General features: G+C 36.5%; 2 protein-coding genes across 2 annotated transcripts; both read right to left on the bottom strand.

Annotated features, from left to right (window-relative positions):
* Positions 1-30753: 30753 nt before the first annotated feature.
* LOC110775562 (uncharacterized) lies at positions 30754-54830 on the bottom strand. Its single transcript, XM_021980173.2, has 3 exons — positions 53998-54830; positions 46608-46840; positions 30754-31227 (listed from the first exon to the last, which is right to left on the bottom strand). Exons 1-3 carry the CDS (start codon positions 54475-54477, stop codon positions 30981-30983), a joined length of 960 nt encoding a protein of 319 aa, XP_021835865.1. The 5' UTR covers positions 54478-54830; the 3' UTR covers positions 30754-30980.
* A 143-nt stretch (positions 54831-54973) lies between these two features.
* Positions 54974-60636, bottom strand: LOC110775561 (probable methyltransferase At1g29790). The gene is made up of 2 exons (XM_021980172.2): positions 59475-60636; positions 54974-55420 (listed from the first exon to the last, which is right to left on the bottom strand). The coding sequence occupies exon 1, from the start codon at positions 60634-60636 to the stop codon at positions 59518-59520; it is 1119 nt and encodes a 372-aa protein (XP_021835864.1). The 3' UTR covers positions 54974-55420; positions 59475-59517.
* Between the last annotated feature and the right edge of the window lie 11453 nt (positions 60637-72089).

Below are 72089 nucleotides of genomic sequence, written 5' to 3'. Positions count from 1 at the left end.
ACATACATCTGTATGGATTAAACCCAATAGTTCAGTCGCTCTTTCTCCAACTTTAGAGAAAGGTTGCTTTGTCATTTTGCCAAGTAAACATGATTCTCACTTACCATAATCCTCTAAGTCAAATGGTTCTAGAATTCCTTCTTTTTGAAGTCTTTCCATGCGTTTCAAGTTAATATGGCCTAATCGATAAATGCCACAGATAGGTGAGATCTGAATCATCCTTTTTGGCCTTTTTGGTATTCATGTTATAAACTTGTTTGTCGTGATCTAATAAATAAAGTCCATTGACTAATCTAGCAGATCCATAAAACATCTCTTCAAAATAAAACGAACAACTATTGTCTTTTATTAAAAAGGAAAATCCCTTAGCATCTAAGCAAGAAACAGAAATGATGTTTTTGGTAAGACTTGGAACATGGAAACACTCTTCCAGTTCCAAAACTAGCCCAGAGGGCAACGACAAATAATAAGTTCCTACAACTAATGCAGCAATCCGTGCTCCATTTCCCACTCGTAGGTCGACTTCACCCTTGCTTAACTTTCTACTTCTTCGTAGTCCCTGTGGATTGGAACATAAGTGTGAGCCACAACCTATATCTAATACCCAAGAAGTTGAATTAGCAAGTATACAGTCTATAATGAAAATACCTAAAGATGGAACGACTGTTCCGTTCTTCTGATCTTCCTTTAGCTTCAAGCAATCTCTCTTCCAATGCCCCTTCTTCTTGCAGTAGAAGCATTCGGATTCAGAAGTGGGTTGACTGACCTTCCTCTTTTCAAACTTGGCGCCAGTTTGCTTAGTTGGGCTGGCCTTGTTGCCACCTTTCTTAGCATTCCTCTTCTTTCTAGATTTCTTGAACTTGCCCCCACGCACCATAAGCACATATTGCTTATCACTTTTGAGCGTCTTTTCAGCGGTCTTCAGCATACCGTGAAGCTCAGTGAGCGTTTTGTCCAGACTATTCATACTGTAGTTCAGCTTGAACTGATCATACCCGTTATGAAAAGAATGGAGGATGGTGTCTACAGCCATTTCCTGAGAGAACTGCTGATCCAGCCGACTCATATTCTCAATGAGGCCAATCATTTTGAGAACATGTGGACTTACGGGCTTGCCTTTCTTAAGCTTGGTCTCAAGAATTTGCCTATGAGTCTCGAATCTTTCGACCCGAGCCAGATCTTGGAACATGTTCTTTAACTCACTGATGATCGTGAAAGCATCTGAGTTGATGAACGTTTTCTGCAGATCTGCACTCATGGTTGCAAGCATTAGACATTTCACATCCTTGTTGGCATCAATCCAACGATTGAGGGTTGCCTGAGTGACCCCTTCGCCTTCGGCTTCGGGCATCGCCTCTTCCAGGACATACTCCTTTTCTTCCTGCATAAGAACTATTTGCAAGTTCCTTTGCTAATCAAGGAAGTTTTTCCGCTCAATTTCTCCTTTTCGAGAATTGATCGAATGTTGAATGAATTGTTGTTTGCCATAGTTAAAACTACAATTGAAAAGAATAAACAAATAAATAACCATTCACAGTTTCTCTTAATAAAACTTAAATTCTAGCATACATGCATAATTCAATGTTCATTAAGCATTTTATTCAAGTTATGTCTTCCGGCAGGTGTGAATAAAATGATTCCAAGATCCTAAAACCCATTGAAGAATTAAGCACATTATGTATTTAAACTCAATTCTAAAATCTTTTAGGTAAGCAAAAGCCTTTTGCTAATAGTCTAGAAACTACTCTTGGTTGATAGATACGTCTAAGAACTTATTAGGTAAACCTATCGATTTTGCCACGACATAAAAGGACTCCTTACTTATATCGTTGAGTTTCACCAAAACTAACATGTACTCAAAATTATTTGTGTACCTTACCCCTTTAGGACCAATAAGTAACACCTCGCTGAGCGAAAACTATTACTAGATTGATGTAAAGGATATCCAAGTAAGTGTTTATTTTGGCATGGCACCTTTTAACTCAATTTTTAAGTTTGGAACTTAAGGCTCTTACTATGTTGGTTAGATTTTAAGTGAACTAAAATCCTTAATCATGCAACATAATCAAGCCTCGATCTCATGCATAATTAAGACATATTTAAAGCAATAAATAACTTAAAGCATGCATAAGATAAATGTGATCTAGTATGGCCCGACTTCATCTTGAAGCTTCAACTTCAAAGTCCGTCTCGAAAATGGTAACTTCGTCTTGAATTTCACCGTGGGAGGCGCCATTTTCTTCAAATAGGATAAGCTATAATTAAACTAATTAAAACTATTTGATGGTACGCAGACCATATTTGAATTGAAAAACAATTTTGGTACTTTAGACCAATTACATTCAAATTAATGGTACGCAGACCATATTTTCTATCCTATTTGGGCCATACTAGTCACTTCATAACCTGCAAAATAGTACATATACAATATATACCATTCACCCATTCATTATCATGAATGGCCCACATAGCTGGTTAGTAAAACACGTTATGCATCACATAAATATTTGCAGCAATTAATTAAGGGCACCAACAATCTACCAATTATTCAGTCCTTATTAATTCCAATTCTAATCAAGTTGTTTAACCTTAAAGGATTTGTAGACCTAATCAAGAGTTTATGACTAAAAATTCTCCCACTTAAACCAATAAATTCATATGCTTTACTAATTTTAAACATAAAAATGTATTTCTAGTCTAACCGGAAACATACAAATTTAATTAAAATTTAAAGCTCATATAAATTTATAATCGAATCCATTAATTTAATTTATTTCAGTTGAATTAAACGAATTTAAATTAATTCAATATTTTATTTTAGTAAAATAATTAGTATAAATAAAATTTATAATAATTATAATATTCAAAATTAAAATCCAAGAAAACAATTTAAATTACGAATTTTAAAATTAATTAAAATCGTTTCCGAACTGAAAATTAAAAATTCAATTCAAAGCGCATCAATCGGGTCAAGACGAGGCCATGGGCTTGCACCCATGCCCCGTCGTGTCCACGAGGCAGCATCGCCCCTCACGAGTGATCGCACAGCAAGGCACGAGCAGCTGCCACGCGCAAACGCAGCAAGCCGAGCCACGCTTGCGCGCAGCATCGCTCGCTGCTTCGTAGCGTAGTAGTTGCTTGGCGAGGCTGGGCGAGGCAGCGCTTGTGCTGCGAGGCACCCCTCGCTGCCCGCGCGCGCACGCCTGCCATGCTCTCTCGCCTTGCTTCTTCTCCCATCTTCCCATGCATCATCGCAGCACTCGACGCAAGGCAAGGCTGCTGCCTTGTGCTCGCGTGCTACTCGCCTTGCTCGTTGCATTCGTACCGCATGGGCGACGAGCTCCCTTGCTCGTCGTCGCATGCCCGCACTATACAACACCTCTTAAGGGTAACACGTAGCGTCCATTGCTTTGTGCGTGCAAGTTTTATGAGCGAATTTCATAAAATTTAAAACTTTTATTTCCAAAATTAATGACAAATTAATAAATCATATTAATTTCATAATTTTAGGGCGAAAAATCGAAAATTTATTAATTAATTAATTTCCGATTAACATGGATTCAAATCTAGGTCATAAAAATTTGAAATTTAACATAAATTAACAACTTTGATGGTGGTTTTTAATCATTGGTACCTAATTAAATTATTAATTAATTATGAAAATCAAATTAATTCTAAATTATTCGAATTTCAACAAATTAATCATAATTACAAATTAGGTTGTATAATTAACAAGGCTAGGCATTCAAACATGTTAAACATATACTGTAGGTCAATAAAAAATTCAAGATTTATCAACAAGAATCGCAAATATTTAATTTAACATCTTAAATTTACGAACTTTTGCGTTCGAAAAACTAAAACCTCCGAAAAGTCATAGTTAGGCTTCGAATTTGGGAATTCAGGGTTCGAATCATTTTAAAATGTCTTTTACATGCGGAATTGACACAAACATCACTCGATTTGGATGAGTAACGAAGAAACTGCCGAAAAACTGCGTACATATAATTAAATAAACGCAATTTACAATTAATTAACAATTATGAAAATTAATCACCCCTTTTAATTCCTTGCAATTTGTAAAATTTAACCATGTTCATGCAATTTAGATTATGAAAATAATAAGAGGCTCTGATACCACTGTTAGGTTGTGATTCATATGACAAAACATAAATCATGCGGAAAAACCATAAAGCCAGGAAAGCATATTATTTACACATAATCATTTAGCATAGTTTAGATGCATACACTTTGTTGCGTGCCCTCCCTAGCTGCGCCCGAACCGAACAAGAACAAGTCTTTAGGACTCCAAGTGTCGTCCCTCCGTAGATAGTCCACAGCACGTCCGGATCCGCCTTAAGCTTGACCAACTAGAATCGCCCTTAAGATTGCTTAGGAATTTCGGCTATTAGGTGCAAGTGTATGGCTGATTTTTCTTCAAAAGCTTACCTTTAGAATACTTCATGTTGTATCTATAAATTATGACCCTAGGCACCTATTTATAGAGGTATGGAAAAGGAACTGGAATCCTACTAGGATACGAATTAATTAAACTAGAATCCTAGTAGAACTCTTATTTAATTAATTTATCCTTTTTGGATTAGGAATTTAATCATATATCGAATCCTGATAGCTTTAGGATTCGTATATGAACACAAACACACACACGCACGCACAGCAGCCCAAGAGGGGCGCCATGCGCGCGCGCAGCCCGCGAGCACTCGCAGCCCATTGCCACGAGGCCCACACGCTGCCGCAGCATTGGCGCGCGTTGGGCCTGCCTTCAGTGGGCCTGGTCGCAGCCTTGGCTGGTGCGTTGAGGCGCGCTGGCTTGCTGGGCGATGGCCCGGCTTCGTGTTGGGCCTTCGTCTGGTAGCCTCGTCCGATGCTAATTCGTACAATACGCTTCCGATTAATTTCCCGATTCCGGAATTGATTTCCGATACGAACAATATTTAATATTTCCGATTCCGGAATTAATTTCCGTTTCGAACAAATATTTAATATTTCCGTTTCCGGAATTATTTTCCGATTCCGATAATATTTCCGATTCAGACAATATTTGGTATCTCGAATTGAATCAGCCCAACTCTCGATTCCGGCAATATTTCCATTTCCATTAATATTTTCCGATACGTACCATGTTTCCGTTTCCGACAACATCTACGACTTGGATAATATTTATATTTCCGATACGATCCATATTTCCGTTTCCGGTAATATCATCGTTTCCGGAGTATTCATTTCTTGCTTGTGACGATCTCAGCTCCCACTGAATCCAAGATCCGTCGATTCCGAATATCCATAGATGGAGTATTTAATGCCATTAAATACTTGATCCGTTTACGTACTATTTGTGTGACCCTACGGGTTCAGTCAAGAGTAAGCTGTGGATTAATATCATTAATTCCACTTGAACTGAAGCGGCCTCTAGCTAGGCATTCAGCTCACTTGATCTCACTGAATTATTAACTTGTTAATTAATACTGAACCGCATTTATTAGACTTAATATTATATGCATACTTAGACCAAGGGCATTATTTCCTTCAACACCCATCCCAAAGATTAAAAATCTTTTTCAAGTACTTAATAGCCAAATCATTCGAACTAGCATTATCGAAGGTTACGGTCAAAACCCTATTCAAACCCCATTCCAACAAACATTTTTCAACAGATTTACCTATAAGCTCACCAGAATGACCAGCAACAGCGCAAAAATTAATGATTCTTTGATGAAATTTCCAATCATCATCATTGAAGTGGAAAGTCAGACACATATAAGACAAATTTTGAGGGGAAGTCAATGTATTTGTTGTAAGACAAACCCTAAAAGATAAATTCTTGAAATAATTCTTTAACTTCTTCTTTTGTTCAATAAAAAGCCCATAACAATCTCTTGTAATTGTAGAACGTGAAGGAGGAATAAAATCAGGAATTGAAATTTTATAAAACATGCGTAACCCCTCACATTCCACAAAAGCAAATGGAAAGTCATCGACAATTATCATCCTAGCAAGTGCTTGCATAATCTCCTCCTGATTAAATCTCCATAATTTAGGAATACTTACAGTTTCAAGAGTTCCATCAATATTAACTACTGTCTAAGACTCAAAATCTAAGATTCTTTTTATTTTTGTCTAAGTTAAATGGAGCTTTCTTACACCTATCAGTGTGGCGTGACATGGCATTAGTTCCATTTCTAGCTGAACAAGTAATTTTGCTACCACAATAAATATATTTAGCATGATCTACATCAGTAGCAATCACATCAAAATGATCCCAAGCATCAGAAGTTTTTTTCCTTTTACCTCTCTGTTCACAGCCAGTGATTTCTTTTCTCCTCTTCTCTTTTTCTGTTGTGCATGGATGCTCCTCCAATATTTCAGGTTCATCAGAATCTTCCTCAACATGTGTGCTACTATTAGAATCCACCTCCAAGTGGTTAGAACCATCAACACCAATGTTGTTGACGGCTGCCATTTTCTGTAAAAAGTAAATCAAAGTTATCAAAATAATTAATCCAAGCAAAGGGAGAAAAGTTTCCATTTCTACAGTCAATCAAATCCAGAACTCTCTACTCTTTTTCACATTATATTTATATGAGTCAAACGGTAAACACAAGAAGATAGTAACATAAGAAAATTGTGAAAATTAGATAGAGTAGAAAGATAAAAAGCTATATTACAAAAACTTGACTCCTTAGTTCTCACAAAGCCAACCAAGATTCAATTACATCATCAAGCAGTAGAGTATGCATCTCTTTGATTTCAAAAGTGACATCTTTCTCTCCTGTTTGGCTTCTTATAATTTGAATAAGCTCATATGTTACTAATTGATATAAAACATATAGTATGTAGTATACGGATTATATAATGAAGATGTATCTTCCCATTATTATACGTTATTCCTATTTAATACTAATATGATTGTACAAAATCTCAAAGCACCAGACTCATTATGAAATAATGCAGTTGTTTATACCCCAAACCGGTAAACCCAAGTCAAATATCATAAATTTGCACACATTAGCACAAAATAATTCGCATAAATTCGCATAAATCAAATATCATAATTATCGGAAATATCATAAAAACAATTCGCATAAATTCGCATTAAAAATTAAAATCCTAATTAGCTAATATCAAAATAATACCTTCAAGTAAAGTGAAGGAAGATCTTGCGGTGGTGATGTGAAACCGCTGAACCGAAGGCGGTGGAGTGAATAAAAATCTCGCAGAAGCACTGAAACTGAGCGAGAACAAAGGAAACTCTCGAAACCGGCGGTGGTGATGTGGTGTGGCTGGGCGGCAGTGAGCGAGAGAGAGGAAAGGCCGTGAGCGACGGACCGTGAGAGAAGAGAGTTTGTGTGGGAGTCGAGATCAGTTTGTGACTTTGTGTACGTGGGCGGAGCGCGGAGGAGAGTGAATGAAACATTGAAACCCTAATTACGACTTTTGGGATGTAATTCTGTAAATGCGAAATTTTTATTTTTTATTTATTTTTTTTGTTTAACGGGTATTCGAGTACCCGTTTAGGCAAATGAGCGGCCCATGCCCCGACCCGGTACCCGGTATTTTTACCGGGTCGGGTACCCGACCCATTTATTTATTTAAAAACAGCAAATTACCCGCTTATTTGTACCGGGTCAGCGGGTCGGGTAATGCGGGTCGGGTATTTTTGAACACCCCTAAGTGTAGCATATAATCAAGCAATAGTTTTATTTAATTGAAAGTCTTTAGCGGCTAGTGTTAGGTATAATTTAGCTCTTTTTTTTAACTTCAAACTAAATTAAATTTTTTTTTAATAAATTACTTTTCGATTTTTTCGGCTAACCATTTTATAAAAAATTGTAACTGTCCCGTTTAACCGCATTTACCGGTTCAATTATCGTAACCGTTTGTGTTTTTTTCGGTTCGAGGTACGCCCGTTTAGTCCATTTTTTTTGGTTTTCGGTACGATACGCGGCTACGGTTTTTATGAACACCCCTAATAACTCGTATAGTGACTTATCAACATCTTTGGACGGAGCACGATTCATTTTAAGTGCTGCTGTTTGCAACGCATGTCCCCAAAATTGTCAAGGAAGTTCGGCTTGACCAATCATTGATCTGACCATATCAAGTAAGGTCTTGTTTCTCCGCTACGACACCGCATTCCATTGAGGTGTCCCTGGAGCTGTCAATTAAGATGGTCATCAAACTCAGAGATAAGATATTCATCACCTCGATATGATATTAGGCTTTAATATTTTACCCAAGTTGATTCTCGCCTTCATTTTGAATTCAAACGGATTCACGCTTGTGTTTTATTAGGTATATATAGCCATATCTACTGAAATTCGTCCATAAACGTTATGAAGTAATTGAAATCCCCTCTAGCTTTTGAACTCATAAGTCCACATACGTCCGTATGTATTAGCCCTAGTAGGTTGCTTGATCTTTCTCCCAACTTTGAGAGAGGTTGCATTGTTATTCTCCCAAGAAAAAATGATTCACATTGATCAATCTCTCCAAGTCGAATGATTCCAGAAGTCCCTTCCTTTGAAGTCGTTCTATGTGCTTTATGTTTGTATGGCCTAATTAACAATGTCATAGATATGTGAGATCCGAAATCATTAATTTTAGCCTTTTGGTATTTATGTTAAAGATTTTTTTTGTTCGTATCAAGCACATATAGACCATTCTCTTGTTGTGCGAAACCATAAAATATGCCATTCAAGGAAAAAAAACAACCATTGTCTTTAAACTGAAAACTAAAACCTTTATAATCCAAACTTGAAACTAAATGATGTGTCTGGTGATACAAGGAACGTACTAACAGTTTTCTATTCCAAAAAAAAACCACTAGGAAAAGATACAAAATAAGATCCTACGGCTAATGCAGAAATCCGTGCTTCATTTCCCATGCGTAGATCCATCTCGCCTTTATCAAGCCTTCTACGTCTCCTTAGTCCCTGTGAATTGAACATAGGTATGAGCCACAACCATTATCCAATTTCCAAGAAATAGAATTAGCAAGATTATAATGTATAACATACATACCTGAAGTAGAAGCAACATTTCTTCCTTTCTCGTTGGGCAATCTCTCTTGTAATGACCAATTTCATCACAATAGAAGCATTGCACCTTAGAAGGAGAAGTATTCCTCATCATCTTCCTTTGGGAAGGCGCCATTTCACCTCCTGGAGTTGATGAAGATGCAACCTTGCTCTTCTTCCCCTCTTTCACTTTCTTGAAGTTCTTGCACTTCACATTCAATGGTTCTTGCTTAAGCTTTTCAAGGAAGAGTTCGTACTTTCTGAGCATTTCCAGCAGCTCACTGGATGTGTTTTCTTTCTGATTAAAGTAAAAGTGCATCTTGAATCTCTCATAGTCCTTATGCAGAGAATTTAGCATCAAAGCTAAATTTATTGGCTTCCTTACAAAACAACCAAGTGCCTCAACGTGATTAAATAGTCCAACTACACTACTACAAAAAAGGGCAAAGAGACCCTTCCAAAATGGCTTAAGAGATCTCCTTTCAAGGGGTCTCTATCTCACAGGTCTCTTTGATAAAGAGACCCCCTCATCGAGAGGGGGTCTGTTTGTTAAAATCTAGAGACCCCCCACGTAAGAAAGAGGGTCTCTTATGTAAAAGCTGGTGAAAATAATTTAGAAGGGAAAGAGACCTCTTATTAGAGATGGGAGATCTGTTTTTTAAATTGTTCAGACCCCATAAGTAGGATAGGAGGTCTCTTTGAATATTTTTATTTTTGTTTATTAAAGCGGTTAAGACCTCATATATAGATAGGGGGTCTCTTTGTTATTTTTTTTTTTTTTTTTTTACAAACTAAGACCTAATATCTTAGATATGGGGTCTCTTTGAATTTTTTATTATTATAACTAGAGAGCCTTTATTACACCTGACGGGTCACTTTGCAACCCCCTTTTTTTTTTTTAAATAGAAAAACGATAATAGTTAATTACCACAGCAATTGATTACACCTCTAAAACCAGCATGCACCGATTAATATATACAATACACCTGCGTTTACACCTCTGTAAGTACCGGCCAGCCGGCATCAAACGCACAAAACCACACCTGCTATAATAAATAATTTGTAATAATTCGAGAACAACTCCATAATCCATATATTACCAAAAAAAATATTTCCAACAAGTAATGCTCAAAACGCAAGCTTTACATAAACTGTGATTTGCATAAGCGTCAAACTTTACATCGCAATTTCCAAAAACGTAAAACAAAAATCAATTCCCAAATATAATCATTCACCTCAATTTACCAACAATTAGAACCGAAACTCATGGAGTAATTTCCATACCATCAACTTTGTTTTCTTGATCCGCTTTTTGCTTGAGCAAATATTCGACCCACATGTCTCTAACCTCATCCACATTTTCCGATGAATAAGTTTCTTCAGAAAACTGTAATAAGTAGCATAATTATGAATTAGTAGTTAAACAAAGCAAAACAAAAACAAAAACAAATCATACTAATTATTCCATTAAGCACTTAACCAAAAACAAAATAATCAAACTACAATCAATCACACCAGGAAAAGCAACTCAAATGCAATGGCATTACCCATGTAAGACATTAATTCAATGACATTCCATTGCGTATGTTAATCCAATATGATATGTTAGCCTATAGTAACAACAGAAAAATAGTGATAAACATTTGATGGCATCTGCATAACTCAACTGCGCACACTCAATCGATCACCTTTATTTTGCTTATCTGCTCAGAGAAAACAAATCATAACCAGCCCCTTTAGCTAGACTGCACTCTTCGTACTCCATATAGCTTAGTATTCCTACGAGCCCCTTTAGCCCCTTTAGCTAGACTGCACTCTTCGTTCTTCTAGTCATGGCTAGGATAGAGTAGCATATTGGAATTTCAGGTTATATGCAGCACACCAAAGGAAGCCACCACTGCTGTATACGTATGCAAGAAGGAGAAGGCAACCAACAACAGCAGGGGGCAGCACACCACAAGTTAGTGGGTAGCTACATCAAGTCCAAGAATATTTTGGCAGAGTGTGACAGTAATCTGCCAGCCTGTAGGAAGCAATTAAAGAGTGTACTGTGAGAATTGTAAATAAAAGAGGGAAGGGTGTGTAGTAGTAATTTATGTTTGAAGTCTAGAGTGAAATACTTGGGAGAGAGAGAGCACTCTCGAATTGTTCTCATTTGTATTGCTGTTCAAGCTCCAAGCTTTATTTATCCAAAAAAACCAACCTCTCTCTATTTGTGTCTGTTTATATAATTTCTGGGTTAGCTGTGTGTTGGTTGCTGATTTCAGGTGTGCTGCATTATACTGGGTTAAGCTTTGGATAACTAGAGCTAGGGTGGAAGCTTTAACCAAGATATTTCAGATGGTTATACTGGGTTAAGTTTTCCAGTTTTATATGTCTTTAACTATTGAGTTTAATTTTGTGGTTAATTAAATTAGGTTGGTGATTGCAATTAGGATGCTGATTTTGTAATTTGTACTACGGAGTAGTAAAAATCAAGATGGCAGAAGGTGACTTGAAAACGGAGGAGTGTTGTTTAGAGAACATACAATCAGCTGCTGCTTCGAGTTCATCAGTTACTGAGTATTAAGGCACCAAGAAAACTCAAAAAAAAACAGCAGGAGATAATACAAAACCAACACTCGAGAACACATCATTTAGCAATTACCACCAGGAGTAGTGACTTAGTATTTAGAACCCATGGACACCACAATATATCATCAACAATACGCCTAAACCCAACAATGCAACGAAGCAAACAGGGATATTACAGAAAAAATCTGACAGTTTGTTACCAGTACATCCAACAACACCAACCAACTGAAATTCGGCAAGAGAGTAATCTGGGAATAAAAGCAAGAAATGCATACAATTTGCTAGTATTGATAAATGATACCTGTTCAGGAATCCATAATTCTCTTTTTTCTAAAATCTCGATCATATAGCGGCAGACATAGTATCCAGAGTCGTTGATATTTTGAGGTTGACGAGGACACTACAACATGAGTAATTAAAGAAATACAACATCAGTTAAGTCAATCAAAGACGCGTTTTACTTCAACCAGGCACTTATTCAGAGACTGCTCACTACAACATGAGTACAAATGAAATACCTGTGGTTGCTTCCACCCAATTTTTGGATTCTTTTTTATTTTCTTAAGATCTGTTCGATAGATTTTGCTAAATTTTTTAATTGCCCTGCATAAATTTTGACAATGTTAGATAATAAATAAAGTAAATTTGTCAAAAAAAACCTTACTTTTTAATCTTACTATCACAAAAAAAAAAAAAATGATATGAGGAAGGTACATAGACAGACACGGAAGGTATGGGGTTATGTCAGACGCTAAGGAAAATGAAAATACTTAGGTTCTATACATACTCATTGATGACCGTTTTAGTGAACTCGGGGATCTCCTTCCCTGCTCCGGCCGGATCCAACCAATAAACTACTGCTTTCCAAGGGCTAATGGCTGCTAACATCCAGTTGCGACTACACACAAATAATAAGACAAAATAATAACATATCGATAAAATTCAACAACTTCAACTATCTTCAAGATCCAAAGAAAAGAAAATTAGAAAACACACAGTGCACCTACTTCTCATTATAAGGTGCAAAGAATAGTTGATTACGATTCTTTCCCTCATTGCACCCGAATACACGAACTAAATATTCAGATCTATCTTCCTCTTCCACTGTTGGATTGAGCCAGGATAGAACATTACTATCACAAAATCCATACATACCGGAAACTCCTTCGTCTTGACATCGTTCTTTCAAGTGTCTTACCACATCAAAAATCGAACATAAAACAAGTTAATCAACAAAGAAATTCTAAACAAAAGTAGAAACTTAAAAAAGAAAATGCACTTACTTCATGAAAATATTCAAGTGGGCTGCTCCAATCTCTTTTTGGAAACACCAATCAAGCATGTCTTCATAGTCTAGTGAAACATCTACAGCATGTTCATTAAGAAATACACTTTTTGGGATACTCAAGTAGACGGATTCACCCTTTTTTCTCATTCCCATAGCTTGATCTTTCAAAATTTGCAACCATCTAGTAGATACCTTTTCAAGATCATCGGCAGTGATAATATACTTATGAGTAGTTGATGCTTGGGATGATGCCGATCGTGGCGATGGAATGGTCACCTCTCTTTCTGGTTGCACATTGGCCTTTTTCATATGAACAAAATATATCAAATGAATAAATGAGATATGCCCATATAGATAGCCACAAAAGACAATAGTCATACATCAGTAATTATAAGGTTAGTAAAAGTTAATACCTTTTTTGGAAGAATCAAGTGAGCTGGCCAAACAGTAAAACTCTTCACAGCTTGACAGACAAATTCTAATTCATCGTTTGCACATGGCAAGCGAGCAGTCGGCACAATACTTTCTGTGATAGTGACTCGATGATGACCAGGGGAAGCTATTTGTCCATGATTATTGATCACTTCTGTTGTCTTTTGTATGAAGACCTGCCCATTAGCAACAATTACAAGCCCTTTGTCTTCACCCACAATAGCCAGACAGCAATCACTCCAACCCTCGGGAAAAGTATGTTCGCTTGTGATATCCAAATGACTATTCTGATGCGCATGGCTTGTTGTACGCCCAGGTTGACTAGTAGGCTGATTATCAGGTTCATTAATATGGTGTGTCTGAACAATGTACGGCTCGGGCTCGGGCTCGGGCTCGGGCTCAACCTGTACTCTTTGGAGATGAACCTGTTGCACGTGTTGACTTGTTGTTTGTTTAGCTTGTTGAGATTGAGCCTCTGAAGAAAGGTGGGTGAACCCTTGTCCTCCAACACCTCCAGTTAACAGTTGTGTCAATGAACAATTGAGTAATTCCTGATCATCTAAGTTATTTAATTGGGCAGCACTTAACATATTTCCACCAAGAACACCAACGGACCCATTGCCATCAAGACCACCAGACCCATTGCAACGAACACCAACAGAAACAGCTTGATCAGACCCATTGCAACGAACACCAACAGAAACAGCTTGATCAGACCCATTGCTACCTAAACTAATCTGACCCTGCCCACCATTATCATAACCTTGACTTCCCTGCCCACCAAAACCACCAAAACCACCAAACTGCCCACCAAAACCATGACCAAACTGCCCACCAAAACCATGACCAAACTGCCCACCAAAACTACCAAATGGAAACGACTTCAGTTGCTCCGGGGTTAAGAATGACATCATGAAAGACATAAATAAATTTTGATTATTTTTCATAGTCCCCATCTCTGATCTCATTCTGTTCATTTCAGCGTGCAATTGGCTGGGTGCAGTTGGTTTGTTAAACCCAAAGTACTCTTTGTTTGTGATGCCTGATCCAACGGCCCTCACTGAACCACCATGTTCAGGCTTATTCAATGCTCTTGCTAATATATCATCTCGACCATTAGCAACGATTTCACCTCTTTGAACTTGAGCTTCCAATGTCATCTGCAATTTGAGAATTGAACGAGTTTTATGAGGCATTCCAGGAATTATTCGAAAAATAAGCAGGTTTTGGAAGTCTTAAGTTAGATATCTTACTATTGTGTCATAAATTTCCTTATCGATTGGATTATCGAAAGTTACAACTCCATCTTTTTCATGGGAATGAGCTTTAATCCAAGTGAGATGTCGAGGCACGTGCGACACATGGACTCCCTGCTTTTCAAGATCTTTTTCCTAACATTGTAGAAAATTAATTTAGATTTTTGTTGTTAGTATCTGGTGAGAAAGTTGAACACCCCAAAATATATTCTTAGTAATATATACCATATAAAATAAACTTACTATCTGTTCTTCAAAATGTTGATAGCCAAGTCGACCTCCTCGATACTTTGAGGTCTTCTTCTTTGCCTTCTCACGATTCATTTCACTCAAAGCCTACAAATTTAATCAACAATTAAAGTTATTACATATGCATAAATGCAATATATTATTACCTTAACATTTTTTAAAAGATATCGATTGGATTATCATTTTTTTGCAGAAAATACTATAGAAGTTTCATTATCCTTAATATGGTTGTGGTCTTTAGTTATGGTCATTATCCTTAATACTATAGAAGTTTCATTATCCTTAATATGTTACTGGATCAAAAAAGGATCAACCAGACGCTTCCAAGGATCAAAAAAGGATCATAGTCAAAAAGTTTTTAGTTGTAGTTGCAAGCTTATTGTGGCTGACTGTTAAGGCAAGTGTTTGCACTCAGAATTCGAAGCTTATTGTGGCTGACTGTTAAGGGAAGTATTTTATATTGGGAATTTGAAAATTTTCTCGATATGTTTATTTTGTGACAGAGGTTATGAACTCGTATATTTCCTGCCTGAAAAAGAATCTAATGTTTTTCCGAACATCTTTTCGTCAAAAATTAAAATCAACACAATCCAAGGCCTACATAACTAGAAAAATAAGATGGTTGGAATATCTGAAAGCACTAAATGATGATAGTATTATGTTCAAGTGAAGACCCACTGGGGATAATCAGCAGCTAGCACTACGTAGTGAAGGTTTTATGAGAGAGCACCTTAACAGTTTCTGAAAACTGGAAAATTTATTCCAAACATCATGTTCTATAGAATGAAAGACAATATGGTTAGAAAGTGATGAAACAATATTACCTTGAACTCCTCAGAAGTGCAGTAGTCCACGAACTTATCCCAATCAGGTTTAAGTATCCAAGAATATTTCCATGGTGGTTGTTGTCTTATCGTTCCATCTTCTAAATACATCCATTGAAGTCTTAATCTAGTCTTAAAAGCTTTCCATCGCTTTGCAGCTTTTGAAAGTACCCAACCTTTGCGATTCTCAATGACAAAAAAACCCCTCTGCATTGATACAAAAGCAAATTAGCTTTAGACTGTTTTTACTACATTGGTAACATCACAATAGCAAATTAGCAGTCATGGATTATCCCAGTACCAGAAGCTTCAGTACAGATTGGAGGAGGACTACAGCTTCACTACCTACTTCACAGATCAAACACAAACTACAGAATATTTTAAGTTTATTAATCAAGCATGCACTCGTTATATCCGGTTTTCACCTGATATGTTCAGTACAAAAGACACAAGCAACTCAGTTCGGTGCAAAGACTATATCAACCAAATAAACGGATTCAATATAAGCTTATACAGCTTAAGAATTAGTGAAATAATAGTCTAATAGAGCAGCAGTAACAGCAAATAAACATCAAACAACACACAAAGATACGAACCAATACACAAGCATTTCAAGCTACTCAGAGTCTTGATTCTCTCTGGGACCAGAATTAGAGCTCTTCCGGAACAAGTAGGGGAACTGATGTTTCTGACATACCTAGGATTAAGGGCCACAAATGTAAAATCAATTCCAGAAACCATCAGAAACCTGCAAAAGTGATCTGGAGACTGTGTTGAAATGGCTAAACCTAGAGCCTAAACAACTTGTTTGTGGTTTGGTGCATAGGCCAAGTGAAAGAATCGCACATGGATGCGACACAAGGCATCTCAGCAACTATAAGATGACTGAGACAAGTCACTGGAGTTCCAAAACTACTCCAGGGATTAAAAAACAGACCGAAACAAGCAATTCATTATGAAACTAGGAATTCTGGTGACAAGAACTGTATTAAAATCAACACATTGCATATTAGAAGATCACATATGTTTCATAAGATTCGATTAAAACTAATAACATCATACCCTAATGATCTCTGGACAACTTAACTAAAAACAATAATATCGTACCAAATAAAACTTCAATCATGCTGCAAAACTAATTCAGAAATGTATATACTACTGGTTTGTGGTTTAGTGCGTATGCCAAGTGAGTACAAAGACCGATTCATGCTGCAAGGTTCAGAATTTATAGCTCATACAGAAGGCAAGTCACTGGAGTTTCCCTGGTGAAGTGTGTAACAAAGATGAGTATGTTTGCTTACCGTGATAGAATTGTACAATTCATCTAGGAGTCCTTTTGGAACTTCAGACCACTCCTTATAGGTGATGTTAACTCTTTCACGCACAACAACACCAATGTAGGTAGAAAAATGAGATCGGTGAACTCCAATAGGAAGTCTTTTTACTGGATGCCATTCCAAACGGAGTTTGCTGCCAGCCATTATTGCTTTTCCCACCAGATTAAGTACAGTACGACCCCTCTCATCCTCACGCCTCGTTTTCTCAGAATTTTCAGGATCCAATGAGGCATCATCATTGGATGGACATACTTGCTTTTTCTTTCTGGCCATCAACCTACAAAAAAATCCATAAATTAAACTCAGTTGGTTAATTTAAAAGGAAAAACGGAAACTTAAAGGGAAAAACAGAAACTTAAAGGGAAAAACAGAAAGAAAAAAAAACAAACAAAAAATATATTGTATATGCATTATATTTACATGTTTACTAGAACGCTTCCGCTTGACTCCCTTTTTTTTCGTTTGTCCTTCAACCCATGTACCCTCATTATGGTCATCTCTCACATACACCGAGGAATCATCAACATTATCATCATCCTGAACTTGTACCTTTCTTGTCAAAGAACTAGCCTCCAACATAGTATCATCAAAATAGTCATCAGTGGCATCGATGCCAAGTCGAGACCTTGGTGTTATAACTGCTGACCTTCTCTTATCAGAGGGGTCAGTCATATAAAAAATTTGTTTAGCTTGATTAGCTAGTATAAAAGGATCCTCCATGTGACCGGTCTTTTTAAGATTAACCAATATTTGCCCTAAGTTAGTTTCTTCAACTCCTTTACTGTCAACCCATTGGCATTTGAAAACAGGAATAAAGAACCTAGAGTAATGCAACTCGCAAATCTCCTCAATGACTCCATAGTATCGCATAGTAGCACACACCGGATTATTATCTTTCGCACTAGCAAAATGAATAGCTTCAGCTTCCAAAGTAACCCCACTGTTTTGCATAGTACTAATTTCATCTTGGAACCTCGTGTAAAAAGTGCAACCATTAATAACATATCCAGAATAATAAGTTGCACTGAAGCTGGGTCCATATGCTAAACTCTTAAGTCGATCAGAAATTATTGTTGAAGGGTCTTCAAGTTCCCTGGTTACTTCATCTTGGAACCAAGAAATGAATGACTTGCTGTGTTTTTCGGCTAATGCTTTTTGGTTCGCCCGTGGATTATACTTCTTCAAGTATCTCATGTGTCTTTCAACATATGGTGCAACTTCATCCTCATTATGCAGAATATATGAATGTGCCTTGTGCCAGTTTTCATAAGACATATCAAGCTGTTTACGACCTAGGGTCCCCTGACCATCCAATCTTCCACTATGCCGAGATACTGGGAGTCCTATCTTCATTGCATTTACCACAAATTCACTAGCATACGCGAGTACTTCTTCATAAAAAAGTCGTTCTGCAATACAACCTTCAGGTCGATAAGCATTTGTGACATATCCCTGGTATGTTCTCATTTGCCTTTCAAAAGCCCATTGAGCTCTCAAATATACCGGACCACAAAACCTTATCTCTCTTACTAAGTGAACTGTCAAATGAACCATGATATCGAAAAACGATGGAGGAAAGTACATCTCTAATTGGCATAGAATTATAATAATTTCATCCTCCAAAGCTTTCAAATCTTTAGGATCAATAACTTTACTATAAATCGCATTAAAAAATAAACACAGTCTGATAATGGCATGTCGAACATTTTTAGGCAGAATTGAACGAATAGCCACATGTAATAATTGTTGCATTAAGACATGACAATCATGAGACTTAAGGCCCACAAGCTTCAAGGTTTCCATGTTTACAAGGTTGCGAATGTTAGAAGAATACCCCTGTGGCACTTTAACTCCCGCCAAGCTCTCACATAACTCGATTTTCTCTTTCCTGGACAGTGTATAGGCAGCAGGAGGCAAGTATTTCCGACCCCTCTCCTTCTCAACAACATGGAGTTCCTCTCTGATCCCCAAGTTCTTTAAGTCAGCTCTAGCTTTTGGTCCATCTTTAGTCTTCCCAGGGATGTTCAATAATGTACCAATTATACTATCACACACATTCTTCTCAATATGCATCACATCAAGCGAGTGCCTCACAAAAAGATATCTCCAATATGGCAAGCTCCACAATTTTGAACACTTCTTAAACCCCTGCTTAGGAAGAAATTTTCGATGTTTCTTCCCAAATATGATCTGGATATCTTTTATCTTTTCAAACACCTCTAAACCGGACATGATCTTAGGACGCCCTCTAAATTCTTGTTCCCCATTGAAGGCCTTTTTCATGTTTCGATAGTGATGATCACATGGCAGAAATACACGATTTTTATCAAACACATGTTTTCCTGATCCGTACAACCATTGTCCCTTGAATTGCTCCATGCATATGGGGCATGCTGCTTCCCCGTAAACTGTATAACCAGAAAGATTACCATATGCTGGAAAATCTTGAATTGTGCAGAACAACATTGCTTTCAAGTTGAATTTCTCATTTCGATGTGCATCGAACACTTCTACACCTGTTTCCCAGAGCATCTTCAAATCATCGATTAGAGGAGCCAAATACACGTCGATATCATTACCAGGCTGCCTTGGACCAGAAATCAACAATGATAACATCATATACCTTCTTTTCATGCAAAGTGTGGGAGATAAGTTGTAGGTAATCAAAACAACAGGCCAAGTACTGTAAGTGCTACTCAAGGAGCCAAATGGATTGAACCCATCAGTAGACAAAGCAAGGCGTAGATTACGCTTTTCTTTGGCAAACTCGGGGAATTTCCCATCAATAAACTTCCATTGTGGGGAGTCAGCTGGGTGTTTAAGCATTCCATCATCTTCTAGACCATCAAAATGCCATGTCAACTTCTCGGCATCTCCAGCATTAGAAAATAGCCTTTTAAACTTGGGTATTAATGGAAAATACCACAATACCTTTGCCGGGACCCGTCCTTCCTCTTTCTTGTACCTCGAGGCATTACAAACTGAGCAACAATGTAACGACTCATTCTCATTTCTATACAACATGCAATCGTTAGGGCAAGCATGAATTTTCTCATAAGGTAAACCCATAACGCTTAAGGACTTTTTTGCCTCATATGTACGACATGGAAGGACGTTATCATCCGGAAGCATATCTTTGAACACGTCCAATATCATATCAAAGCTTACATCAGTCAACCCATTACCAGCTTTCACGTTATACAACCTAATTAATGCAGACAACTTCGTATACTTAGTGCAACCTTTATACAAAGGTTTTTCAGAGTCATTTAGCAAACTCTCAAATTTGGAAGGATCTTCATCAAAATTTTCCTCGACCAAATGGAGCATTTCCTCTAACCTATCTCCCTCACTACGACCTTCACAAACATTAGTCGCAGAGTTACCGACAGAAGCTTTATCCTGGCATTCGCCGTGCCAAACCCAACATGTATATGTTTTATCAAATCCCCATCTATCTAAATGATTCAGTATCTCCTCGGGTCTCTTATGCATGAAATTATGGCACATGAAACAAGGACAAGGTAGCTTGGAGCGGCCTCCGCCATTCTTAACTGCAAACTTAATGAATTCCCTTACACCTGCCTGATATTCTGGGTCACCCGGATTTTTCATTGATATCCAACTCCGGTCCATTTCTATTTACTACACACCAACAAATGGAATTGAAAACATATTGCATAAAATATTCATAAATGTTGACTAGCTCAAAAAAACACACTTATTGTACCGTACTAGGTGAACAGAAAATTCAAAAAGTAATTTGGCACATAAAACAATTTGTGAAACTACAAAAGGTATTAAATATATAATCTAGAAACTCACACATAAGAAAGTGATATTAAATTAGAATGGAAGAGGAGAATGACAGTCGGGAGATTATGCTCACCTAGTAGAAGAATTCACGCCTTGATAGGATAAATGGATGATTTGATTCTTGAAACTAGCAATACCAGCAAACTAAAAGGGGACCTGAAAACAAAAACAAACAAAATCGATTAATTAATAAATATTATTGCTGCAAACAAGTTCAACAAAAAAATGTCAGATTATACAAATAAAATTAACATAAACAAATACATAATCCAAAAAAACAAAAGAGACGTAACTTCATCGTGAACAAGACTGTTTCACAAATTGAACAAAAAATTTATAAATATTTTAGCTTTAAGAACTACAAATACATGCAACCAAAATTTTCGATGAGATCCCAATCGAAACTAGGTCCCTTCTGCGAGCACGCATGGAAGAAACATGGGCTGCAATATCTGGCAGTGATGTACAAAACACGCTGCAATACAGCACTAGACCAGCTAGGCGGGAGGTTTACATCTGTTGGCTCGCTCCACCACTAAATTGGATTACTTTGAATACAGATGGGGCTGCCAAAGGAACCCCGGGGGAAGCTGGTGACAGTAGGGGTGTATTCATCAGGGGATTTGCAGCCAACCTGGGAGTGTGCAATGCATACAAGGCTGAATTGTTGGCGGCAGAATTGGGACTAGAGATGGCAGTTAACTGGGGCATTCAAAAGCTAATTCTACAGATGGACAATCAGGCCTGTTTTGAAGGTATGAAGAATACAATACACAGTAACACAAAAACCCATTCTGAGAATTTGGTGATGACCAGATTTGGTGTTCCAGTTTCTCATCACAATCTGAAGTTCATTCTCCCAAGACTCAGGCCTTCTGCGTATACCCAACCATCTCAACAGAAAAAGCCACACACTGCTAGAAAATTCACACTTCAAAAACATGTGACTAATGGTCTCGTTCTCCTTCTGACACAAGGCACATAATTGGTCACAATGAATACCAATTTTTAGGAGATTATCACAAGTGACCAATCTTCCCAGAATAGTCAACCAAACAATGAAATTTTTTGCAAAGAACAAAATTGGAAAAATTGCCACTCAAGAAAACCATTTTCCCAGTAGAAAAACTCAAAAAAAAACAAACTTATGTTTCTCTTCGCATTTACCCAGAAATTTTATCGAAACTTATGGCCACCAAAGTCCCCAAATTTTGGGAGAATTCAACATGATTAAGGATAAACTTATGGCCACCAAAATCTCACAGCAGAGGCTCAAAATCCATTAAACATCAATACTAGCTTAATTAAAATTGAAAATTTCAGAAAAAAAACTTACTTTCTAGCAGATATTACAAATTAACTCGAAAAAACCCACAAGAAATTCAGAAATTCGAAACAAAAATTAAAGAAAAGAAAGAGTCGTGATGAGAATAAATACCTGTTTGTAGTTCGCTAGTCGTGACCTCGCCGTTGGTAGAGAACGCTGGTGGTTAGGTCGCCGTTGATGGTGAACGCTGGTGGTGAGGTCGCCGTTGATGGTGAACGCTGGTGGTGAGGTCGCCGTTGATGGTGAACGTCAATGGAACAGAACCCTAACCTTTAACGAGGAAGAAGAAAGAAGCAGAGTGAATGGTATGTTACGTGGGGGAGCGCGGGATAAAACAGGAAATTGGAGACCTGTTATTTTAAACAACGGATCTCTTGCATGAATTAATTATTTTTTCAGAAAATGTGGCGGGCCATGACACATGTGAGAGACCCGGTTAGTTAAACAAAGGTCTTTTTTTCTCTTATTTTATTTTGTACGGGAAATAAAGTGGGCTTTTTTAACAACCTAGAGACCCGTTAATTTAAATATTGGATCTCTTTTTTTTTCCCTCCAAATTTAAAGTGGGTCATTTAATACATAAGAGATCTGTTATCTCTAATAAGAGATCTTTTTCATTAAAGAGACCCATTATGTCGATCAAAGGGTCTTTTCTTAGAGATCTCTTTGGCCATTTTTGTAGTAGTGCTATTTTTTTCATATGAGACTGAATTGGTGTATTCTTTTGCATCCTATCTTGGATGATGCATCTCTATGCCTCGTGAATCTCAACATTGAGACACAAGTCTTGTGAAGTAATGAGTTTTAAACCACTCATTGAATTAGCCAATTCATCAACCCCATAGCCAATTGCTTGACCATTAGGTTGATAATTCACTTGACACCTATCCCTGAGATTCCTTAGGAGTACATAAGGTTCGTAAACATGAAACCTGTCTCTCCAATATGCAGGAATTGAGCCAAGGATAAGATTCGTCGTAAGAAACTTGTGAATAGCCCAACTTCTGTGCCTTTCAGGAATAATATCCTTTGAGTAATAGCTAGGAAAAGGATACATGATGACATAGTGCATGTCATTAGCCTTTCAAAACTTGACAGGATTCCTTTCCCTTTCAAGAAACTTAGTCAAGTTACGTTCAACTTGACACCAAGAATTTCTGATCCTTTAATTGTTATTTCAGATACTCTACAAATGTAAGGATAATGCAATAAGTAACCATTTATAATAATTTAATAACTTGAAAGAAAAGCAATCATGCAATCATTAAAGCTATTATACATTTCATTCATGCAAACAAAAACGGTCCATAAATGAATGAAACGACTCCAAGACCCTAAAAGTCTCTAAGTCTTAAACATGCTTTGGCTTGTCTTAATCCTTTTAAGAGTTTAGGTAAGCAAAAACTAATTTCTAGTAATTCCAAACTAGTCTTGGTTAACAAGTTAATGCCATGACTTATTCCTTTGCCACAACATGTACCAATAGCTTTTGAGTTTCAACCACAATAAACTTGTTCCGTTGGGATACCTTACTATCTAGGAATACTAATATAGCATCTCTCTTTGGCGGAAACCTACTACCTTAAGTTCGAATATTTCTGTAAGTGCTTGATTTGGAAGGAATTTTAAGCTCAATATTATTTTGACCTTGTTGTTTTTATGTTGGTTTGATTTTTTAGTGAACTAAATCCTTAATCAAAACATAAAACAACATACTCATGTATAATATACATACACCAATACATAAAAGCATAAGTAACTTAGTGAACTAGTATGGCCCCTTGACTTGGTCTTGAAGCATCCAATCTTCAAACTCCATCTTGTTATAATTAGCTTGGCACCGTCTTGAAATCCACTAAAAATGCTAACTTAGAACTTTAAATTCTACCTAGAAGTACTTGAATTAAATAATCTAGTTATTACAACAATACTTCATGGTACACATACCATATTTAAAAACTACATTCAAAGGTAAAACAGTTCGCATACCGTATTTAAGTATCCTAGTTAGGCCGTACTAGTCACCTGTAAACCTGCAAAACATAATAATATAATATGCATCCACTCATTCTTACTCTAAGATTAATGGTCCAAGTAAGCTTACACATAATATACACGAATAATTAAAATCATGTTCATGTGCACGAGCTCTAAAAGATTAATCAATTCCAAATTATTAATCCTTAATTATATTCTAATCAAATATTTATTTAATTAAATATTATCTTCCTACGAAAAATTAATTAAAATAATTAATTTCAAGCATTTCATTAGTAAAGGCTCCCACTTAAACCAATATCGTTTGAACTTTTAATTTCAAATATTAAACTCACGGCACAACCCAAGTAAAATAAATTAGAATAATAATAAAGTCCAATGTTAGCCCATACATGCAGCAATAAGCCCAAAGCCCAAAAATTAGGCCTTGAATTAAAACGAAGCGAAAGTGCACAAAACGATGCAACGTGGGCCTGGGCTTGCGCCCAGCCCAACGATTCGCGGTGCAGCAGCCAACCGCACAAGTCCCATGGCCGCAAGGCCATTGCTCGTGCAGCAGTGGCATAGGCGCGTTGCCGCCCATGGGCGAGCTTATGCTCGTTGCTTGCTCCCAGGGCATGCTGGCTCGCCAGTTCCCTCGTTGGGCTTGTCGCGTCGCTGTATAGCAGGAGAAAGCCTCGCGCTTGCCTGCAGCCCTTGCCCCTTCGTCTTGCCACACATGCACACATAGCAAGGCACAAGGCATGTCGCATGCACTGCACATCGCTCGGACAGCAGCGATGCAATTTTGTTTGCGGAAGGATTATTTGCACGATTTTAAATTTCAACAAATACAATCGTTATTATTACGAAAAATAAATAAAGTGGCCGGGGTGATTTATTATAATTTCATACAATCCAATAATTCACGAAATAATAAATCAAGCTAATTTTAATTCAAATTTAATGAACGAATCCAATCAACATTAATTCGAATGACTTAGATAAACCAATCCGACAATTTAAACTATTCCAAACAATTAAATTTCTGATTTTTATCAAATTTGGTTTAGGTGAAAGATTAAAAATAATGAATCAAATACAAAATTTAAATCCTTATAAATAAGCCATTTAATCTTGAAATCACATTCCCCTGCTCGCCTAAGAAAAATTTCAGATCTATCCAATTAATCCAATCAAATTTCGATCATAAAAATCATTAATTTTGGCTTTCTGGAATTAGAGTTTATAATTATAATAAATCAACAAAATTAATTTTAAAACAAAATATTAATCATAAAGAACCAGTAGGACAATCCACAATTATTTATTTATTGATTCGCAATCATAATTAATTTTTAAAGCCTTTTTTATTCACGATTTAATTTAATTCGAAACGAAAAACCCTCCAAAAGTCGGACTTAGAGGCATAATTTCGAAATTATGGGGGGTGAGATCATTAAGCCTTGCATAGAATGCCAATTCCACCAAAAAAACACAAAAAAATTCGAAATCCGACACTTTTCGAAAACATCAAATTTTCACTGATTTATCCAATAATCCAAATATTTCAAAAAAATGACTGAAAATTTCGAGCATATAAATCATGAATAATACGTTAAAAAAAGTACTTTAAAACATGTAGCTCGTTATACCACTGTTGCAATTTAATGCTAATCTAATTTACAAAGCGGAAAAACAATCCCAGATCTAGAATCTCATGCAAAAGTATTAGTTAAATATATACATACAATTGATGCGTGTACTCCCACTTTCCTCACAAACACGAACGAGAACTCAAATTGTAGTTCCTCTACAAACGTCCACCGAGAATTTCAGATCTGCCTTGATTCCGTTAGCTTGGAACTTCCACAAGGTATTTTGTCTTTTGAGAAAATCTCACTCTTGGAGGCACACAAAGAATTAGGGTTCTTGTGTCTCTAGGTTACGGTTGGTGTGTAGTGTATGGAAAACTAACTTAGGTTTAATGAATAAACCTATTGGGAATGATATAGGCTAACCTACCAAATGCATAGAGCATTGGCTGGCCAACAATGCACAGCCCACAAGCGTACATGTGAGCTCGGCCTTGGGCCGCGCCATGCAGCGTTGTGGTTGTTGTTGTTGCTTGCCTTGTCGCACAACCCGCGTGCGCATAGAAGGCAAGGCCATGGGCCTGCACGCTCCCATGTGGTCGTGTTGCTACGCTGCTACTATGTTGTTGTGCCCATGGGCTCGTGGGCTAGCAACTTGCTCGTTTCCTTTTCGTCTTGCATCTAATGTCTTACGGCTATCAATTATTGTATAGTACATGAAGATCCAATTTCGTACGATAAGATTATTTTTTTGGCCCGGCCTACGAATATACATAATACAATATACGATTACAATCCAACGTCTTACCGTATTTTTACGTTTTCCGAACTAAATTCCCCAATAGCCGTTAAATCAATTTTCGATTAATTTAATCCGACGATATTTTTTATGTCATTGGTGTGAGCTTGTAGGTTTCAGTCAAGAGTAAGAAGTGAGCCTAATAAGGTTTAGAACTCATTGATCGGATACATTGCTCCAGCTAGTTCTGCCGTTCACTTGATCTTACAGAATTAATTATTCTGTAATTAATCTGAACCTTGGTATTAGACTAATGCACCTTGGGTTAAGGAAACATTTCCTTCGTTGAGACCCATGGTCGTTGGCTCTTGGGCATGCGCTGAAGCAACCACGAGGCGCAACAACAGCACTGGGCGGCAAGACCTTGTACCTGCTGGCCCATGCGGCTAGCTTGTTGTTGTGGGTTGCGCACATGTGGAAAGTCAAGGCCTTGTGCCTTGGTCGATTCCCACATTACTTGTGAAAAGGTTTATTAACCAAAAATTAATTGGTGTTTTTCCACACTTGCAACCCTAATTGTGTTTTGCATCCGGTGAGAGAACAACCAAAGATATAAAATTCCTCCATAGCCAAAATACCTTCAAAATTTTCTTAGCTAAAGGAATCAAGGCAGATTCGAACGTGCCTACACTTGGAATTCTCGTTCGTGTCCGTGAGTCTAGTGGGAGTACACGCATTGAATGTATGTTACATTTAAGTTATACTTTTGCATTAGGTTCTTGATTAAGGATTGATTTCTCCTATTTTTTAATTAGATTAGCATAAATTCCAACACCCAACATAATCTTCAAATTGTGTCGCAATGTGAAATCTACTTTATTTATCGCTTTTATCACCTTTTTATAAATTTATTCATATAATTAATCTGTATTATCACTCCTAATAAGATAATACTGAAGAATCTGGTTTATTTTATTAAGTTCCTTAAAACAACTTAAATCACCCCGTTTTACTTATTGTCAGTTTAATTATATGTGCATTAAAATCCATCCAGATTAGTAAGTTAGAATAGCGCATGTCCCTAAATTGATTTCTGGCACACAGTTTCAGGTTAGTAAAGACCTCCGACGGCTAATACTGGGCACACCCCGTATTGGTAACTTTACCCCCGTACCCAAGCTATACTCTACGAATGTATGTTGGGCGGTTTTCATTCGAGATCACAAGGAAATAATTTGCTATTGTGATCAAATATTCGAGCTTAGATAGACCCAGTGTCTACCATACTCTTATGTCACAAAAAGCGGGTTTTTTAGTTTTCCTCGACAAGGCTAAAACCATCTGGCGGGTCCATAACTAGTTAAGGGAGGATAAGCTTCTTCATTTAATCGAAACGCCACAACATATAGAGGGAATAGTGAAGTATAGTATGCATTCCATTCTTACAAAATAAAGGTTGTGCATCTGAAAACACATTACTTTTTGACCCCTTCACAATATGTTTGTTCTCTGACTTGTTCTATTTTGCAGCGCTATACTAAATTATGTGTATAAATCTTCTAACCTCTCTCATTAATAATATTTAATTAATATGCTATAAATTCCCTTGTTTTGTAGGATGTACAATTAATTAATTTAATTGTCATATTAATCGTGTTTGCACCATTGTTTATGTGATTTCACCCTTTAATTGCTAAAAAAAACCTAGTACATTCATTCACGACCAATAAGATAATTCTTTTAATTGGTTTCTAAGGCTTTTGGTGAATTATAAATTAAGTGATCATCATTAATTAGCTTACATGACTAAATGAACCAACCTAGCTAGTACTTTAGTAATTTAGTATTCTAATTAATGTTTGTAAACTTATTTGTTGCATTACAAAACTATTGTGTGAATCGGAGTAGAGATCGAAAGTGGGTGGTCAATAAAATATTGACCCATAACCTTGTCCTTACACCCACCTTTGGTTCTTGACCATATTTGAGTCAAGTTCTCTTGTAAATGGATAGGAACCTTTAGGTGGATATGTCCTTAAACGATTTATCCCTAAACGTCCCATTCGAATTCCATATAAAGGTTTATGGATCTCCCATAAAAATCCATTGGCAACTCTCTAGTTTTCCCCTTTCGTTCACCCATTTTTCAAACAAGTTAAATCCTACATTCCCTTAGGCAAATTCGTCCCATAAAAAGACGTCCTATGAGAAATAGGTCTTGTGAGGTAGGGTCGCGTAAAATAACCCCTACAACTTAGCTCATAGTTAGCCCAATTCTTAGTCGCTTATATATGTGTATGTATGTTTTTTAATCATTTCAATTCTTGTAGGAAACCTATGGAAAGAATGTTGTTGAATGCCATGATAAAGGCATTGATAAAGATCCAAATAAAATCTATTTTGAGACAGTAGGTGGGAGAAAGAAGGGAAAGGTTCCTGGTTTGGGGAGTGGATCAAATCTGTATTATGCACCACCTAGAAGGCTTAGTAATTCTTCAAGCTCATACACACCATCTATTTATTCTCAACTTTCAACACGACTGTAAGAAACTCAACAACAGTTGTCTCAAAAAAAGCCAAGAGTTGGATATGACAAAAGCTGAGAAGCTAAAAACTATTGAAGATGAAAAACTTTTCAGGAAAAGGGCGAGAGAAGAGGAGAGACTTGAGCGGAAAAGGGAGAAAGAAGAAGAAAGACTTGAGAGGCAAAGGGAGAGAGGAGAAAATGAAAGAAGGAATACGCAGTTGGTTGCCGAGATGAAACAAGCAATGGAGTCCTACAAGAGGATGTTCAGTCAGTGTAGTGGTTTTCCTTTCTCGCAGTCTCATGACCCTCAAAAACCCCCTGGCGAAGGGGCAGGGACACCTTGTGCTACCGAGTTTATATATTTTCAAACATCAAACTATGAATTTATGTATTAATTCGTAGTACTAGTTTATTTTTGAATTTAGTTGTATGTATATAAACATGTTAAATTATTATTACTTTTTACAGGTTAAATTATTATTACTTGTATGTGTGTGAACAGGTTTAAGTATTATGGTAATTAGATGCTGCATATTTTTAGAATATTTAATGCAGAAATAATTACCGACCAAGTGTGAGTTTGTCGACGGCTTCTCATTTTTCGAATTAATACGGATGTTATGCTAGTAGGAAAGGTAGTCGGTAAAATACCGACTGCAAATGTAGTCAGTATTTTACCGACCACCAAATTTGTCGGTAAATTACCGACTACACAAGCAGTCGGAATTTTACCTACCACCTTATAGTCGGTAATTTAGTTAGTAAATTTTACCTACTGTTTTCCAGTCGGAATATACTCAATTACCGACCAGGGTAATTAGGATTAACCTTTACCAACCATTTTCGGTCAGAAAAGAGTTTTCCGACTATTTTTAGCCTTTTACCCACTAAAAATGGCGGTCGAAAAACCCCGTATTCTTGAGTGTTAGCATTACCATTGCGTAGTTCTTCCCCACGTATTCAATAACTCATGTTTCAAGCGCCAATGTACCTTTCCAGGCATTCAACCATGGAGGTAACGCACTCATGAGTTAATGTTTGTCCAATTTTTCTTACATATCAATGAATAATATTTTATCTTCCCTTTATCTTAATCTTACACATTTCATTTTCCATTTATTTATACTAATTTGGTTCAAATTTGTAGTTTCCTAAGAAATTACTCGTTATCAAATACGGATTCAATTCCACCTTAAAACCATATGGCTATAAGGGGAGTAGCCCCTTGGCCTTAATTATTAAGTGATTACCTCTCTCATCTTTTATTAACGTGGGATAACCACATGTTTTGTTTGGGAATGTTATAGAGTGTGTTTCTCGATACTCCCTTCATACGTGCCATTTTAAATTTGGCACAAAGTATTAACAATTCAAGTCGTGGGCCTGTATCTGATACCATGTTAAACTTGGAGAAGATTAGGAGAAAACGACTCAACCTTTCGTATATTATTATTGACGTATATATGATACAAGGTTCCAAAATCCTACATAAACTTCTAAAACATAAAACTATTAACAATAGGAAACTTGATATCACACTACGAATTCTATATACACTATAATTCCTAATACCGGCGAGGCTTTCAATCACAAGAGGTCAACCGTCAGTAAAAACAGTCGTCTGGACACGTATGTAAAGAGTAAAGAGTACACGTCCATAAAAACTACCTTTTTATGCATAAATGTATGTAAAGAGTACACGTGTCCCATAATTTTGTTCAACGAGAAAGAAAGGTCTTTATGTTTTTTATGCTTGTTGTAATAGTTGTAAAAATCATTGTAACATATGGAGTATCACATAACGAAACATCGATCTCTCACAGATCTTACTCTTAGGTTTAGTTCGTTAATTACATAAAGTAAGTAAATGAGTTTCAATTTGGGTAAAAACATTAACACGAATACATATCACATAACAAACCGTCTCTCGCAAGTTTACGATGAATTATTTACTGTTTTGGCGGCCATCTGCGACTGCGCTCTAGAAAACCTTTATTGTCCTTAGAATTTTTGAATAAATTCATAGATCAGGTTAACAATCACGTCAGGTTTTTCTTGTTGTATGAAATGACCTACTCCTTCAAGTATAACAACATCCTCTAAAAGTGGCACATCCTTTTTCATCCCCCCTTTGTTAACGTATTCCTTTACTCCAGGAATATTGTAACTAAGATCTAAGTCTCCTACAACAAATTTCACTGGCAATAGTACCCGTGCTCTTGTCCATGGCGCCGTGAGTTCCCAATTTCTGCAACAAGAATGAAATATCTTATAACAGGTATGACAAAGATAAACAACAGGTTTTTTCTACATTGTTCCTCTGTCTTATAAGGTTTTTTCTACATTGTTCCTCTGTGTTATAAGGTTTTAACTACAAAAAAAAAATAGTACCTTATTTATTAATTCGATAATGGGGGGAGTTAAAAAGTTAACCCCTAGCACCATTAGGAGGACTCGGAAATTCATCATCATGACAATTCAATTCACTCTTATCGTGTCACTTTAAATGAAAATGAAGATGAATATTCCCTCCGTTTTTACGTTTTCATTTTTGGATATCTCAAAATGTTCTTTACATTTACTTTTATATTATAACATAATGCTTTAGTATTCTATCAAAATTTGTGTCAAATGATTATTTTAACCAATTAAATTTATTGGGTCATTTAATCTCTCACACTTTTCTATTGGGACATTAAATTTTTCTCATTTTTCTAATATCAGAATTTTGATAAGAGTGAAAACATTATAAATAAACGTAATTTTTCTTGTTTAGAGGAATCTCAATGCACATTTATCAGTCGTTAATAAACGTGTAAAATGTCAAAACGTAAAGAACAAAAAGAAACGGGGGGAGTAGTATACAACTAATGAAATTACAAAACGCCGAGTTCACACCATGATTATATATGGTGCATAAATTAATTGTACTTAAGGGATATAACGTTTAACTTAAAAAATTATGGGTTAATATAGAAAACCAAATAATACAGGGGAACAATTTTTAAATAAAACCCATAAACAAATGGAAATTTTATTTTTTATAATCCAATCTATGTCCAGTTGTCCACCCTAAAACCAATCCCATTTTTTAATAATTCAAAAATAATCTAATCTTTGGAGGGTGTCTTCCCAAAAAAAGAAAAATTCACCTACAACCTCAATAGTAGGTCAAAATATTTTCTTAAAGATTAAACATGCAACATGTCGCTCTTTAATTGGTCAAAAAAATATATATTTATTTTAGTTAATTTGGAAAAGCCTCCCCGCTCCCTCTTTCTCTCCTTCCTCCGTCCACCATCCTTATCTCTCTCCTAACACCTCCACCATTGTCTGCCTTTTATCTCCGCCCCTTCACGGGTGATTGTGGTGGCGACAAGTGCATCGTTTTAAATGTGGTAAAATGGGGTGACGTGGCTTGCTGAGAATGTTATGAAGGAAATATGTCCTTACTCTAAATTTGTATTTAATGCATTTCCCGCGAATTCTAATAAATGCGGTTCAGAAAATTAATTATTCAGTGAGATTAAGTGATCTGAATGCGTAGCTAGAGGTCGCTTCAGTTCAAGTGTAATTAATATTATTATTAAGGTCACACAAGTACCTAGTACGTAAATGAATCAATTATTTGGGTGAATATAATATTCAGTAAATACTCTAATAATGGATATTCAGAAATAATGGATGTTGGTTTCAGTGGGAGCTAAACAAACCATCAAAAAACAAAAGTGGTAATATAGTCTCAAACAAACATATTGTCGGAAACGGAAATATGGTTCGTATCGGAAATATTATCAGCAATATAAGTATCACCGGAAATGAAGATATTGCCGGAAATGAAAATATAAATATTACCAGAATCAAAGATATTACCGGAAACGGAAATATGGTTCGAATTGGAAAATATTATTGGAAATAGAAATGTTGCCTGAAACGGAAATATTGACGAAATCTGAAATATTGTCGGAATCGGAAATATTTTCGGAAACGGAATTTTTTTTTGAATCGGAAAACGAATCGGAAACGCGAAGCTCGGTCCATAAGCCGGAAGCACATGCCAAACCGCCGCGTGCAACACGGCCATGCACTGCCAATGGAGAGCGTGCGCAAGAGATAGCGCATGGGCCAGCGCATGTCGGGCCATTGCCCAAGAGGTATCGCGCAAGCGTCAGCGCCCATGGGCCAACGCTAGTGCATGAGGCCAACGCCAGCATGCTAGGGCAACAAGGCACAAAGCTGGTTGGTCGTTTCCCACCTACGATTTTAGTGAGTTTCCCTAAAACTTCCTAATCCAAAACTAGGGTTTTGGCATCCTAGGATTTTTCCTATTTCCTATATATATGTGTCCTATGTACATAGAATCACATGTGAGTTTTCATACATTGCGTGACATCTAAAAGTGAGTTCCTGAAACCATAAAACCTTGTATTGAGATTCTAGTTAGTCGAATTTAAGGTGGATCCGAACGTGTAGTGCACTATCTACGGATGGACGTCATTTGGAGTCTTAAACTTGTCCTTATTCTGTTTGGGAACAGCTAGGGAAGGCACGCATCATTAATTGTATATATACTCAATTATGCTAATTGATTTTGTGAATTAACTTATTTGGAAATTATGGTTTTTCGCATGTCGATTGGATTGTTTATAACCTAACATGTTAGTAAAGGGAAAATACCGATCAAGGGTGCGAAGATAGAGAGGAGTAGTGGGGAAAGCAAAGGTTGTTGGTGAGTGGTTGAGTTGATGTTGTGTTGGTTGAAGTTAACCACCAGAACCATAACCATTATTCTTCCTCTCTTTATTCCTTCTCTCATTAGACTTCATCAAAAAATTAGGGGTAGAAAAATTCAAAAGAGGGTAACAAATCTACTAGTAGCAGAAAATCAAAATAGCCAAATTCCAATATGGGCAATTAAGGATGAAAAGAACTCAATTTTCACACTAGCAACGGAGATATTAAAACCCAAATATAGATTAAAATATTGCCAGACCAAATAATTACCAACCTCAAAAACAAATTAGCCACAACACCAAACTAAACATGACTACTTCAACACAGCCTCAAAAATTAAATTAACAGGGCGTTTGATTGGTGATGTTGTCGTTATTGGATTGATGATGATGATAATGTGGAGCAAGATAGTGCACAATTTCTACAAAGACTAGGAGATGCTATAGTCGTGGGAAGAAACTAGAAAAAATTAGCATGGCAGAGGGGAGGAGAGATAATGGCAGCCAAGGGAAAAGGAGGGGAAAAAAGAGTGATAGTTTTTTAAAATTAAAATTGAAAGAAATTCGTCCAAAGGTAAGTATTATTAGAATACATTTTTCTTATTTTTCCTCCTAATTTTTTTCTGTTTAATAATTCCCTTAATTTTTTTTCTTATTCTCTATTAGTCCATCAATAATTTTTTCTTGTACTTTTTTCTGTCTTTTTAAGAAGGTGAGGGGATAACCTTGTTAACCGGTAACCTGTCATTTTGGTGCAATAAAAATAAGCAGATGAGTATAAATATTGGATTATTAGATAATGATTGATAGTTTTGATTATATATATTTGTTGATCGTAATACAATATTCATCAAGTCTTTCCAATATATTTTACATGGTATCAAGAGCAGGATACACATAAACCGACTTTTTTAATGGCTGAAGAGGAGGCAACCCCACCTCCTCCGCCTAAGAGGATCGAACCAGATTCTCCTTTTTATTTGGGTAGTCAAGATTGTCGGGTGATTTTATCACCCCTGCTCGCTTACGTAATAATAATTACGATGAATGGGCTAGTGATGTTCAAACATCATTAGAAGCACGACGTAAATTTCAATTCTTGGATGGCACCATCACAATTCATATTCCACCATACACACAATCAGATTGGACTACGATCAATTCCATGCTTGTCTCTTGGATTACCAACACTATTGATCCTAAAGTAATAGCTCAATTAACAAAATATAGAGAGCCTAAACGCTTATGGGATCATCTTAAACATCGTTTTTCTATTGTTAATGGTCTTATAATTCAACAACTTAAATCATCTATTGCTCGTTGTGAACAAACAAAATCTATGTCGGTCTCAATATTATGGAAAACTTAATGCATTATGGGAAGACTTAAGTAATCTTGAACCTATTATTTCCCGTACGTGTTGTTATAATTGTTCTGCTGCAGAAAAACATGTTCAAAGACGTGTAACGGCTAAACTTCATGAATTTTTTATGGGTCTTTATACCTCATATTGTGCTCATCAACGTACTAATATTTTGTCTCAAGATCCACTTCCTTCCCTGGATCGGGCTTGTCAGTTGGTAACACAAGATGAACATACGGGTCAGGCAAGCCATGCTGGACGACAACCCAACTGAGGTCGTTGGCTTTACCATTCGCACTCCTGCCAATACGGAGAAAGTATTAGGCCATGAGACCTCCTCTTTTTGGGCCTTAGTCCCGTGTACCCATTGCAAAAGACATGGTCATTCTTTTGATTCCCGCTACGAACTTGTGGGCTACCTAGTGAAGGAAATATGTCCTTCAACCAAGGTGCATTTAGTCTAATGCCAAGGTTCAGATTAATTGCGAACAATTAATTCAGTGAGATCAAGTGATCGGAACAGCTAGCTGGAGCACTGCTTCCGATCAGTGAGTTCTAATGAATATTAAGCTCACAACTTACTCTTGACTGAACCTACAAGGTCACACCAATGGCACGTAATAGATCACCGGATTAAATGAATCGGAAATTCATTTAATAGCTTTTCGGGAATTAGTTTTGGAAAACGTATTATACGATACGACCTTGCATAGGAATCGTATATCGTATCGCGAATATTCGTAAGCTGGGCGAAACGAATAAGCCGTATCGTACGACGGTGAGTCGTCATATACGAAACGATAAATAATATCCGGAACGATATTAGTCGCGAATACGAAGAGCTACCCACGAGCCGAATGCACGAAGCATTCGAGGCCCATGGGCGCATGGTGCGCAGCAACATAGCACAGCAGCGCTGGCCCAAAGCCAAGCGGTGGCGTGTGCGCGCGGGCCAAAGGCGACAACGCAGCAGCAGCTGGCTGCGTGCTTGCTTATCGATTGGCGTGTGGGCTTGCTGGCCGGTCATGGCCTTTTGGCTTGGCCGGTTAGATAGGTTATTCTAATAACCTACACTCCTAAGTTTTCTATACTACAATCTAATCACTACTCTAACCCTAGACACTCAGAGAACCCTAATTCTCTCTGTGCCTCCAAACTGAGTTCTTCCCAAAAAGCAAACACTCTTGATTAATTGTCTAAGCTACAGTTATCAAGACGGATCTGATCGTGTCGGTGAACCAAGTAGAGGAACGACAAGTGGAGTTCTAAGTTCGTGTTCGTTGACAGATTACTAGGGAAATACGCTTCGAATGTAAGTATGCTTAATCTGTGCTTTATACATGTTTCCTGGCTTTGGGGATTGTTTCGCACATGTTATTATGTTTAACTGTATTCCCCTACAGTGGTATCATGAGCCTTATGTATTCAAAGCATATTTTAGCAAGTTTTATTTGTTTTTGCTGTTGTCGAAATTTTTGGAATTTTTGTTGAATTTTCGGATTTATTATGGATTATTGGATGAATTGCGTAATAAGGCCTGATTTCAAAAAAAATCGGTTTTTTCGACTTTTTAAACCCTAATCCGATTAAAAACGATTTTCTAAGATCAACTCAAGAGAACGGAAATGCAAAAACAGGCCTCGGAGTGTCGTTTTTTGGGCGTTTTTGTTAATTTTTTAATAAAAATTAAAAGTGTTGGAAAGTAATTCAATTAAAAGGTCGACCTAAAAAACTTGGAATTTCTTGAAACTTTGACACGATGTTGCTGGGTATATTCTTGATCTATGGTAAAAATTTCAGATTTTTAAAATAAGTATAAACCCTAATTTTGCTTTCCCCAAATTCGTAAAATTTAGATCCTTAATTGATTTTTTAAAATAATTTAGATCTAATAATTCGGTTAATTGGGAAAGGGAATATAATTTCATGGGTCAGTGGCTAATTTTAAAAATTATTGGATTAAAATTTTGAATGGTTTCGTTAATTTTAATCGCACTTAAACCTAATTATTAAAATCTGAAATTTAAATGTTTGAAGAACGATTTAAAGTTTTGGATTTTATTATTTAAAAGTTCAAATTTTGGTTGATTCGTTCGTTCTTAAAATTTGAATAATGTTAGCCGTGATTTAATATTTTACGAAATTGGATTGTCGTTATTTTATTAAATCGTAAAAATTGTTGTTTTTCGAATATAAAAATCGTAACTTTTTATGAAAAATAACATTAATGCAAAGTTCGTGAAATTAATTTTTTTAATAATTAAGTTGGTCTGTAGTACGAACCAAAGGCACGAACACAAGGGTAGGTGGACGTGTGGCTCGACGAGTCACGCGGGCTGCCATGCGTGTGCCGAGCCGCAGCGACGCGGGCAGCAGCAAGCGAGCTGCGTGCCGCGCGCGCGCTGGGCGAGGAAAGGGCGAGCAAGGCAGGCGCCTTGGCTTGCGAATGCTGCGAGCGAAGCAAGGCACGAAGTCCTGCGAGGCGCAGCGCAACGACGAGCACAACGAAGCGCGCAAGGCAGCACAGGGCTGTGGGGACGCGCGCGCCAGGCTGCGGGGTGTGCGAGCTTGCTCGTGTGCCTCGTAGGCCACACAAGCGCGGAAATGGGCTGGGTGCAAGCCTAGCCCAACCATGCACTTGGACATTTTATTTCGTTGGGCTTGACATGTTTGCATTAATTTGGGCTAACGGGATATTTAATTTAATATTTTATTTACTTGGACCGGGCCGCGAGTTTGAATTTAATATTTAATAATTAATTATCTGGAATAATTATTGGTTTGAGTGGGAGCCACTAAATGAAATTAAAATGAAATAATTATTTTAATTATTTTCGTAGGTCGCATTATTTTAATTAAATTCAATTTTAATTAGAATAAAGTCTAAGGATTAATAATTTCGAAATTGATTAATCTTTTAGGACGCGTTTATGTGAACGTGAATTTTAATTAATTCATGTAAATACTTGCATAATTATATGGGCCATTCGTTTTAGCATACGAATGGGTGAATGCATAGAATGTATATTTTATGTAATGCAGGTACTCCAAGTGACTTGTATGGCCATTTAGGATAGTTAAATACGGTCTGCGAACTGTTCTATCTTTGAATGTAAAGTTTTAAATATGGTCTGCGTACCATGGAAATTTTGATGTAATTTTATTATTTTCAAGTATTTCTAAGTTTAGAACTTTAAGTTAGCAATTGAACGAAGATTCAAGACGATGCCAAGCTAACAAGATGGTGATGAAGATTGGATGCTTCAAGACAAGATGTTTTAGGCCATACTAGTTCACCATTTATTTATGCATTTTGATATATATTATGCTTGAATGTATGTATGTATATTTTGCATGAATAGGTTGTTTCCTATGACTCGATTAGATTAAGTTCACTAAATAATCGAACCAACATAGAAACAACTAGGTCCAAAGTAATATTGAGTTCAAAAGTTGCCTTCCAAATCAAGCACTTACAAAAATCTAGTGATCTAAGATAGTAGATTTCCGCCAAAGCGAGGTGCTATTTTAGTAGACTTAGGTGGTAAGGCGTCCCACAGGAGCACGTTGATTGTGGTTTCAACTCAAACAACAATGGCATTATGTTGTGGCAATGAGATAAATTATGGTATTAATTTATTAACCAAGAGTAATTTGGAGATTACTAGAAATAGGTTTTGCTTACCTAGAATCTTAAATACTTAAGACATGCCAAAGCTGCTTAAGGATTTAGGACTTTTAGGGTCTTGGAATCGTTTCATTCATTTTTGGACCATGTTTTGCTTTTGCATGAATGAAATTTTCAATAGATTTGATGATTGTGTGAATGCTTTTATTTCAAGTTATTAAAGTATGATAAATGTTTTCTTTGCTAGTTCATTGTGTAGAATTGTAAATCTTCAACTCTATTGTGTTCGGACGATAGAACTGCGATATTTCCTCGATCGATTGGTAACAAATTTTGAGAGCGGTTCTCAAAAAAAAGGAAATGAGAGCGTATCTTGAATGCTATTTTCTTATAGTGATCTTCATGGTTGTTTTAAAACTAAAATTTGAATGGTAGACCAATTGGACCTCATATATTCAGAATACTGGGTAGTTTTGAAATAATGAAGTATTGAGCTAAAGACTCATGTATAACCAATGGTTAACAACCAATTTTCTTTTGATTCGATAATGAACTAGACTCATTGGATGTGGTCATTCAAAGTGAATGAAATAAAGGGACTTTGTAAGCGTAACAGAGTAAGAAGATCGAGCAAAGAGTAAAATCTTTAGGACTATAAGAAAACGTGCTAGAAAGGATAGGAAAGGGGAACAAAAGAAATGAATTCAAGATTCAATTTCTACCTTGAAGTTTGCGTTAAAGAGAAACGACTTAGCAAATAAAGTCCTATGGTATTAGATTACCGCTTGAGGTTCTAACTCTTGTTAAGAACTCAAATTCCGGGAGCCAAGTCTGGTTATTGACCTACAAGTGGGAAATGAAGCAAAGTTGTGCTACATTAATTGTAGGGTCATCTGTTTGTTTTAAAGTCCCTCTAAAGGCTGGAACTTAATGGTATTATGTTCCATTAATCATCATAATCAATTTCTGTTTGGACAACGGAAAGACTCACATTCAAAGTAAACAAAAACATTCGTTGAGTGTTTATTTGAATGAAATGGTCATTTAAGGGTTGAGTCATATGATTGATTAATAAACAAACGAATCTCTTCACACTCAAACTTCAGAAGGTTCAAATCAAACATTTTGATTTGTGTTCCACATATCTTTGGCCATGTCATACGACCATAACAACAAGTCAAAATTCTAAGATTCCATGGCATGGATTTTTGAAAATTGGTTAATTTAAGACACGTGGGTCTAGCTTGTTGAACATGACATCGAAATGGACTATTGTTAGAAGAGTCTAGTTAATTATGTTCATGGGCCAAAGATGGATTTTATGACTTATCTATTTCACGATAATTTGAGAAAATATGGCTATATTTACTCAACGTGAAATATGTGAAATGCTTCAATGCGATTCACAAAAGGGTATAAAATCAACTTGGCAAGAATTTTGGAACATCTAGGCTGGGTCAAGGTGATGTTTGCATAAGCCAAGAAAGATTATCTAGATTGTTTATATGGAATTATAACAATCAAAGCTCCATAAGAATATGGTATGTCCAAATGGAGAAATCGGAATCTATTTCGATTAATGATAATCACGACTATTTTCCTATATAGTTTCTAAATGATACTCTCAAGTGACTATCACACTAAACAAGGTTGTCAAAGCTAAGGATAAGATGTCATAAGGATTGAACTTCGGTTCAGTACATCTTTTCAGTACATATATATCTAGGGTTGTCAAACCTAGTGGGAGTTAGTGTTTACATCAAACAAACTCAAGAGTAGATATATGTTTCTTTATGAGCGACTCATAGAAACAAAAGGTATTGATTCTACCACAAATATGAGAACATATGGTTGTTGCTCTAGATAATGTCTTTTAGGAAACCATCATATTTCCAAAAAGGCAAGTGGGAGAAAAATGACCTCCAATGAACTTCGAGTCAAGCAACAAACAAATGTAGGATACTTAGGAGTCTTTGGAAAGGCTCCGTACTTGGAAGCCTTTGGAAGAGCTTCATGAAGACTTTAGAAGTGCTTCAAGAGAATCCTAATACTCAAAGGACTTGAGTAATGTCTTTATAGACACTAACGCTTGATGTTCAATACCTAGGTAAATCGTATAAGGAATACAATTCAACCAAGATAGATACATAGATATCTTGAGGAATGAAATCTATGAAGACTTTGGAAAGTGCTTCAAAAACATACGACTTACAGGTTAGCTACGACGAATTAAAAATTCCCAAGTATGTTTTGAGGCCATCAGAAACATAAGTATGGTTCGAGGCCATACAAAATGGTTTGAGGCCATTCTTTAAAGAATCAAATCCATGATTTGGATGATTTGCATAAAGGGTTCACTCCCATTAGTTGCAAACATGTTTTCTAAAAATATATACTACGTTGATTTTCATAAAGGGTTCACTCCCATTGGTTGCAAACATGTTTTCAAAACATACAAAGATGATATTGTATACACATACAAAAGAGAAGCTAGATTGGTGGTTAAAGATTGTAAACAACTTCACGGCGTTGATAATGTTGAAATCTTTTTCACCAAGTCGGAATGCTTGAACTATTTTGGATAAATCTAGCAATCATTGCATATGGCAATATGGCAATTGGAAAACAAAACACCTTACTCAATTAGACTTGTAGAAAGGAATTGTGTACATCACACAATGTAAAAGTTTTAGGTGCTAGATAAAAGAGCAAGCTTAAAAGATCTATTCGTAGATTAAAGCATGCAATTGGGAATTGGACCATATTTGTCTAAAAGGCTATTGAGCAATCATAGCTTTATGAAAATATGGATCATCTTGTAGATGAGGAGTTTAGTGGGAGCTAAGTCAAGTTTATTAGTTCTATATATGAGATACATATCTCTCTATTGAAAATGACATCTATACTATTATATATTAAATCTCCAAGGCAAGGAATGTCATTTCGCCACATGTCGCTTCCTATTATCGATGACATGCCGCATCGTCATCTTTGACAAGTCATGCATCTCATATAATTTTCTTGATCATGAAAAAATGTTAGTTATAAGGTTTCGAACATGTGACCTCTCATTTGTTAGTCACATATTTTAACCACTACGCCACAATTCATTTTGTTGTTTTTTGTACGTGCACAATTATATTAAGTCAATATAAAAATTATCTGAATCATTTATTAATAGTCTCGATCACATCACTAATTAGTCATAACTTTTACGAGTTAGTAATTTGACATGTTAAAATTCATTAAAGCATAAGCAAGATATATTATAATGTAACAAATTAAATTAGACTCAAAACGAGTTATATAATAATCTAATTAATTCATTTTTCTACTATCCGGGGCATCGTCCGGGGTACTAACTAGTTCAAATTCTAAATGGTTAGATTTGAAAGTATTTGTCAATATTAGAACCATGGCGAAACTTAGAACATACTGGGTTAAAGATCTATTGGATAGGATCTAAAGCGTTGTTTGGATTCTGTAAAAGTAATTACTAAATCAAACACAATGGAGAGACTCAAAAGAGACTCTCAACCCATATGAGTAAGTCTAAGTTATGAATGCTTTAACTAAGTATAAAGCTAGGTTTTTATCACTAGAGTTAAGCATGAAGGACCTTGAAGAGGTGCCTTCACCTTATATCACATGGCAATGCCAAGATTTCAGCAAAGATTCAGTATCTCTTGAAACAGAATAAAGCTAAAAAGTTACATGGATATATTTTAAAATGCGAATGGTTTTTGCATTAAAATCAATCATGTATGATGTGATATATAGATCGCCAAGAAAACTCGTGAACATTGGATCGTGACGAGTTTATACCAATCTCTATTGATCTAGATCAAGGATCATTAGAATAATATCAAGAACATCCAATACATTTGGACGTGTAGGATGAGCACTTGATAAAAGGAAGTGAAGATGAACTAAAGTTTTGATGCTACATGCATTTGCCTAAGAAAAAGTTGAATCTTGTTGTTAGGCAAACCACAAACAAACACGGGCAATTAGGCGTCGTGATTAAAAGGTGGTTACATAGGTTCTAAACCATATGTGATGCATGGGAAACTGAATCAATGATTAGTTTCCAAGTTCTCAGTTGAAAGATGTATCTCCCACATCTATGTGAACTGGTTGGAGCATTCCAAAAGGGAAACATCATTTGAAATTCTACATAATTGAAATGAATTCATTGTTGCCTAAGAAGCAATAAAAGGGAATTGTTTTTAGTGGGAATTCTTCAATGAACTCAGGTTGATCACAAGACTGCTACCTGGATGATTTTCTATTTTAGATATGATTATCATTCTAAACAGCAACGAAAAACTAGATCATTCTAGAAACATATTCAAAGCTCTTTTCATCTTACATCGAAAGGCTTTCGATAGAAAAGATGCTAAGGATAGCAAAATATGATAAAATAAACATCTGCATTGAATGATACACAACATTCATATGCAGATATGGAATCAAGTTTGAGTTCCATGAATGTTTTAAGTATTGGGTGAAAGGCCTATATCTGTAAAACATTAAATGCTTGATTTTGGGTTAGAGGCCCACAAATTGGTAAGCATTTGGTTTAAACATTTATCATTTATGAAATTATATTTCATAGTTCATTTAATTTTGGTTTAGTATTAAATGATAAGTCCATGTGATTCAAATCATTCAAATGGGATGTCAAGATGGATTCTTCGATAAAGAAACACCCATAAGTGAACTTGAATATTGAAGTCACAAAGGATCCCTAATCCAGGTCATTGAAAGGTGGACGACCAACGACTAATGAAGATTAGATTGCAAGTAGATTTTTTAGTTCTGTTTCTTGAACTAGAGTGACTGGATGTCAGAATATTTTGCATAGATACTTATTGGATCTTGTATCGGATTGACCATGAGTACACTTTAAGAGATTAAAGTCATGTCATAGGTAGTTCTCATTAATGGTGATTAGATACCGTTCCTCAGAACATGAGCGATTATGTCTGCTCGTTTGAGAATTAGTTCGCTTTGATGCTAGCTAAACGTCGCACTGTAAAAGGAGGCTATAAAAGCAGTTATTGGGCGTACTATGAATCAAAGTGAGTATTCATAGATTGCAAGAATGGATTGTCCTCCTATCTTTGATAGGATATGGTGTTGTTGTGTAACAAGGCCTCCCAGAGAGTTAGATACTGTGAAAATGCATGGTCGTGCTCAAAATGGTTAAGGCTTAACCTTCTGTAAAAGTTTAACAGTTGAGCTCTGTAATCCAAGAAACACTTCTGCACCTAATAAGGATGGCTTGGATCTTACCTTATGTTCAGCAAGTAACATTAAGCGACAAAGTAATGTGAATGCACACTTATCTGAATGACAAGTGGGAGACTGAAGGAAATATGTCCTTCAACCAAGGTGCATTTAGTCTAATGCCAAGGTTCAGATTAATTGCGAACAATTAATTCAGTGAGATCAAGTGATCGGAACAGCTAGCTGGAGCAATGCTTCCGATCAGTGAGTTCTAATGAATATTAAGCTCACAACTTACTCTTGACTGAACCTACAAGATCACACCAATGGCACGTAACAGATCACCTGAATAAATGAATCGGAAATTCATTTAATAGCTTTTCAGGAATTAGTTTTGGAAAATGTATTATACGATACGACCTTGCATCGGAATCGTATATCGTATCGCGAATATTCGTAAGCTGGGCGAAACGAATAAACCGTATCGTACGACGGTGAGTCGTCGTATACGAAACGATAAATAATATCCGGAACGATATTAGTCACGAATACGAAGAGCTACCCACGAGCCGAATGCACGAAGCATTCGAGGCCCATGGGCGCATGGTGCGCAGCAACATAGTACAGCAGCGCTGGCCGAAAGCCAAGCGGATGTGTGTGCGCGCGGGCCAAAGGCGACAACGCAGCAGCAGCTGCGCGCGGCCCATGGCCCAGCTAGCTGCGTGCTTGCTTGTCGATTGGCGTGTGGGCTTGCTGGCCGGTCATGGCCTTTTGGCTTGGCCGGTTAGTTAGGTTATTCTAATAAACTACACACCTAAGTTTTCCACACTACAATCTAATCACTACTCTAACCCTAGACACTTAGAGAACCCTAACTCTCTCTGTGCCTCCAAACTAAGTTCTTCCCAAAAAGAAAACACTCTTGATTAATTGTCTAAGCTACGGTTATCAAGACGGATCTGATCGTGTCGGTGAACCAAGTAGAGGAACGACAAGTGGAGTTCTAAGTTCATGTTCGTTGACAGATTACTAGGGAAATACGCTTCGAATGTAAGTATGCTTAATTTGTGCTTTATACATGTTTCCTGGCTTTGGGGATTGTTTTCGCACATGTTATTATGTTTAACTGTATTCCCCTACACCTAGAAGATCAACCCAAGAATGATGGCCCACCACGTGGGCACAGCAGGCCCTAGGCAGGATCACATGGGTGTGGCAAGGGGTAGGATCACGTGGGCCTCCCCTTGCAAACGTTGCCCACTCTACATCCACAAATAATTCAAGCACTGCTACTGGGCCAACAAATCAACCTTCGACAGAACAAGCCCAATTGTTCACGGCTGAACAATGGAAAGCCATTACAGGGCTAATTGGTAATAATCCATTTCCGGATCATCGTCTAAATGGTAAATTTAATACTAATTTATGGATAATTGATACCGGAGCAACGCACCATGTCACAGGTGATAAAAATTGGTTCTTTGATATTACTAATATTAATTATGATTGTCCCATCTCTCTTCCTAATGGCAAGAAAGAAAATGCTACACACGGATGCTCGGTTCGGTTGTCGGATAATATATTTCTCAAATATGTCCTTTATGTTCCTCAATTTAGCTACAACTTACTATCTTTTTCCCAACTAAATGATGACTTACATAGTATTGTCAAATTTAATTCTTCTATATGTGCTATACAAGACCAAACGGGGGAGCCGATTGGAACGAGTGTTAGACAAGATGGACTTAAGGAGAAGCTAACTCAGTGCAACATGTCTCGGTGAATGGCGGAACGTCGACGTTGGAATTATGGCATAAAAGAATGAAGCATCCTTTAGAAAAAGTAATAAAGTTACTTTCTCTCATTATTAACCTTAAGGGTAGTTTAAATAAAGTTTGTGAAGTTTGTTTTCGTGTCAAGCACCCTAGAGAAAAATTTCTTATTAGTGATAATAAAGCTAGTCGTAGTTTTTAGAAAAATCATTTTGATTTATGGGGATCATATAGACATGCTTCTTCTTGAGGAGCCCATTATTTTTAACTATAGTTGATGAATTTTCGAGAGTCGTTTGGGTATATTTGTTTGATGATAAAACAAAAGTTTCTCATATTTTTTTGAATTTCATTGCCATGGTTAATCGTCAATTTTCTCAAACAATTAAAATTTTGCAAAGTGATAAAGGCACGGAATTCAATTGTTTGCGTTACTATTTTTCCGCTACTAGCATTTTATTTTACTCCTCATGTGTCGGTACTCCACAACAACACGGGCGGGTTGAGAGAAAACATAAACACATCCTAAATGTTGCCTGCACATTAAGATTTCAGGCAAAATTGCATATTTATTTTTGGGGGGAGTGTGTTCTAGCTTCCGCACATTTAATTAATTGAACCCTTCACCTTTGTTAAACAATAAAACACCATTTGAAATTTTGTTTGGTGTCCCGCATTCCTATAATACTATACATACTTTTGGCCTTTTGGGTGTCTATGTTTTACTCATAATCAAAAAACAAAATGAGATAAATTTGAAAGGGGATTATTTAACCTAATAATATTGTATTTTCCTAGAAAGTACTTTTCTTCAAAAAAAAAAAGGGAGTTAAAAGCTTATTCATTCATAAAAACACATAAGACAGCCAATGTAAATGAGTATGATAAGGAGGAACATACAGATTAAGAGCACGATAATAGTTCAATCCTCCGGTGAAGCTGATTTGTGTAAATTTATCAAGGTAGTAAGCGGCTTCCTCTTTAGATAAATAAGGTGGATAAGGTGGCACATCCACGAAGGCTTTTCCTTTAGGCAAAAACAAGGGACCTGGATCGCGGTATGCAAAGAACTTCCTCAATAGTTTGTCAGCACCACCAGCTTCGGCTATCTCATCTTCAATTTCTCCGGGTTCCTTCACAAATATTTTGTTAATCAGACAAACGACATTATTTGATAATCAAATGAACTGGTCTCATGAATTGGAATTATAATTTTTTATTATAGGACATTTAAATATATACTACGTCCTTCGTATTATATATTTCGGATTTTAAATATATACACGAAATTAAATCCGACCCGAACATGACTCGATCCGAACCCGATTTGTACCCGAAATTGAGATAAAATCCGACATTGCCCGATCGAAAACCAACCCGGCTGAACCCGATCTACACCCGAGTGATAAAGTGACCCGATCGGACCCGATTTGATCATGACCCGAGATGACCTGACCCAAACCCGATCCGACGACCTGTTTTGACAGCTCTAGACTGTTAGGAGGACACTAAATGAAGCGTTTTGGTCACAACTTTAAAAAGTTCAGATAATGACTTATACTGTATATCAGATTATTTTTTTTGATGCAAGCACGAAACGTATATCAGATTAAGTATATAGTAAGGCCTAGAATTCGGAATATAGTTCCTAGGAAGATAAGTGCTAAAGATAGTAGGCAAATTTGCCAAAAACAACCTTTTAAAACCCACTTTTTGCGAGAAACAACCTTTTAAAATTTATTTTGCGAAAACAGACCTAAAAGTAAAATTAATTTGCGAGAGACAACCTATTTGTGTTTTCAGGCGTTGACCATATATTTTCGGCATTGACTTCCCCGGTTTTACTACATGCACCCTTTTTCCCACTTAAAATCAAATTGGAGCCAAAAATCCAACCACCACCCCCCCCCCCCCCCTCCCCCCAAAATTCATTCTCTTTCCCCCACCAATTTTTTTGCCCTCTCTTCATGCTGAATCATTTTGGATTAAATTGTTGCTTCCAAGGTAGATTGGTTCTCAATTCAATCATTGTTGACACTCTACAACTACAATTTGGTAAGTGATGTTCATTAATTTTGTGTAATTTTAATGTAGGAAAGTTAGGGTTTTTCCCCTCAAATTTGTTTGAGCAATTAATTCATTGAAATCAGCACCAAGAAGTAAAAAGAAAAAGGGTAAGATAAGCAAAAGCAGCCGGCGCAGGTGATGGAATTGACCCAAAATTGGGTTCATCAAAGGCCTCTCATGGGGAGTTGACAAAAGGGGGTTTGTAGGTGTTGATGCTGATCGAAGAGGAAGGTGATGGAATTTACCCAAAATTGGGCTCATTTTTCACTAAAATTGGATTCAAAACACTAGAAATTGGACATATTGAAGAACTGAGAGGTGAGTTTGATCGAAACTCAATAATTCGATGATTAAATTGCCAAAATTTGGGTGTTTTTCGGTGATTAAAGATGGACAAAAAAGATGGTGGACTTGGGTTGAAATCGGAAGAGATGCCACTGCTTTCTTTTCCGATTTGAACTTCAGATTTTTCTGATGCATTTACGTATGGAATCAAACCCAGAAATTACCCAAAACCCAGGAAAAAAGGGGAATTATTTTTTGTTTTTTTTTTGGTAGGCAAGTGCTACCAGATTTGATCATTGAGAATCAAGGGGGTTTTGTCCATGGTAGATACATAGTGCATAATATCATGGTGGTTCAGGATTTGGTGAAACAGTATGGTAGGAAGAGTGCTAAACCAAGTTGTATGATGAAGATTGATCTTCAAAAAGCATATGACACAGTTGATTGGGATTTCTTGCAAGAAATGTTGGTTCAGTTGGGTTTCCCTGGAGGTTTTGTGACTCTTGTTATGGAGTGTGTGACTACTCCTAAATTTTCTCTGATGCTTAATGGCACAATGCATGGATTCTTCAAGTCAAAAAGGGGACTAAGACAGGGTGATCCCATGTCTCCCCTCCTGTTTGTGATCTGTATGGAATACCTTTCCAGAATTCTCTATAAAATGAGTGGACTGCCTCACTTCCAGTTTCATCCTAGATGCAAAGAGCTTAAGCTTACTCATTTATGCTTTGCTGATGATCTAATCTTGTGTAGTAAAGGTGATTTTCCCTCTGTGTTTCTTCTGCTACAAGCTTTTAAGCTGTTCTCAAGTTCTTCTGGTCTTTTAGCCAACAAGCAGAAATCAGCTATCTACTGTTGTGGTATGGCTGAGAATGAAATCAACAGAATTGTCAATGTTTCTGGTTTTACTAGGAGTCAGCTTCCTTTTAAGTACCTAGGTGTTCCCATCTGTGTTAAAAGAATCTCTGCTGCTCAATGTGATGTCCTAGTGGATAAGATGATTGCTAGGATTAAAGTCTGGAGTTCAAGGAATCTATCCTACACAGCAATAATGCAGCTCATTAATTCTGTTTTGATGAGTATACATATGTACTGGGCTCAGGTATTTATTCTGCCTAAGAAAGTTTTGCATGAAGTCACTAAGGTTTGTAGATCTTTTCTTTGGAGTGGACAAGCTTATAGTTAGAAAAACAGTAACATTTCTTGGGATAGTTCATGCTGTGATAAAAAGCAAGGTGGTCTTGGCTTTAGAGATGTTATCAACTGGAATATTGCAAGCATTGGAAAATATATTTGGGCCATTGCATCTAAACAGGATAATGTTTGGATCAAATGGGTTCATGATGTGTACATTAAAGATGGGGACTGGTGGGAGTATAAGCCTGTAGCTTCTGCTAGCTGGTATTAGAAGAAGATATGTGCCATAAAAGAGAGATTGAAGCTAGTATATACTCAAGCTGAGTTAGTTGCTATGCCTCATTATTCTGTGAAAACAGTTTATGAGAAAATCATTGGACCTAAACCAGTGATTCATTGGGACAATATGGTGTGGAATATGCTGAATATCCCTAAGCATAGATTTATATGCTGGTTGGCAGTGCAGGGTAGGCTTCAAACCACTGCAAAATTGGCAAGATTTGGTGTTAGTAATACTGCAAATTGTCTGATTTGTGGACAAGCTGATGAAGATCATAAGCATCTGTTCTTTACTTGTCCCTACAGCAGCAGATGCATTAGTGCCCTTAAACTTTGGTTGGGAATTTCTTACTCCACAGGTGATCTGAAGCAGCTTATGAGGTTTATTGCTTATGGCATAATGTCTAAGTTCAGGAAGCAAGTTAGCTTTGCAATGCTAGCTGCTGCAGTTTATTCTGTTTGGTCAAGCAGGAATAGTTGTTTTTGGAATGCTTCTTTCCCTACTGTGCAGAATATGGTAGCTAGAGTTAAGCAAAATGTTAGAGACCGAATCTTGTTTGTTTTTCCTAAAAATGTAACTAGGAGAGATAGCTTGTGGTTTGCTACTCTGTAAGCTTAGTTAATCTGTTTTCTAGCTCTTTGATGGAATGGTCCAACCTAGTTGGTTTGTTTCATCCTTGAGTTAGCTTAGGTTGTAAATTTGTTTCGAGCTTAATATTATTCGATCTTGCTTGTCTAGCAAAAAAAAAAAAAAAATTGGCTGAATTTTTGTTTTAAGGGGAAAAATTGGAAGGAATATGGGTGAGAGTAGTAAAACCGGGAAAGTCAATGCCGGAAATGTATGGTCAACGTCTGAAAACACAAATAGGTTGTCTCTCGCAAATTAATTTTATTTTAAGGTCTGTTTTCACAAAATAATTTTTAAAAGGCTGTTTCTCGCAAAAAATGGGTTTTAAAATGTTATTTTTGACAAATTCGCCTAGATAGTAATTGGTTTCGGAATATAGTTCCTAGGAAGATAAGTGCTATAATTGGTTTAGCAATCTGTAAAGTTGTGAGTAAAATTGTTTCTTAAGTCGGTGGTTTCTTGGTACTCTTTTCTTGTAGAGGAGGCCATCCTAGATGGTTTGCTCTCTTGGGCTTAGCTTATACTCTTGTTGTTTAAAGTTTTATATATTTTGTATACCGTTTACATACTTATAAAAATAAAAATAAAACGTGGAAAAGATACATGTTGACTGACAAAAATTAGTTAATTGACTCTGCTCGTTTGATATTCTGGACAAAAATAAGTTCATTAACTCTTGTTTGATATTATAGAAAGTATTTGGGTATGGGCGATGGTCCAAATAATTTCGTGAATAATACTCCCTCCATTCCTTTTTGTTGTTCCCATTTCTTTTTTTGGCATTTCTTTTTGTTGTTCCCCTACTGAATCTTTACTATTTTTGGCCATAGTTTTTTTACCAATTTACCCTAAGATTCCCCACTATTTACCAAAAAACCCTAAGATTCTACCCTTTTTCCACCCTCTTTTTCCCCACCACCCTTATTTAATTAATTTCCCATCCCCCATAACCCCACCCCACTACCGTCACTTTCACTCTCTCTCACCTCTCTGATTTCACTCTCTCTCACCTCTCTGATTTCACTCTCTGATTTCACTCTCTCTCACCTCCGATTTCACTCTCTCTCACCTCTCTGATTTCTCTCTCTCTCACCTCACTGATTTCTCTCTCTCTCTTCAACCTCCTTTCATTTTTCTCTCTCTCCTCCTTCCTTTCTCTGTTTCGATTGGTGATACCCTCAAGAACATCAAAGATGTTCTTCATTTTCATATTCCTCCTCTCACTTTTCTCTCTCTCCTCCTTCCTCTCTCACTTTTCTCTCTCCTCGTTCAATATCGCCGCCACCACCACCACAACTCCGCCACCGCCACCACCACCCGAAAAAGCTGTAGAATATGTATTATGGTTTTAGATGGTGAAATTCGACCACGAAAACCCTAGATCTAGAGTTTTCATGGTCGAATTTGACCTCTAAATCCTCAAAATCGTGAAATTGAGATCAATTGGGTATTTATTTATTTTTGTATTCACGTTTCAAATTTTTAGGGTTTTTTTTTTTGCGAACTTATGACGAATTTCTGGGTTGTTTTTTTGGTTGATTTTGGTCGAGTTTTTGGTTTAATTTTTGTCGAATTTTTGGTTGATTTTGGACGAACTTTTTGTCGAAATTTTTGTCGAATTTCGGGTTGAATGTTCTCGAATTTTGGTTTGATTTTGGTCGATTTTTTGGGGTTTATTTTGGTCTAAATTTGGGTTGAATTATCTCGATTTTCTTGTCTAATTTTTGGGTTGATTTTGGTTGAACTTTCTCGAATTTCTGGGTTTAATTTTGGTTGAATTTGTTCGATTTGGGTTTAAGATTTGGGTTTAATTTCTGGGTTTAATTTTCTGGGTTTAATTTTCTGGGTTTAATTTTCTGGGTTGAATTTCTGGGTTTAATTTTCTGGGTTTAATTTGTTCGATTTGGGTTGAATTTTCCTGATTTTCTGGGTTGAATATGTTCGTATTTATGGGTTGAATTGTGCTCGAATTTGTTCACGAATTTGTGAGTTATTGAAGTCTAAATTTCTGGGTTTTTGTTGGATTTTCTTATTTTTTGGTTATATTTTAAATCGAATTTTCTGGTTCGATTTAGTGGTTCGATTTAGAGCTGTTCTAATTTTGTTCTTTTTCTGGTTCGATTTTAATCTGATTATTTTGTTAATGAAATATCTCTCATTTATCTTATTTATTTAATATTTTCTCTCTCCTTACTTTATTTTAAATATATAATCTCTTACACACAATCATTATTCTTACACCCAATCATTACTCATATCCCAATACAAACAAAGATTCAGTTTTCTTAAAAACCCCCCAACATTCTTTATGGGAACAACATAAAGGAATGGAGGGAGTAGTACTCATCATATTTTTTGAATGAAATTTTGTTTGAGTTTTTTAGAACATAATTTTTCTATATGATAATTTTTCTATATTATAGTAATTTTAAGTTTGCATAGATAACATCTATGTATTACCTCTGTTTCAAAAGATTTTTACACTTACTATTTGTACGGTCTCTGGTGTAATGTTTGACCGTTAATATATCTAATTTTATACGATAAAAAATTATAAAAATTTGATATTTATAAAATACATTTTGAGACAAATCTTATCAAAGCGTAAAGAACTTAATGAAACGGAGGTAGTAAAAGATTATAGCTCTATTGGTTAATGGTCTGGTGTTGAAAGTGGGAGTTGCGTGTCAAAGCTTATGCTAACCATATATCTCTTTTTTTAAATGAAAGTGGATATATAGCATGGATTTGTAGATTGAAACGTTTGTAGAAAAGCTTTTTAATATGTAGTATATATGTAGTATAGATAAGTTTGAAAGTGTGATTTCTTTGCTTATAAAAATAAGTTTCAGATAAATTTTAGATTTAATAGGTCCAAGTAAGTTAAAATAAGATTCAATAAGTTTAAGTAAGGTCCAATATATTTAATCCGATAAGTTTACTCTCTTAAGTTTATTCCCTGTAACTATGCTAGTTAAGTTCCAATAAGTATTTATCAAAATCGATAATTAAGTCATAATAAAGAAATAATAATTTTCAATCAGGTCTAATAAGTCAACTTCATATTATATTATGAGTTCTTAGGTGAAAAAAACGTAAAAGTAAAATAAACAAAAAATCAAAAGACCTATTTTTCGAAACTATACACAATAATTTTTTAATTTTTTTACGAGCTATAATCTAAAATTAGTTATTACCCCGGGCAATACCCCGGGTCACACATTGCATGTTGATATTAATTTTTTTATTTAAAATGAATTTAGCATATAGTTGTTATTATATAAACATAAAAATTGGTTAACAAATTTATAATTAGTTAACTAAACTTTGTTAGATTCAAGTTTCTTTTGTAGATGTTGTGTGGCTTTTTATTAAGATTAATTTAGTTTTATTTGAATTGTACCCAGTATAAAACTTTATTTTTTCTAGTAGTTTACTTGATTGGTACTCCGTATAGAACTTTATTTTTCTAATTTACTTTTAAACATAAGAAATATCTTAATGTATCAAATATTACAAATTGAATAATAAAAAGTAAAAAAAAATGGAAAAACGCACATCTGGTTAGCTAAAGAAGTAGTGCAAACAAATAACTTTTTTTACGTATGATTTGAGTAATTAAGAAAGATTAAGTAAAATAATTTATACTCTGTAATATCTAATTATTCAACTATAAATTGGGCATTAAAGTTTTACGGAGTAATTTTTATAAGAATGAGTTTTGTCTTTTTTTTTTTATTACTTTAAAGTCATATGTTATTTCATTATAGAGATAGTTAAAACTTTACACTAGAGGTCATGAGTTCGAACATTGATACTAACGTGACATTCATTGTCTTGGAGATATAATAATAGTATAGATGTTAAAGCATACGCAAAGATAAAAAAAAAAACCTGAAATCGGCAAATGTAATAATGATCGCCATAAGCAGCGCGAAACATATCTACCGGGTTCTGGTGTGGGTTTCGAGGAGAGAACGGGACGCTAAGGTTGACCAATGCCTTGACACGATCAGGTCGAAAAAGGCACAACCACCAAGCAATGATGGCGCCCCAGTCATGGCCCACCACAAACACCTCTTGTGCCCCCAACTTATCAATCAGAGCAATAATGTCACCGACGATGTGCCCATAAGTATAACTATGGGCATCGGGTGGGGCATCTGTGTCGCCGTAACCCCTCATGTCAGGGGCTACTGCACGGTAACCAAGGGATGAGAGGGCTAGGATATGGTACTTCCAAGAGTACCATAGTTCAGGAAATCCGTGAAGGAAGACTACTATTGGGGCTCCTTCTTCACCTTTCTCTGCTACGTGCATCTTTATGCCGTTTACATCAACTATTTCGTGGTTTATTCCGTCGTAAGTCACCATTTTTTTTTGGTGTATCTACGCTTGTTTAAGGTTCCAGGAGTAGGAGGCCGGTTTGTTGTTTTTGTTGTGGTCTTAATTATATATTGAATTAAATTATCAAAAGATCAAATGTATAAATAAATGCTATCTTAATTTGTCAATTTGGTACGTGGTTGTTTCTTTTATAATTAATGGAAATACAAGTGTTACGTAGAATTATGGATTTCTCCATTTGAAAAACTAGATTTCCAAATTAAACAAATTTCACAAACACGTACTCCCTAAGTCTCTATCTTCTTGTTGGATATGATGCAGTTTAGCTTGGCGTGCACGGGATACAAGTATAGCAAAATAACAATTACGGAATGTTTTGTAGGAACAAGCGGCTTGAGAAATAGATGCGGTATGACAAGTTATAAGATTGATTAGTCGTTAGATCCATTAACTTGTTTAAGAAAACATCGTAATTCTTGCCACTGCTCAAATCAAACTAGAAACAAAAAACCTAAATATCAAATTTCAGCAACTATGACATTTTTTCTCTTCTTTGCTTGGTGTTTCAATAGGGAACTGCCCTTTTCTGCTTCGCCGTCTTGGCAACCGTACAACAAATTTACTCACCATCATGTTCACTGTCATTAACATAAATTATCAAAAAATGATGCTCTATTACACAATTCTATTTATTTCTAAGCATAGCAGGAATGCCCTAAAGTAATTCTGAGCAATAAGAAAAAGAAAAAAGAATTAACATCGGTATGATCTGTTTTGGACCAGCATTTTCCTTCATGAGATGTTCCCTTCTTTGGGTACCTATGATCAAACGCCTTTTAAGTATAGCACAAATTCAAAGAGTTTTGACATTTGTTGTCCAAAGTCGAGACATTTCAGAAGCTGAGCTTGGGTACCCACACTTCTCTGGAGGAACTCGTGTAATAGACTGAGTATTCTACACTTGATACACCTATACAAGACGGCATCTCAGGTTAGAAAACAGCCAACAACTTAGTTTAATTCCATGTCTATGATAGCAGTTTACAGAATACTACTAGTCAATGTACCAAGAAGATTGAAGCTCTTTGGACCAACAAAACAACATATACAAAACTACCATTTCAATAACGAATAAAGTCAAAGCATTTAAACAATAAGCACAGGCTCAGAGATGTTCACATCTCCCAGACTCCCACCTTACAGGACTATTGGTATTGCCCTATTCTCTACTAAGAGTCTTAAGAGTGTCGTTGGAAAATCTCCAATAGTGCCCAGCATCTCATTAGTATCAATCAAGGTTTTTCTTCCCCATTCTCTAATTGCTTTATTTCAGTATTTTGAAAGAGGGGATGTGGAAATGGAAATATGATAAATATACACACTAATAATGGTCTAAAATCTGAATCTGCAACAAACAGGACTCTTATTTTCCACTAAAGAATTCTGACAAAGTAGCAATTTACAGCTCTACCCCCATCTGGCTACCCAAACTATTTTGAGTATTTCCTTCATAACAATACTACATCTAGGTGATGTATGCATCTCAATCATGCCATCAAGAAAACATATTCAGAAATCTCAATGACCATGAGCAAAAGGTCTTTATTCCAATTGCTTCACTTACGTCACAATCCATATAGATAGCTCCACCAAGGCCAAGCAGGAAGCACTTCAAAGTCCAGACTATGCTTGTACACTCAATCAACCAAGCAGCAATGCAAACACAACTTTATAATGCCAGACCATGACATAAGATACAATTGCCAGCCCCATTTCTCAGCAGCATCTCCATAGTCCATACAGCAGCCAGATCTTCAGGTATCAATAATTGTAAGCAAAATGCATGACGGGATTTTCAGTTTATCAGTTTTTGAACTTAGTTATTTGAAATGCTTTTTCTTTCTCACAGTCAGAACAGAACCCCATCCCCCAGGACAAGGACAAATAGTTTATAATGGAAGAAACAATATAAGTAATTGTTCAGGAGCAGATATCCTCCTCGGAAGCATATGAACCAATCACAAGCGATAACTTGAAAGACACATGCACCATGAGTACCAGGATGACGATAACAAACCCAATCACAAAATAGAATTGAATTATATGACTTTTCTAATAATGTACAATTTGTCAAAGTTTTTAACTAAAAATGTGTAGTTAGAAAGTGACTTGCAATTTGCAACAATAATTGCCAAATAGTAATGTTGTGGGTAAAGGGAGGTCCACATGCTGTTTGCAAATGAATGATAAAAGATCATGTAAAGGCTTCTTTTCGAAGGCACCTATGGCATATGCCAGTCAATAAAGCACTTAACAAAATACAGATCTATGCATATCCGTCTTCTACACTATGCCACTACCATCTCATTATGTTTGCAGAGAATAGTCCCAACAATCCCAGTGCTCAAAAGTGTCAGGTCTAATTTTCTTGATGGATAAATCAGGAAATCAAATCCGTGCAAGGCAGATAAAATAGAACACATATTAGATAAAAGCACAAGACGTTGGAATCTCGGGGTTTTAGGCTAAATAGAAACAAGACGGAATATATGGAGTGTAAGTTTAGTGGAGTCCAAGATAGAGAGACAGGGGAGATTACCTTAGATGGGAAACTTGTCCAAGGCTCTGAAACGTTCCGTTATTTAGGATCTATTATCCAAAAGGATGGAGAATTGGATGGCGATGTGGCCCATAGAATCAAAGCAGGTTGGTTGAAGTGGAAAGGTGCCACGGGGTTCCTATGTGATTCAGGCATGCCCCAAAGATTGAAGGGAAAATTTTACCGCACGGCAATTCAACCGGCTTTGTTATACGGCACAAAATGCTGGGCAGTGAAACATTGTCACGTGCATAAGATGAATGTGGCGGAGATGCGCATGTTACGTTAGATGTGTGGGCATACAAGAAAGGATCGTTTGAGGAATGAGATTATTAGGAAGAAAGTAGGGGTTGCACCGATTGAGTTTAAGATGATGGAAAATCGTTTAAGATGGTTTGGACATGTGAGCAGAAGACCAAGTGATGCCCCGGTTAGGAGGATAGAAGGGTGGCAAAGTGATAGAATTGCAAGGGGTAGAGGAAGACTTAAGAAAACTTGGAGGAAGGTGATTGAACACGATATGAGCTTGATTGGGATTGAGGAAAATATGGCGTTGGATAGGACAGAGTGGAGGGAGAGAATATACATTGATGACTTCAGTTGATTTATACAGTTTTCATGTTTTTATTTCTTTCTATTTTTATTTTATTTTTTATTCTTATTTTTATTTTTATTTTATTTTTAAAATTCTTTTAAATTTTTTTTTTTAATTTACATGCTATTTTGAAATATACTTATTTTACTTATTCATTTATTTTAAACTTTACTTATTTTTTATTATCTCTTACAATATTTCTTCTATAGTATACATACATTTTTCTCTTATCTTACTTTCATTAATTCCACTTTCTCTTCCTTGTTTTTCTTATTACTTCTTGCTCCTTTTTGGTTTGATTGGTGACATTGACGATCTCCTACGACGATTCATGTTAGCCGACCCCAAATCATTTTGGGACTAAGGCTTTGTTGTTGTTGTTGTTGTATTAGATAAAAGCACAAAATAACAAGAAAATCAAAAGTCACTTTAAGATAAACCTATCAAGAAATTTGCATTAGGAACTGCAAAATACAGTTGTATCTCAGTATTTGTCGACTTTCAAGCAATCAAGCACATAGTTCATCGATTTTGGATTAGGAGTATTGAGATCATGAAATGTTACAGACCCAAACTCAAGTCCTTCACACCATTTATCATTCTTTTAAACAAGGTTCTCAGAATTTCAACCAAAAACCCATGACATACTTGCCAGTATAGTGATGACTATAACGAAGGTATCTTTGGGTTTTCTACATTATGTATGTACCTTTGGGTGTACTACATCATAAACCAAGGAATGTAAAAGACAAGATCCTAAATTTAACTCATCTCCGGATAATTAGAAGATCCTTAAAAGAACAAATTTCTATTTCATCATATTCCAAACCGTCTTAATTTCTGAATAGCCACCTTTGGCATTTCTAAAATAAGCAACAGTGCCTTTCTACAATTCTACACTCCTTGCAGAATATACCTCAACATCATGCAAAAATCCTAAAAGATTGTAGCTCATCCAATACCAAAAGACAAGCAAATAAATAGAACTGTTTTCTGTCACAGTATCTAGTACGAGTGTACGAGTCTACACTAACAAATAACAGGGAGGTTCTCTAGAGTAGCATCATCTCTTCAGAAACTTCAAAGTGCAGAATTCAAAGACTTCGAGTGTGCGTGATTCCACCTTATAGATTAGGTATATTACATTGATATCGTCAAACACGACTTTAGCACCAACATCAAAAACAAAAATTCTACACAACCCCTGCTTCTTGAATCTACCTTTATACAGGTTCAAAAAATGTCAAATACTCCAATCTAATCATTGCGTCCCCCTATTTAGAGGTCGGTATTTTCGATAATAAAAGACCTTACATCCAGTCTTGGATCAATACAAGTGCAACATCTTTCAAAAACAGCCTCTTGCCAAGGCAAGGTTAAGTTTATGGTCCAAGAAATCTCCGCCTACACGCTTACACGAGATACATACTATGATACTAGGTTGTTCTTGTTGTCGTCATCAACATATAAAGCGGTATCCTAGTTACCAACCTTGGAACAAGTTACCAACCTTATATCACTCATCACTCCTATTGGCATGTCTAGGTTAACTTCACGAGCCACGATATCTTCCCCTAAACCGGATCAGTACTAGGTTGTTCTTGCTATTGTCATCAACTTATATAAAGTAACAAGATAACTTAAAAGCCGTATCCTAGCTAACAATCTCATCATCAGAGTTGACCAAACATAATTTCACCACAATTTCAAACACAACTTAGCATTATATCATTCCACTCCTAAAAAAAGGTGGACATAAAACTATAAAAGCAAATACAATAAACCAACTAAAAATTTAGAGGAATAAAAAGATCAACTTTAAATTATTACCTCTTATAAAGGAAAGTAAGAAAGAAAATCAGCTTTTTTATAATCATCTTGACTTGGGTTTCTGCAAAAGAGCAGTCAAATAAACCTCTCCATTCTTCACCCCACTGGAATCCATCTTACTTCCAGTAGCCCACTTCACAATTTTATACCCTAACTTATTAATCAAAGGCTTATAAACCTTCTCCAAATCACCCCCTTTACAGAAGAAATGATCAACCCACAAAAAACCACCACCCCTCAACACTCTATCCACATCAAACAACAGAAACTCCAATGCCGTCGTCGGGATCCACCTATTTACACCGTGCCCACATCGAACCAAGTCAACAACCCCATCGAAAACCGGCAATCGCTGCTGGAGTGGCGCGTGCAATGGCACCACCCCTCTAATAGCATTAAACTCACTATAAGGAGCACCCAAATTCATAGTTGTAGTCAAAACAGTCACATTCCTCTCCTTCATCCTAGCCGCAAAGGTCCCAGTCCCGCCACCGACATCAACCCCTAACCGAATCACGGAATTTGCCCGCTTAGCAATGTCAACAAGCTGTGGTATTGTGAGATCAAGATCAGATTTGTAAGCCAAAAACTGGGTGGAATCAAGATTTGGATCAAAACCCAGCTTAGGGTTCAAGCATTTGAAACTCCTACAAGTAGCAGAAGAGTAAGAACCCCAGATCACATTCGAATCCGGATTCGACAACCTCGGGTTTGAAGGCGTCCGCGAATAGCACCGACGACGAGGAAGCGGATGACATCCCCTGAGAATCAGTGATTCAGCTAGCTGAGAATCTTTCGGACACACTGAAAACGGGGTGTAGTTCATATACTTGTGTAGTAGGTCGGGGTAGTCATGGCAAGAGGAGGCAATAGGGGAGAGATTAGAGAAGATGAGGAGATCTGAAGGGGGTGGGATTTTGTTAGTGGGGTTTGTGGAAGCAGGTTTTTTATCAGGGTGGAGGCGAGTGAGGTGGTTAATAGTAGCGCGTATGGTATGGAGTTGGCGTAGGAGGTGTTGGGGGACGGCGGTGGTGGTGGGGGAAGGTGGTTTAGGGCGAAGGAAAGAGGTGGTGGAGGAGAGGTGGTAGAGAGAGAGGATATTGGTGGCAACCATTGCTACTAAAAGGAGGAAGTTTAGACTCATTGTGAATGACATTGCCATTTGAAAATTGGTGAAGAAATTGATGATTTTGTTGTTGTAATTTGGGGTAGGTGAATTGGTAGGAGTGAGCTCTTACTCCTAGGTGCTAGTACAGTGACTCAGTGAGTGAGTGAGTGAGCTCTGCCAAGGAGCAGTTGGGGGAGGAGAGAGAGTAAGGAAGTTAGTGAAGATTTTGGTGAATTTTTTTTTTTTGGTGTGTGTTTTTTTGTTTTTTGGTGTTTTGATTATTTATTGGGGAGATTCTTTTGTTTATGATTTGGAGCTTTTTGTGATCTGATTCTGTGACTTTTCTTTGCTTTTTAGCATGGGATAAAGGAGGTAGATCTTGCTTTACACTTCTTGTGATTTAGCAAATAAAGCGTCAAATTTTCAATTAGGGAGTAACTATAATGATCCAACATTATTTGACTATAATTCTTAATTAGTGAATTATAATGATCTAACAATTGATAATAATATGGACACCGTCACCTCCAACGTCATCTGAGCTACGAAGAGCTGCTACAGCAGCTTGATTATCTACTTGAATCATTAGCTTCTTTGCTTCCATTCTTGCTGCTAACTCAAGTTCCAACTCCAATGCTTTCAGTTCTGTTCTAAATGAGTTGCATACTCCAAAATTAGCCGAGAATGCATACTGTAATGTTCCCGCCATGAGCTCTGATAATCCCTCCACCCCCTGCTGGTCCAGGACTCCCTTTTGTTGCGTCGTCCGTGTTTAGAGCTAACCACCCTTGTGTAGACACCTACTTTTGTCCCCATTCCCGAAAGGGAAGGTTCGATGATGAAAGCATAAATCTCCACTTGACAACGCATCTCCTATAAAATAACGAATCTCGATCACCCCTTTTTATTTCACCCGAAACCTGCTATTTATAGAAACCTGCTATTTGTGGAAACCTGCTAAAAATAGTAAACTGCCGTAATGGGTAGTTGTTAAAAGTGGCAAGTCATAAAAGATAGAAACCTGTCAGAATTAGGTGTTGCACTCCAACATAAAACCTAAATGAGATGGAGATTACGAGAGAATCCTATTCCCAATATGATTCGAAAATAAGAGTCACGTATTAATTAAAATCCTAACGAGCCTAGAGTTCGTAACGGGTCCAGACGCATTCCGTCACAAGGTTAATACGCACTAAAAGACTCGATTAAGTCTCAAACACTTCGGATTCTAGGAATCCGAATCTGACTAAGAAAACAGCCCAGATCCTATTTTCAACGCCTGGCTCTGGGCGCCGAAATCTTCGGCGCCCAGGCCTGGGCGCTGAAATTACCTGGGACGTATTCTTTCCTAATTCCTCGTGGATTAGAGCTCTACAATTCTATCTTTCCACGAACTTTTTTCTATAAATATAGCACAAGTTCGACGTGAAAAAACAACACACAATTATTATTCTGAGTATTGACTCTAAACCCCTAAGCCTAAGCCTCACGCTGCAAAACTGATCACGCGTTCTGTCGCAATCGATCCATAAATCGAACAGAACGTATCCTGTCCCATAACTCGAGATTCGTTAAATAAAAGGAGAAATAGAAAAGTCAAAGTGGTTAGTTTTCTGAGAACCGTGACGCACCTCTCAAGGGTGCGTCGTAATGTGTCCCTTTTCCATGATTTAATTGATTTCCTCACCCTTTTTATGAACTGTTAAACTAACTAAATCTGATTGTTCTATCACGCCTAATAAATATGATATTTTTGGGAAATTAGATTATCATGCTAGGTCCCTTAATACAATCTAAATCAGATAATCGCGCTCGATCTAGTACTATATGTTGCATATTGTTAAAATCAAATCAGATTAGTTTAATAGTTAACACATGTCCCTTCAATTATTTATGCTGAGCTAGTAAGGATATCCTGCCTCTGGAGTTATCGAAGAGCGAGTACTCCCCTCGGTAGTTACAGTCCCCCGAACCCTCAATCTCTACCTTGCGGGTGTATGTTGAGAGATCCCCACACCAGGGATCACAAGGGAACCTACGGCCGTCGTGGTCAAACATAATTGCACTCCCTTTATGTCACGATAACCGGGTTTTGTCAGTTTTTCTCATTGTCGTTAAAAACTGAATGGCGACTCCTATATTACTAGTCAATTGGGTGTAAACTCACAGGAAATCCAATTACACTTGATTTGACAAAAAGAAACGTCACACCCACGAGGGACAAGGTCACGCATTAGCCTCGTGCTTTTTCGACCCCCTCACAGTGGCGACTCTGCTGGGGACAGTGAAGGAAATACTCGTGCTCGTAGGTAATCAAAATAGCCGAAGGGTGAAACGATCCTACCCCGCGTTTATTTCCCCATCAAGTTGGGACGACCTGAAAATCAGCATATTAAGGTGAACGGACAGAACCGCATAACGAATGTTGGCTCCCTTGGATGTTTCATCTCGGGAGTTGGGACTAAGGATACCCATCGCCAACCGGGGGGAGCATACGCTTCGAATGTTGTCCACTCGGCACTTTCGCTAGTAGTACACCCGTCGCAAACCCAATCGCTCGCCCACTAGGTCCCTCTCATTGGTGCATGCCCCTTTGGCTTACATCGTGATTGGCCTCTTGGGCGAAATTCGTCTGTTGAAGGCACTACCTCGACCGGGGCATGTGTTGGATCTGCGATAGAAGCGGTACCAAGCCAGGCGCAAAAACTACCCATAGAAGCCTATCATAAACTACATGACATATTATTATTGCCTCATGATGTAATGTTAGTTATGTGTAGCGAAATATGTGATTGTGTGTGACAAACAATGTTAGAAAACCAACGACCTTAAAAATTGCCCAAACATTCATAAACCAATTGGCCAAAGAGTTATACCAAGTACGTGTTCCGCAAACCCGAACGATCGCCACAAAAATAAGCGACGCTCGGGATGGCCTGTAACGAATCCCACAATCGCTGCACAACGCGTAAAGGACGTTATAAGGCAAGCACGCAAAATTAAAGTCGCAAAAACAAAAGTATACGCAAACAGAAAACGAGAACCAGCCAGGGACGCATTTTCAACGCCCCTGGCTGGGCGCTAGTATTTCTCACGCCCTACGCTGGGCGCTGAAGTTGCTGCCTGGCCTTTTGGTCAGGCGCAGCAGCCTCGGTGCCTGCGCATAAAATATATATGTAGCAAAAAAAACCTTTTTGTAAAAATTTCTACAAGGGCGTATGAAAAAGCACTCGATTCTAAAAGCGACTTATAAAAAAATAAATAACTCTTTGTGTCGTTGTTAGGCCTCCTACAACGACGATGTTCGACACCAAAACCGAGCATGCTAATTTAAAAAACATTGAATGTCACATGGGCAAAGAATTCAAAAAATGATGTTCGAATAAAGTCTTCAAGAAAAAATAATAATCGAATTAAAAATAAATAAATCCGAGTCTAGACTAGGCTATGCCAAAGTACAATCTAGATCCTAAGTCTTAGTTGTCTTATCCATAGAATCGGCCCTAATGCTTGGTGTCGTTCTGCAAGTAAAAAGGTTAAACCATATTGAGTCTCCTTCCTAACATTTAAATCGATAAGCTCCCATATATAATTGTCATCCCTTGCTAAGAATCTACGGTCTCAATACTCTCTCTCACCCAATAAAAATAATATATTATAGTATTTGCAAAATGGAAACAGTCACATTCTGAAAATCATTCCCCCATAGTCGCACAACCCCCAAAGTGAACGTAAGGTGTCAATACCATTGGCAAAGAAATTAACGGCCTCAAGGCTTATGATCACAGTGGGTCACGACTATCATAGTCCTCTCGAGCCACTCGCCCCTTGAAGTATTCCTAAGTACGGACTAAAAGATTTTCCATGAACGCAACATGACAAACCATGAAAATACCCAAATCGGCATGCCATAAGGCTACCATTGGGGTAAAGCAATACACACTAAGAGAGAAGCAGCACTAATGATTCTAGTCTTGCAAAAATAAAAAAATTCGATCTCCCCAATTAACTACCTTGCCAACATTAAGCAAATGGCGTATGACAAATGAACACCCAAGGGTTAAAATCTAAAGTGTCAACCAACGAAAGTTATGGTCCAATTAGCCTAAGTCTGAGAGTCGCTTGATCAAGTGTTATAGGCTTACGCCACGTCATTATTTTGAGTCTAGGCCACCTCCTTGTATTCATACACGGGTTATAATCAGAAAGATTAATGAAAGCTCGAGTCTAAATCACAACTTCCAATTAAATCCCAGAAAATTAGAATCTGAAAAGAAGCAAAAAAGGTTATTTTCGATGCAATTCTTTCGTTAAATTTCAATAAGGTAAAAACAAGATTTCGAATCTACGCTATTTGCACATTTTAAGAAACGACTAAATGCGCTTGCAAAGTAAGACGTTTAAAGGTCCACCCTAGGCCTGCTAAAATTAAAGGTCCACCCTAGGCCCGCTAAAATTAAAGGTCCACTATAGGCCTACCAAACGAGGCTCACTCAGTCTCGCCTCGTGACTCAAAGACCACAACCATCTACCTATTAGCCCAAATAAAAAAAAATTGAAGGATTTATGTTGGGGAGAAATCCCAAGCAAAAAGGAAAAAATAGAAAGAGAAAAGGGAGAGCGAAAAGAGCAAGCCATGAAATACTTAAAGAGAAAGAGAAAAGGGAGAGCGAAAAGAGCGAGCCATGAAATACTTAGCCTGTACCTCCCAAAGTGCGAAATTTACCCTAGTAAACGAAGGAAAATAATTGAGTCAACCAATCCAAATCATGCCACAAACACTACATAAAGTTCTACAGTTAACCCATCCTTATGTTAACTAGACGCCTTCGCTCTGGGGCCCCTGTTCAGCTCATTTAACCCATCCATGTTCTCATTGCCATAACCCAAGAAACCATTTCTTCGACTCTTGTTCTTGAACTTGTTATCAACTGCAAACCACGTACGGCCATTGACACGTGCGTCATACCCATTATTCCCAAAGCCCAAACCTGCTCCTGCACCACCGTTAGCATAATGACCATATAACTTGTTTGGATACATCCTGTTGATATACCCTTGAGCCGTCCCCATGCTATTCATTGGTGTAACGCCCAGACCTCTAAATCACTTATTAAAGTATAATTAGCAGCGGAATTAACCTAATTTGGTCGGGACATTACCTGCCGTAATTTCCTCTTGGAAATCACAAGGCAATCATCAATCATAAGCTATAAAAACCTCCAATTTAATATAATAATCCTTTATATTCCCAAAATACAAGTACATAAATTACTAAAAGTCTTTAATTAAACTATTAAAACATTAAACATGAACTAGGTGAATATTAATAAAGTGAAGTTCCTCGCCACTACTCGTGTCCATTGTTCCCCGCAGTACCTAAAACGGAAAACAAAACGGTGAGCCGAAGACTCAGTAACGAACTATTCTAGCAGCGTAAATTCATTTCAATTCATTTTATTTAATAACACAGGGAGAATAGAATAAGTAAAACATTTAATAAAACATCATATTCAATTCATTCATAAACTTTGCAATTTAACATGCTAGTTGTCGGCAAGTACGAACCGTGAAAGAATTCTCCACTGGGCCTGGGCCCATAAGAGCCTGGGCTCATCGTAACATGGGGCCTGGGCCCTGAGCCTGGGCTCATAAACCATGGGAGCCTGGGCTCGTAATCCATGGGTGGACAGGTGTCCGTGGTGCATGCATGACCGATAGATAGGAAGATGGTAGTTTATATACCGCCAGACAAACCAGGTCTTTCACTTTCATTTTATCATGTTTTATGTATTTTTACTAAGCCTTGGCTTGTATTTCAGTTCGAAATAACATAACTCATTTAGCTCATAAAACATCATTTTGATCCTGGGATCAATAAACATATTATTTCTTTCAAAGCATTGCATAAACATAATTTTATGAGAAAACTCAATCAAATCATATTATAAAAAACAATTCAAACAAATCATATTTCATCCCACAATCCATAAAACACATCAAAACATTTAATTCATAAATTCAATCATAACGTCATAATTTCATAAATCATATTTATAAAGGGATTGCGGGTACTAGCAATAGCCGTTACCTCACTTCCACGACTTTGTTAAGGATTTTCGTTGGTTCGTTCGTCCTGAGCTCCGAGTCCAGTTTCTTTTAAAAATATTAAATAATTGAATTAGTACCAAAATGATAAATAATTTAACTTAATAATTTCGAAATTTTATAATTAACCAAATTTTCTAATAATAATGTTAAAAAATATATAATTTCATAGTTTTAATGAAAATATAATTAAACGCCAATTTTAGTGAAGAATATAATTAATTGAAATTTCAATCGAAATATATATATATATATATATATATATATATATATATATTATATATATATATATATATTATATATATATATATATATTATTATATATATATATATTCCTTAATTAATTTACACGAAAATCTTATTTAAATTTTGTCCTTGATAAATCCATTTAGTAACTTATTTTAGTTAAATCGATAATATAATTTAAAATCAATATTTTATAAAATCATAAATTTTATAAGTAATGAATTTTATAAATAACGAGTTTTAATATAAATAACGAATTTTATAAGTAATGAATTTATAATTAACGAATTTTAATAAAAAGTATATTTTCGAAATTTAATGAAAATATTATTAATCGAAATTTCAATCAAAATATATTTTATATTCATAAACCGATTTTAATGAAAATATTCTTAAGTTCCGTTTTTTTTTTTATAAATTCAAGCTAGTAATTTTATTTTAGAAAAATCGATAATTAAACCTGAAAAATAATAAATCATTTTATTAGTAAATAGTTATATAATAAGAATTATTAAAACATAAAAAAAAAATTAGCAAATCTGAAAATACAATTTGATTTTAACTCACCAAAAAGCCCAAAAGAAATATTGGCCCAACTTATTATAGGTTTAGGAAATTAGAAATCAAAGTTTCATGTGAAACTTATTTTGGGTTTCTGGAAAATCGACCAAAGAGGGAAAGGGGAGTGCGAAACAGAGCACGAACAGGGGAGGAAAGAGGGGCGGCTGTGCGGCGGCCCTGGTGTCGCAGCAGCGCGAAACCGCGCCGGAGCATGACGATGATGGTGAAGGTGGTTGGTTCGCGGCGGTGGAACAACACGGAAGGGGCGAGGGAGGTCGAGCAACGGAGAGAAAGCAGAGGAGTTTGCGGATGGTTGGGCGGTTCTGGGCGGCGGAATCAGAAGCTCGCCGGGGTTGAGAGGCGGAGGTGGGTCTAGGAGGGTTAGTGAGGTGGCCGGGAAGTGGTGTTGCTGCGTGGGTGGTGCATCGAGCAGGGAAAAGGAAAAAGAACAGGGGAGAGGGCAGGGGAGTGCGGTGCTTCGAGGAGGGGGAAAGGGAAGTACGGTGAGGCGTGGTGGTGGTTCTGGGTGGACATGGTTTCTGGTGGTGATGGTGGTGTGGTGGTTGCAGTGGTGGTGGACGGTGGTTAGTGGTGGTGGTGGGTTTGAATTACAGAAATCAAGGAGTGGAGATGAAATTGAAATTGAATTTGGTTGGGAAAATTGGTACAAGTTGTGTCTGATTATAGGGGGAAGAAGTGTGAAGAAGAAGGGGATTTGCTTGGGGTCCAAGGAGTGAATTTGGACATAATTGAGGGAAGGAGGGATGGAAGAAAATCCTTCACTCCATTTGTACGTGGAAAGCAAAGAAAATAAGCCAAAAGTAGATTGTGATCTTTAAGGGGCATTTTAGTAATTTCTCTTAGTTAGGCAATTTCTGAAAATTTTGGTGCAATTTTAGGAAATTAATTAGAATAGTATTTTTTAATTAAAATCAAGTTTTCAAATAATTCTTTATAAAAATATTGTCAACGAAAAATAAATTTAGTTTTGTATAAAATAAGAACGTTAAATAATTAATTTAGTTTCCGAATAAAATAGATTTAGAAATCCGAAAATAATTAATTTTTTTAAAAAAAAGGTTCGTTAAGCTCGTAAATATGAAAATTAAATTATAAACTGAAAAAAACAAATCGTGTAGCATTATTAAAAATTCAAGCGAAATAAAACTTCGTTAATTAAAATAAAGTTTAGATTTAGGATTTAAAACGATTTTAAGCTAAATAAAAATAATTAAGCATAATTAATCGAGTTTTAAAAATTCAGGGTATTACATTCTTACCCGCTTAGAAAAAGTTTCGTCCTCGAAACTTGAAAATTAGATTTATAAAATGTTTGTTGAAAATTGAAAACGCTCGAATAAAAGTATGATGTTTTATTTTAAAACCAAGATCTCAAAATTTTATTTCAATCCCGACAATGTCTAGCCTTCATTCCGCCATCATCTTTTAGGACCCCGCTTCAACTCGAGACCTAGAATTGAAGTGTAAAGAATGCAAAAAGGGGCAAAATTATATATTGATCCTTAATCGTCATTAAGGTCAATTACATTTCGCCATCGTCTTTCGTATCTCCACTTGATTTCGTATAATAGGATCGAGGAGCAAAGAACATAAAAGGGGAAACTTGTTAGCATAGACTAGGCTCCTATTTTACTTTGCGAGATCCTGTTTGAAAATATTTTCCACCAAAAGTAGTAGTTTTTAATGCAAAATTATAATTCTGAAAATATATGTATATATAATGAAAATAAATATTTATCTATCAATTGCAATACTCAAATAGTTGTAAAAGTTATTTATTATAATAATAATCTCGTACTCTGAGCTCAGGAGAACTTCCACCGGAGGCGGCTTCCATGTATAACAATTAGATTACCAGTATAGTCATGTCAGCATAAACATAATCCATATCATAAGGACATAATTCATAAACTGAAAATTTTCATATTCAACATAAGCATAACATTCATAATCATTTGATCTAACACACGAGCATGGTTGACCATACATAATCATTTATAGAAAACATAAGTCATTCATACATCATATCGTTCATGGGAAAATAATTAGAGACATTTCACTTTCATTTGCTATTGGCCTCTTTGTTGCAGGAACCTTGTCGTTGACTTTCGTTATTCGACTCGTTTTGATTTTCGATTTTCGATCTTTTCTTATGCGTCGAACAACTTCTTTGATTACGTTCGTTGCGGGGGTTCGAGTCCAATCATATGACAGGAACCACATCATTAGACATATGACATCGTTACTTATCCTTAGTATTTTAAGTTGACAAACCTTGGGTATGGCGGATAATTCTAAGCCATCACACGTGCCCTTATCAGAAACAATCTAGGTTCCAGAAACTTAGTTCAGACTACCTGGTTTTACAGACATGTCATTTCGTCGATTTCTTTTCTTAACTCCATTGCATTCCTCAATCATTCATAATTCTTTTCGAACTTCCTAACATTCATTGATATCATCAACCTCATAGACAGAATTCTTGATAACTTATTTTAATGCTTTATATACAAACTCAATCTCATGTCCTCACCATAAATCATACTTTTCCTCGCAACATTTTTGCAAAACCTTACACTCTCTAGTTCAACTTTTCTTTTATGGAGATAATCAAGCATCCTTTCAGATAACTACACAAAAACAATCCTTATAAATGATGCAGAAGGTCAACCTTATTGAAAGACCAATTCTTGATAACTTCTTTTTAAAATTCTCAGAACTTCATGTGTAACCTTAATTTCATCTTTTCACCATAAATCATGTTTGGTTGCGCATAATATTCTTGCATAACTTTTAAAATTCTAGCTTAGCTTCCTTAACATATCTGAAAATACACTTAGGTACTTGCAACCACAAAAACAATCATTATAAAGGGTGCGGAATAGTAACTCAAGAATCAATCATACTTGAACGCTTTAAACCTTGAATAACCTTGATTTAATCGATGGTTCACCACTTACAAAATTACAACTCATGCTCTTTCGGTACTCTATCATTCAACCTTTATTGACAAGCTAATTCTTGGTAACTTCTTTTGGAAAAATCCTCAAGATCTTATTCATGTGTCAACTCAAATGGGTCTTTTATCATAACTCATGTTGGGTTCATAACATTTATGTATAACTTCTCAGTTTCCTTAATAGAGGCATATCAATCATCTTTCAGATACTAGACTTTTGTACTTATAAACACCAAAATATGCATCGGAAAGGTAAACCAAGGATCACTTTTATTCATAACGTTAACACGTTAAACTTTGAATAACCTCATCTTAACTGGGGATCAACCACTCATGAAATACAACCTTATGCTTGTTTGGCACTCTAACATTTATACCATCCTTAAATCTTTCTTAAAAGTTCCTTAAAACAATCCATATCCACAAAATTTTTGAGTTCTAACCATGCTTAACTTAACTCCTTCTAAGAAAATAGTAATACTTAAACTTTTCCTAGACTGTCTAGGGTAGGAAACTCATAATATGACATATAACAATAAAAGTGAAATCAAGGGAAGTTCAGCTTCAATGCGAGGGGCAACTAAATTAAAATAATATCAGCGTTGGCGTCATCTTCGTCTTTCATCATGTAAGCTCTTACCTATGTTGGTGCGCGAGGTGGATTATGATTATCCTTAGCATTGTTGTTGTTTCGTTCATGATTGGTCGATGTTGATGTTCCGGTATTCGTTGGAGGTGGTTTAGGACAATCTTTAACGAAATGATCTTTTTCTCGACATCGATAACAAGTATTCGTTTTAGCACGATATTCACTTCCATTCGTTAGAGGGTTCCGAAAATCTCGAGTAGTTGATCCATATGATTAATCTAATCTTCAAATTCCATCGAACCGGCTTGCGATCATAAATTGGTGGATTCGAGGGTGAAAACTTTTTAAATAGTGACGCATTTTCGTTCGCATTAGTGACTTTCGTTTTTCGAGAATCTTTAACCACTTCAGTTGACAACGTACTTGCAGTTCTTAATCGTTCCATCATCTCCATGGGGTCTACTATAGATTGCTCATCGTAGACGTTATCGTGAATGTTGCGCTTTGTTGTGAGCTTCGTTCGTGGCATCGTTGGTAAGTTCGATAATCGATATTTCACATAACATATTCAATCAAGAAAACATCAATAACATAAGAAATGAATCCCTTCTATCCCGTGTGTTCCTACGCTCACACTCATTTCATTTTAACTTGACTTGATTTTAACATATTCTTTTTAAATTATTCCTTAAAACTCTTTGCTTAAAGCCTTTTGAATTCTACTATGCGCAAAACCCGTAAGGTTTTAGCACTTATGGTCCTGAACCTTTGCTCTGATACCAAACTGTAACGCCCAGACCTCTAAATCACTTATTAAAGTATAATTAGCAGCGGAATTAACCTAGTTTGGTCGGGACATTACCTGCCGTAATTTCCTCTTGGAAATCACAAGGCAATCATCAATCATAAGCTATAAAAACCTCCAATTTAATATAATAATCCTTTATATTCCCAAAATACAAGTACATAAATTACTAAAAGTCTTTAATTAAACTATTAAAACATTAAACATGAACTAGGTGA

This window comes from Spinacia oleracea, chromosome 5, assembly GCF_020520425.1.
Source record: "Spinacia oleracea cultivar Varoflay chromosome 5, BTI_SOV_V1, whole genome shotgun sequence".
NCBI classification, from domain to species: Eukaryota; Viridiplantae; Streptophyta; class Magnoliopsida; order Caryophyllales; family Amaranthaceae; genus Spinacia; species Spinacia oleracea.
Note: the sequence above shows the minus strand (reverse complement) of the source record. Positions and strands in the feature narration are given on the sequence as shown.

Coding starts and splice junctions, on each gene's coding strand:
- LOC110775562 (XM_021980173.2), bottom strand. CDS start 54,477: ATGGTGACTTACGACGGAATAAACCACGAAATAGTTGATGTAAACGGC. Junction 46,841..53,997: donor ATTACATTTGCCGATTTCAG/GTTTTTTTTTTT, acceptor ATATTTGTGAAG/GAACCCGGAGAAATTGAAGA. Junction 31,228..46,607: donor TATTATCGTGCTCTTAATCT/GTATGTTCCTCC, acceptor TTCTTGTTGCAG/AAATTGGGAACTCACGGCGC.
- LOC110775561 (XM_021980172.2), bottom strand. CDS start 60,636: ATGGCAATGTCATTCACAATGAGTCTAAACTTCCTCCTTTTAGTAGCA.